We start from the raw sequence: 71,180 nt of genomic DNA on the forward strand, positions 1-71,180 counted from the left end.
CACTGGGCACAACTAGTAACATCCTAATTAGTAAGCCATACTAAAGGCCTCTGGTGGCAGATCCTGGTAGATCTGCCATATAATGGGTGTGTGTGTGCTGTGTGTGTGTGTGTGTGTGTGTGTGTGTGTGTGTGTGTGTGTGTGTGTGTGATGGTTGGTTGCATCTTCTACCCCAAAATCTCCTTCTTTAACCCCACCCCCCAAGTCCCTTACCCTAATTCCTCTCTTCCCATGTCTGACCTGGAAGTCCCACCTACTCCTCGCCCAGTGATTGGTCCCCTGGAATCTTTATTCATTAGAGGAAGGTCATTGCCACACAGTTGTTAAATTCAACATGGAAAGGTGCTGTCTCCATACATGATGGTGTTATTCAGCAGTAAAGGGGATAGAATATAGACATATGGCTGAGACACAAATAGGCCCAAGTAAAGGGTATAGATTATATGATTTTGCTTACTTAGATGTCTAGAACAGTAAAGCTCATGGCACAGACATGGATAAGCGCATATCGGACTGGGGTGAGGAACGAGGACCACTCAGGCATGAGTCAGGCGTGAGCTCATATATTTGAACACTTGGTCCCCAGTTGCCGGAACTGTTTGGGAAGGATTAGGAGGTGTGGTCTTGTTGGAGGAGGTGTGTCACTGGTGGTGGGCTTTAAAGTTTCAAAAGCCCACGACATTACCAATCTCGTTCCCACTGCCTCATTCTAGGAGGTCAGATGTTAGCTTTCAGCTGCTACTCCAGTACCAGGTCTGTCCGTGTTCCTCTTGTTGTACTGACTGCCGTGCTATGCATAGAATCCGACCCTGTGAATCCATGAGCCCTAATTAAATGCTTTCTTTTATAATTGTCTTGGTTGTGGTGTTTTGTCTTGTCAACATAATGAATTGAAAACTAATTAAGACAGTTACTAATGAAAGCCTGCGACCGACCAAAGAAACAGAATTAAAACAATATTTATTAAATGCCTTTTTAGCTTAAGATGCTACCTAAAATTGTAGAGAAATGGGAACTTTCTTACCCTGTTCCAAGAAGCAGTCTTTTCACAAGATCTCTGAAATGCTCACAAATCAGAACATTTTAAAGTAAACATGGCCGTTAGCCACAGATTTAAACTTTAAGAATTTTTTTTAGCCAAAGAAGTAATGAGCATTTAAAATCCTTCTGCAGCATTATTATAAAATAAATTTTCAACGACCTGAATTTTTAGCCAGGAAGACTATTTCAAATTCATAGAGCAGAATACAGTGCATCCATTAAAATTATGTTGCAAATCAGCAGTTATCACTCTGATACTGCACATGTTCATGTGGGTGTGTGCACAAGCACATGAATGTAGGGTCCAGAGGTTGACACTGAATGCTTTCCTTAATCTCTTGTCTTATTTTTTGAGACAAGGTCTCTCATTTAAACTGGAGCTCACTGGTTGGCCAGACTGCCTGTCCAATGAGCTCCAGGATTCACCTGCCTCTGTCCCCCAGCACTCAGTTACAGATACTCACTGCCACACTTGGCTTCTTATGTGGGTGCTGGGGATCCCAAACTCGAGTCCTTTTGTGTGCACGCAAGGCAGTTTAGCAACTGAGCCATCTCCCGGCTCCATCTAGGCCATCTCTAAGTGAAAATACCTGGAGTCAGAGACAAAGTGTGATGCCAGTGCAATGCAAAGAAAGGAGCAAGGAAAGCAGGGCACGTGTGTGCTTGATTCGTGCTGGAACTGTCTCTAACATGGAGGCATCTATCAGTAGGCCTCGAAGGAATTCTACTACTACAAAATGGCCTGTGTTCACCACTGAGTAGGAGGTGAAAGGAAATGGAGGTGAGAATTCTCTTATCCTAGCTACACATTTAGTCTTGTTGTCAGACTAAAATTATGAATGTTGAAACAAAGTAATTTAGAGCAACATTTAGAAAGGTGCAAACTTCATGTAACTGGTGCTTTGGCCACATGCTTTCTGCTTTCTCTTCAAGCATGACTTACACAGCAATCATGTTTTTCCAAGACCGAGGAGAACGCATTCACCCGTAACCTCCCAAACAAGAAAATTAATTTCTCATCCAGTACCACTCTGGTTTGTTTGGTGAGGCAGTGTGTGCACAGAACAAAACACAAAAAGCAATGTCAGGCTTTTCTTCTATTTATCTTCAGGGGTGTGTGTGTATTCATGCATGTGTGTGTGTAAGTGTGTGTGTGTGCGCATGTGTGTGCATGTGTGTGATGTATATGTATTGTGTGTGTGTGATATATGTGTGGTGTGTGCAATGTATGTATGGTGTGTGTGGGGTGTGTGTGTGATATGTATATTGTATGTGTGAGTACACGTGTGTACACGTGTGTGCATGTGTGTAACATATGTTATGTGTGTGCATGTGTGTGATGTATATGTATTGTGTGTGTATGATATATGTGTGGTGTGTGCAATGTATGTATGGTGTGTGTGGGGTGTGTGTGGGTGATATGTATATTGTATGTGTGAGTACACATGTGTGTACACGTGTGTGCATGTGTGTAACATATGTTATGTGTGTGCATGTGTGTGATGCATGTGTGTTGTGTGTATGAGTGAGTGTGTGTGTATATGTGATATATGTGTGTTGTGGGGGGAATGTGCATGCATGTAATGTATGTGTGGTGTGTGTGATATATGTGTGTTGTTCGTGAGGTGTGTGAGTGTGCATGTGTGTGCCCATGAGTGTGATGGTCATGTATTTGTGTTTTGCATGTGTGGGTGTGCATGTGTATGATGTATGTGTAGTGTGTGTGTGTGTGTGTGTGTGTGTGTGCGCGACATGAAGATGGTGATCATGAGCGGGAAGAAGAGCTCTTAGTGAAGGCAGAAGGGAAGGGACAGTGGGCTCAGATGACACAGAAGCAGAAAGGGCACCCGCAATGGGCAAGAGGGAATCTCTAAGAGGCCTAGGGCATTAGTATAACAGGACTGAGAAGAACTAAGTAAACACCACAGTGAAATCCATTTATTGGTTAACTTAAAAAAAAAATCCTCAAGGGAAACAAAAGCCTAGAATCCACCTCTCACCTGGGACTGAGAGTTGCTTTTCTTGTCTGCACGTCTGTCCAGGAAGGAATGGCTGGAAGGCATGACCAGCCCTCCTGATGAGACCTTTAAGACTCGGGCTGAGAGCTGGTCTCTAACAAGATGTGTCGGGCTAAAGAGGAACCAGTGATGAGAACTAAAAACAAAACAACAACAGAAAAAATGGGAGAAGCAGGGTTGAGTGTAGTTTGGGAAGCCAGAGCAGAGACTGAAGAAGGACGGATGGCTCAGTCTGCCATGTCACTGCTGCTGAGTGACAGTAAATGTAGACAGTTGACAACTGCCGGCTTTGGTCAGATAGAGGCCGTTTGACTTACGGAGTGATGAGAATGAACGCAAGAACAGATTCAGCAAGATGTATAACAGTTAGTAATCAAGGCAAGCAAGTTGCCTAGAGCATGAGTAAGGCTAGGGCTGGAGGGGTGACAGCCATTCAAGGCTAGGCTCACAATCAAAAATATAGGAAAAGGTTAACCTTCTAGGTGCTGAAAAGACATGATGTTTTCTCATAGGGCCTATTAGATCCAAAATATATGGCTGTCTAGAGCATCTTCAGTTGTGTGTCTAAATAGACCAAGCTTCAGAGCATGCCTCCTTAATATTGGGCATCAGGGTTACTGTGAAGGATTTCATTCGCTGGAAGGAAAACTGGGCTCTGTGGTTATTTTATTAGAACTTGGTCAGTCCATGAAAAGTACTATTATCAGAGCCATAAACGAGAGTTAAATGCACCACAATCCTATGGATCGATGTCTCTATGCAGATGAGAGAGGGTAGGCACAAGATAAGGCAAGGCCTGTGATTGGGCAGTGAAAAAGTAAGGCAGAGTTTTGGAGAAAGGAGAGAGAGAAGAAGGGGAAAAAGAAGATGGAGGAAAAGAATAACCCACTCCTGTGTGGCTTTAATTAGCCACGGGTAGCTATAAATATATAAGGGATGGGTTATTATAGGATAATTTGTCTTATCTAGATGGGCAGTTTATATCATTATCAATTGGCTCTGAGTTTATTGTATGGACGTTTTGTGGATGAGGATCTACTGATATAAATCTGATTGTTAAATTACAAGCTTCAAGAGTTTTGATTTTACCAGGATACTGGGGATTGTGACAATAACCACAGTGGGCGGATGCTGGCAATGTGAGCAAAGTCCGAGGCAGAGAGTCACAAGAGGGTGGCACTGCTGGAGCCAGAGAGTAGCTGGTGCCACTGTGGGGCTAGCCATGGGGGAGGAGAGACTGACGGGACAGAGAGTAGCAGGAGGTAGGGTAGCATAGTACCTGGAGCCCTGCATCATAGTTTTAATATTTATCACAACACAGACCCTCCTAAAGCAAAGATCTTTACTTTAAAGATGGAGATGTCCCTCTTGTGGAAAATGTCTAGGTAAGCAGGTCTATTAACATTGGATTTGGGTTTTTTTTTTCATTAATTTTTTTTTAGTCATATTACATCCCGACCACAGCCCTACCCCCCCCATCTCCTTCTAGTCCCAGCCTCAAATTGCTAAATAGGAAAAAAAAATGCCCGTTGAAACTCAAAACCTCTTAGTTTATTCATTTCAAAAAAATTTTCACCAAAACTCAAGACTAACTGAAGAGAGTGATCACCCCCCCAGGGCCTTTTAGACACTCATACTTCAAACACAGGGTGGAAAGTTGATTGTGCTAGGGGTTGGCCAGGCAGAGAGGGCAGCAGGCCTTATAAGGAACACAGAAGATGGATTTGGCTTGAGAATGGGAGTCTAGATGAAATCACGGAGCACAAACTGGCTGCAAACCAGTGTGTGGGCAGAACACCTCTGGTGCCCATGGGAGCCAGTTTCTCTGGCAGTGCGCTTTACCAGACCCTACCTGCAGGGTTTTTGGCCAGATGTACTATAAAAAAAGCTCGGGACCTCTGCGGGCTGAATTACACAAGAGGATGCCCTGGTTCCCCTCTCAGGAGACTGTTATACAGGAACTCCATATTTCTCCCCATTCTTCTTTAACCACTGGGGTTTCTGATATAAATTGTGGTAATAGAAAAACAATCTTGGGTGGGGTTTTTTGTTTGGTTTGGTTTGGTTTGGTTTGGTTTGGTTTGGTTTTAGTTTTGCTTTTTGCTTTTTGTTTGTTGGGTGTTGGTTGTTCTGTTCTGTGTTGTTTTGTTTGCAATGGGAATTCACAGATTAGTTCTTTTAGTCATAAAAGTCATTAGTTCTTTTAGGATACGGTTAAGGAGAAAGAAAAACCTTGCAAAACAGAAATTAGTTACTAGAAAAATTAATCTGTCCTGCTTTCACATTAAGAGTTTCACAAATTCCACAGCTAATCAATTGCAGTTATCTGAAAACTAATTCTGTACTTCCTGCTCTCCTGTTACTCAGTTTTGTGTTTCCTCTGTCTATTCTGAAAAGATTTTCAAACCTGTGAAAGCTTTTAAAACTTATACACATGCACGTCACGCATGCACACACACATATGCATACATATATCTGCATACGTACATATACATCCATATCATTATGTGTGTGCCCTCAGAGACCACAAGAGGGCATTAGATTCCCTGGGGGCGGAGTTATAGGTCCCTGTGACCCAGCGAAGTGGATGATGGGAACTGAAGTCAGGTCCTCTGGCAGAGCTGCAAGTGTTCTTGAGGTACCGCTCCAGCCTCGAATCTTTTATGTTTCTCTCCATGCAGCCCCAGGATAACATAAAATACCCGGAACATGGATGGAAGTGAGCCTCTGCTTCCTTACTTTTTCATTGCTTACAGATTTCCAAGGAAGCACGTTTCGATGACCTGTGTTTCTCTTAGGAAAGTCGTCATCTAGGTGCTGTAATAAAATGGACTGCAAAAAGAGTAGAAGTCACCCAAACCTGACCACCCAAATGGATTCCCACTAATATTTGCTGAAAGTTCTTCCTAGAGCTGAAATTCAAATATATTTTTAAAAATAAAGTTGTATCAACGCAGACGGACTACTTCATAAGGAGAGAGCCTTTCTGATACATTGTAATTTTCTGATACATTGTAATTTGCTGTAACTCAAGCAGAATGCTTTGTAAGAGGAGCTGTTCTGTTATGCTGTAATTTGCCGTTTTTTCATCTTTAGCTTCTAGGATTTGGTCCTGAGGCAACATGAACTTTTGTAAGCATTCGTTGAGTAAACTTATTTTTGAGGAACTGTTTTATGTGACTTCCTTTTTAACCACTGTATAAAATTTTATTGTATGAATTATTCTAGTCACCTAAGCGCACTCTGGAACACCGAACAGGAAGAAGAGGCCCGGAGAGGGACATGCGCATCCCATGCTGTCCCCTTTCAAGCACTGTCTCCCATTGTCAGTCTTGCTCAGGAACTGGACTCAGCTATGGACATCTGTTCCCCAAGGACATCTGTTCCTCACCTAAAGATATAGGTCACTGAGGCAGCCAGTGCAGAGCTCAGATAAGCTATCATCTTCAAGGCTGTACCACCTATACTGCTTGTGCGTCTATGGTCATGGATCTCAGGGTACTTGCTAATGAGCGCACTGCGTGCTAACTGTGTCCCTTGAGTAAGAAGAGCCTATGGTGAGAAGGTGTTAATCTATGAGGACCTCCCAATCTATCCATGGAAGTGCTCAGACCCTTTTAATATCGCCGCCCTTACATGTCCCTCAATGTCAGACTAAACTCACCATGTGTTGTTATTTTCCCATTAAAAGCAATATTCGTCTCGCTGTGTATACATGACTCAGTGGTCCTGAAGGAAGAGACGGAGAGAAAAGAGGGACCTAGTTAGTCATCAAAGCATTATCTGATCCTGTCTCTTCGTTTGCATTTCTCTATCATGTTTCCAACTTTCTTCTCCTTTATTAGTTGCTGAGCCACTCACCGAATGGATATTACGGTCCCCTCAAGTACAGCCCGTGGTTACAGAAACTGAACCTGCCCAGGCCTGTGCAAGTAGAGAAGGGAGCATGAGCAGGGTTATTTACTAAGCAAAGGTTTAATGTTAATGATCCGATCAAGTGAAGGCACATCAGCTAAACATAAATGTAAACACGCACGCGCGCGCACACACACTCTCACACACACACACACACACACACACACACGCGCGCACACACGCACACACACACACACAACCAAACCAAACCTGTTTGCACTCAAGGAGAAAAGCTGAACACTCCATCAGAGATGTACATTCCAAAGCAGCAGAGATCTGCCCACAGTGCTTCCTGCTCAGCCGGGCAGAGGCAGGTTCAGGCAGCGTCCAGCTCCACCCATGTGAGATGCCTCGTCCCAATCACAGACCACCCTTCCCTGGGACTAGAGCATCGGAGGATACTGTGGGGTAGAAAAGCACCTTGGGCTGGTGCATGCTGTGGAGTGAGTCTGTGCAGCGTCAGGAAGAGACGGCAGAAGAGACCAGGCAGCCAGTGTGAGTATAGAAACTTCTCAGAGCAACCCACCGGTTCCCTCTACTCTCCTGGGAGCAAGGACGTGGGTTTTAATGAAAAAGGGCTGTACACTGTAACGGTAGAGTCTGTCCGTTTTGTAGTTTGAGATCTTATAACTTCTGGAAAGTCTTATTTGTCCCTTTGCCTGTCAAGGTTTCCTGCTCTTGTCAGAAATCATTTGGTCTGACAAGCCTTTAAAAGGATCTGTGGGGCAGTTTCTTACAGGTCTTCCCTGCGAACGGTTCTGCTTAATCAGTATGTGGGCTAGAATAAGTCAACAAATTAGTTTTATCTAAGAAAAGGCCACTTTTGCAGGACCAATCTTTACTGTTCACTAATCAGTTGATCCCCCCAGGATCTGCAGGTTATAAATAAATGTATTCTTGTCCTAATATTTTTATACAAATTGTTTCAAGTAACACCAGTATTATCGGATATTTATACTTTTATGATTATGGTTTATAAACTTAAATTTTTATTTCTCAGTAGCTTTAGGCATCGTTAAGAACATTTATGATTTTTTTAATTAATTTTAAGTCTTTATAAAAGTCGAGGCGATACTTATAGACCATTTCTTGCTGAGTTAAGCTGATAAGCACAGCAGGAAAGAAGGCGATGCATTTCATGCCTGGGCATTATTTCTTGTGTATAGCTAGCATGGATAGTGTGCTTTTTCTAGTTCCTTGAGGAAGAAGTTCTCCCTTTGATTAATCTTCCCAATAAGCGTAAAAATGCTTTTTTTGTGTGTGCGTGCTTACAGCATACTGCTTTGTTTTCTGCAGTACTAGGCTTTAAAAAAAAAAAATCAACTCTCCTATCTTTTTTTTTTTTTTATCTACCCAAAGAGACTCCTAAACATGTAGATCACAAGAGAAGTTGTTAGGCAATGAAATGTCAATTTTTTTCACTCTTGCGTACATCCCGAACCACCTCGTGAATCAGCTCCAGAATCTCCTGGACCCTCCTCTGCAATCTGGGCCCCCATGGCTCTGCAGGCTGCCCGCAAGCCTGATGAGTCACCGCCGCCTATCTCGGACAGAGACCACATGGATGGGGAAGGTCCTTGTTTGTCTTTCTCTTTCCCTCCACCTCCCCCGCTTCCTCCCTCCCATTCTCTCAATCCAAACTTCTCTAGCATCCGCTCGAGGCGTGGTTTGTATATTCTTTCATGCAAGAAACTCGAGCAAGGAAAAGGGGTACTGGGCTTGAAAAGGCAATCCCATGGGTGGCAGGCGAGTGTCTTTTCTCTTCTGCATTGAACACTGGTTTGTCTAGTGAGCAGTTGTTCTCCATCTTACTCAGCAGGTCAGGAGACATCAACACCCTAGATATGAACAACTTCGTAAGAAAACAAACTTAGTGAAGGTACAAGGAAAGAAAAGAAAAAGAAAATACACTTTTTTTTTTTTTTGCTTCTTTTTTTCGGAGCTGGGGACCGAACCCAAGGGCCTTGCGCTTCCTAGGCAAGCGCTCTACCACTGAGCTAAATCCCCAACCCCAAGAAAATACACTTTTAACTTCTTAAATTCGGCACTTCTAAAATTAAAGAACCTCCCAGGGTGTTGAGCGATTGGAGTAAGTCATGGAGGTGCTGGGTCACTGGGGAGTTCTTCTCTAGGGTGGGGCTCACAAGGGACACTTGTTTACAAGGAGACACTTAAGGTGAGGCACACAGCCACTGTTAGTGCCACAGCTCGCGCTCTCTCTCTCTCTCTCTCTCTCTCTCTCTCTCTCTCTCTCTGCTCTCTGCTGCTTGACACTTAAATGTAAGTCACCTTATCCTGCCAACTTCCCTTCTAATACTGTCAGGTAAAGAAATTTCACACACATGAGGAAAATGGCATGTTTGAGAATAAGAGGTTTGTGACAGTCACAAACCAGCCCTTAGTACTTGGTGCTAAATGGAAGGCAAGACAACAGGACATAGCACATCTCTGGGAATCATCTATCTGGAGAGAAAGACCCAAGCCCCATGCTCCCTCCTTCCCTCCTTCCCTCCATCTCTCTCCCCCTCCTCTCCTTCATCTGTCTCTCCCTCTCTTTTCCTGTTTTGTTTTATGTTTTGAAACAGCGTCTCTCAAAACGTAGCCCAGACTGACCTCAAATGTAGAGCTCTCCTCTCTTGGCCACAGAGAGATGGAATTACAGACATGTGTCACCACACCCAGCCTCTGAGTCTCCAAGTTTGAGTCAGGAGGTTTGTCCTTTTAGGCCCTACTTCCTTGTGGGCTCTGTCTCCTTCTGATGGTTCCTCTATTCTCCCTCTGAAGAGCAGTGTGAGGAGAGCTCTAATAAACTCACGATCAGGCATTGCCATTGATGGCTCACGAGCCGCATCTCGAGTCTCGTGGATGTTTTTGTATTTTAACCAGAAGCAAAGGAATGATTTTGTAACCATGGTGTTTCCTAAATTAGAGGGGAGACAAGGAAAGACTGAGCAGGAGGTGGTGGTGGTGGAAGGCTTTCTCCTGGGGGCTTTGTATACAAGGCTCCCTTAAAGCTAAGATAAAACTCAGATCAATGCCAAGCCTCTTAACTTTAACATAAATGGAAACAATGTCTTATCTTGAAAAGAAGAAATATTAGGGTAGGCAAGATGGCTCAGGTAAACACTTGCCTAGAATTTAAGCTTAGTTCTTAGGGCCCATGGTAGAAGGAGAGAAACACCTCCCACAAGCTGTCCTCTGACCTCCACAGATAGGCAATAACACACACACACACACACACACACACACACACACACACACACACCCCTCACATATGCAGTACCCATGCAATAGTACATTTTTTTAAAAATTAGAGATATTATTAGTGACAAACTATAAAGCTGGCTTATGAGTCAGGAAAGTTGGACTTGAAATCTGTTTAAAGCACTGATATTGTGGAATAAGTCACAACCCCTCTCTGGCCCTTGGCTTCCTCATCTGTACAGCGAGGAGATGACTGCAGAGCTCCTGAGTTTACAGCCAAACTTAAGAATCCACCCCACCACAAATGAGCTCAAAGTCTGGAACAAAAACACCTTGACCTTTCCCTAATTAGATATCTTATTAGTGATATAAAAACAACCAAGAGTATAATCATTGACTTCAAGTTGTGACAACCTGAGTTTTATAGTTTGTTTTTTAATAGTATTCTTCATCAAAATTGGCCCTTTTTTTTTTCTTTTTTCTTTTTTCTTTTTTTCGGAGCTGGGGACCGAACTCAGCCTAGCGCTCTACCACTGAGCTAAATCCCCAACCCTGGCCTTTTTTTTTTTTTTTAATGCACACAATCTGTTCTGTTGTGGGTTTGTAGTGATGCCACACAAGCATGAGTGAAGAAAAGAAGTAGGCTAGGATGCTTCGGCAGACGCCAGTAGGAAAGAAAAGTTAAGTATACACAGCCAGTAAGTAGGACATCACACTCCTGCTGGCTAAGAACAGAAAGGGGTAGAGATAAGGAAGCAAAATCCCTGACAGGTCAGTTGGGGAAAGGGTTCAGTGAGCAGAAATAAGAGGCAAATTCGCAAAGGGATGACTAAGAGAAACCAGGAAATACCAGGAAGAGCCTGGTGCTGTGTTGAATAGAGCTAAAAAGTTTCCCAGTCTCTCTCTGGTTGACTAGAAGATAGAATGACTAGATCTGGCTAATATCACACACACACACACACACACACACACACACACACACACACACACACACACACACACCCAGGGGGCGGGGAAGGAGAGAGAGAGAGAGAGAGAGAGAGAGAGAGAGATCATCACTCTGTCTACAAGAACCAAAACGCCAAATGGTTCTTAACTTCAACTGCAATAGAATAGTATGGGAGGCCATTTTGGTTTGAAAAGAACCATCGACAACAGAGAATGCTGACCAAGAAGAGGGATGGGGCAGTGTGACACAGGAAGACGAAGCTTGTGTGTAACAAGATAATCCCTAGGATTCCCCTTCAAATTAAGCCAGTGGTTTTGAGCCTTCCTAGTGCTGTGACCCTTCAATACAGTTCCTTGTGTTGTGGTAACCCCCAACCATAAATTGCCTTTCATTGTAACTTTACAACTGTAATTTTGGGGCTGTTATGAATCGTAAATGTAAATACTTTTGAAGACAGAGGTTTGCCAAAGAGATCTCAACCGCCCCAGGTTGAGAACCACTGAATTAAGGCCTCAGGGAGCCCTGAAAAGTTACCAAAATCAGAACTGCCTTTGGGACAGTGGATCTTAACATCAAATAAATAGTTGGCCCTTAAAAGGCTATCTATGTTTGTGAACCTCTAAGCATTGATAGACTAACCTGAAATAATTAAGTAGATCGCTTAGCTTACTTTTGTACTACAAACTAAGTCCTAAGATACACATCAGAATAGTACCTAAACTTTAAGAAAAGTTATAAAAAAAAAGAAAACACTCAAAATCACATATTCTGATGGCTAATTTTTTTTCAAATTAAGAAATATCTGTGTTCTTTGACTTGGGCTTTAATGCGTATTTTCAGAGTAAGTGGAATGTCTGGGCTCTGAAGGATAATTGAGAACCTCTGCTTTAGGAAGTTTACTCCAAATGAACTGGGTAGAGTTGGAACAGAAGTTAGTGAGTTCATTTGAATCAGACATTAACACTGTCAGTGAGAATTGGAAAAAAGAAGTCAAAGGGCTTGAGAGCCCTCAGAAAACAGTGCTTTTGCTACTATTGAAAATACAGATCTATCCAATTGGAGTATTACTTAAGGTTTTCCTTGAAAAAGAAGGTTCTCCAAGAAATAAAACTCTTAGGATACACAAGGGTGCATGTATACATGCACTGTGTGTGTGTGTGTGTGTGTGACTCCAATGAGAGAAGGAGCTCAACCTTAATGAATTGGATTACTAGGTTGTGTTATTTTGGCTACCAGTACATCTGACATCTACACAGTAGGTCAGCAGTCTTAAACTCCGAGAGGAGTTAACCTTGCAGATTAGAGTCTCAGACTAATGAGAAAGAACTTCTGTCTCTTCAGAGAACATCTATGTTTGCACTTTCAGCCTTCGGATATCTATAAAAGGCTCTTCATAAGACGGAGGCTAAGTTACTTTACTCAAAATCTACAGGTGCAGTAGTTCACACCTTTAACCCCAGCTTTTGGAAAGCTGAGGCACGAGAATCAATCACAAGTTCAAGGCTAGTCTGTGATACACAGTGAAACCACTCCTTTAAAAATAGACTATATCTTTATATCTGAATTTTTTAAAGAATTATTTATTTATTATGTAAGTACACTGTAGCTGTCTTCAGACACACCAGAAGAGGGCATCAGATCCCACTACAGGTGGTTGTGAGCAACCATGTGGTTGCTGGGATTTGAACTCAGGACATCTGAAAGAGCAGTCGGGTGCTCTTAACCGCTGAGCCATCTCTCCAGCCCTATATCTGAATTTTAATGTTTATGCTATATCTGAACACTAGGCTCCATGCTCTACCCCAAATAAAATTAAAATTAGCCACCACAGGAACGGAGAGCACTTGTCTCTTTCCCAGAGGACCCGTGTCAGGTTAAATTCTCAGCAGACATGTGGTAGCTCACAACCATCCTTCTTGTTGCAGGATATTGATCTGTCACCCTCTTCAGAGGGCACCAGGCAGTCATTCGGTGCACATACACACTGCATACAAAACACTCACCCACACAAAAGAAAACAAATCTTTTCTAAAAGTGTATAATTAACCCTTAAAAGAAGTTTATCCGATACTTCTTTATCAAGCATGCAAAGAAAACAATTTGTATCCTGCGTGTAGCAAGCAGCCGTTCATCCCTCTGCTCTTCTTTCTCTTCTTGGAAAGGTAAGAAACTCAGAGTGTCTTTCTAAAAAACTAACCATCGTGGGGCTGGAGAGATGGCTCAGTGGTTAAGAGCACTGGTTGATCTTCCAGAAGACTTCCGTTCTATTCCCAACACCAGCATGGCAGTTCATATCTGTCTTTAATTCTAATGCCTGGGGATTCTAGACTCTGGATTCTATGAGCATCAAGGGCACACACAGTATATAGGCCCACATGCAGACAAACACTCATGCACATAAAAGAAAATAAAAGGTTTCTTAAAAAAACTAAAAAAAAAACTTAAAAAACTGTCAACATCGAACTTCATTAAACCTTTTTGTTTTAATTCAAAACATGTACTAGTCTACCCTTTCCCCCTAGGATTGTTTTAGGAAGTAGGGTTTCACATAGCACATGATGGCCAGGAACTCAACATGGAGTTGAGGATGAGCTTGACCTTTGACCCTGCTGCCTCCTCCCAGCGCTGAGGCAATTGGCATGCCTTGTATCTGGCTTTATGCGGTACATAGAATGATACCCAGGGTGCTGCATGAGGGAATCAAGAGCTCTACCCACTGAGCAGCACCCCCAGCCTCCAGGCATTTAGATGTCTTCACACCCAAACCCTGTCGGCCTTTCTCTCAGTACCAGGAGTGCATCTTTCCCCAGATAATCTTCTGGTTGTATACAGTAAGCAAGTTCACTTACAGGAACAATTTCTAGACATTCTCTGGCTGCACTTCATAAACTCTTCGGTGACTGCCTTCTGAGCCTAGGGATCTGTCTACGTCTTCCTTTTCTGTTAGTCCTAGAACACTGGTTTCACACAAGATACAGAGCTAGTGAGGGGTGCTCGGTCGGATCCCCCACTCTTGTTCTAGCCAAAGGCACAATATTTTGACCTGTTCTTATAATATTAAATGGTGTTGTTTTGTTTTATTGAAATCATGCCTTAGTTGCCTTCAGCATTTCCTGTCTTGTGAGCTCTAGTCTATCTGCTTCAAGAAGCTTCAAGAAACTGAAGCAAAAGCCAAGAAAATTAATATTGCCTAGAGAACCGACATGTCATGAGACCTTCGCATGTTCTCACTTACTGTTTACAGAACCCTTGATGTGCCTTATAGTCCCCATTGACAGATGGGGTCAACAAGAATATTAGGGTCACAGAATCACATGATCAAACTAGGATTCGTACCAAAATCTATCCAATACCCATATTCTCCCTGCTTCTCCTTACTCCCGAACCTCTTCTCTTGCTGTAATATGCCAGAAGCCCTACACAGGAGATACAAGAGTAAAACGTTTCACAGTGTGGAGGAGGGATCCAAGAGGGACACTGAGAGAACTGGGGAGTGAAAGGTTTATTAGAAAAGTTATTTATGCCATGGATAGACAGGGGCAGCAGCATGCTGGAGGTTCTGAGGAATCTTCAGGCCCCGGGGACCAGAGACAGACAGCATGGCAGGGTCTCTGAAAAAGGAATCAAGAACCGAATGGCAGAAGGGTGGTCTATTTTTATACCTATCTCAGGATGGAGGAGCTCTCAAGGTACAAGCCTGAAGCCATGCCCTCTGGAAGGAGGTAGAGAAGGTGGTGGGGAACAGGATGTGTAGTCACCAATGCCTGCCTTTGATATAAACTCACTTCCCAGGTGAGAGAGGTGCTGCTTGGAAGTCTGTCAGTTAGGGGCTCACAGGCTGTCCTTGGACGGTCCCTATGAACAAGTATCAGCCTGAGCCTCAGCTGGATTCTAACGTTATGTCCTTACAAAGAGGAAAGAATGCAGAGAGAAAGCAAGCATCCCCAGGCCACAGGAAACCTCAGAGGTTATGTCTCCATCACCACAGTCTGAATCAGAGGGCTTAGCAGTGGCTGGTCCACGGAGGCAAGAGTTAACTGGGCAGGAGTGCTGATGGAATGTACATACACCCTCCCTGTGGACAGACGTGCAACTTGGTACCTGATACCAGCCACACCCCAGCACAGCTAGGAGGCTTTTTCCCTTTCCCTAGTGAGAGTTTTACTTCTTAAAGCCAATTATGGAAACAAGAAGAAGCACAAAAGGGTACCTGTGAGTGTGAGGCCTCCAGTATCCTCACAGAGTAGCTGCCCATCCGGGAAGAGGAAGTGGATATGAGGTTGATTCTCCTTGACCTAGGAGCTTGTAAAGGCAGTCATCATTAGTGCCTCTGTTCGGTGTTTATGGGTCTCTAGGGTATTAAATGTAACCTTAACCCAAGACCTTCTCCTTTCCAAATATTCCCGTCAACAATCTCTTGTTTGTAAACAGTCTTAGATTTTGAGGATCATAGTCCCTAGTCCCATGAAACAAGTTGTAGCCTAGCCATTTTATAAGCAAGGAAATAGACGGATAATAAGGTCGGTCACTGCTCAGAGTAACTCTTGATAGGGAGACTTGACTTTGAATCTGGCATCCTGGTGCCAAGTCTAGCGAGCTCACCATCAGACCTCAACTACTGCACTATACCATGAGTGGACAACAGGACGGCTGCATCTGGCTTCTCTTGACATTTATGGCTGAGGGAGAGGTGCCACAAACATCAACTTAATCTAAACAAGAGAGAGGAAGGCATTGTGGCACCCTTGAGAAGCTGAGGTGGGAGAAGCACAAGTTTGAGGTCAGTTAGTCTGTGCAAGACCCTACCTTTACAAAACAAAGCACAGATATTGGAGGAAATGCTGTCAAACACTGATCTCCCATTGGCTTCACAGCACATCCTTCACTTCCAGGTAGAAGAAGAAGGGGGAGCTGTACGTTTGGAAAACATCCATACCTTCTCCTGGATAATAGTGGGAAAATATTAGTGTGCTGATGCCCTGTGTAAAGGCTAAGGAACTGGGGAAGGGTGCGGAGTGAAGTCTGGTGCTCCAACCCTCTCAAAGAATGGCCCCTCTGTCTAGAGAAAATGTATGTGTTCCCTCTATTCCCAGGTTGGCAAGGAAGCTAGGCTGGCAATGTCTTTTTCTAGTTAAAGTGTTAGCATTGTGTCAGGATTGCTAAACTCTGACACTAAATTACCAGAAGTCAGGCTGACATGGATTTAACTCTGGGTCCTGGGGTTTCTGTCGGTATGGCCTTGAGCAAATGGGTCTCTCCAGCTTCTTTTCCTCACTGTCAAGGTGGAAGGAATCAGATTCTCAGGCAAGATCCTCAAGAAGTGTGTATCCCATGAAACTTCAACTGTAGAGATTCCCAAACAAGACCTACATGACAACACCAACATGGACAGGGAAAGCCCCATCCCTAGATGAAGACTAGCCAATGGCTGCTGAGAAAGAGAACTGGTTTGTCTACATGGTCCAGCCCCTAGAGAGGTCATCCAATCCCAAGTGATCAGCCCTGAATACATGTTCATAAGAGTAAACTAAATAGGCTCAGAAGGTGTGTGTGTGTGTGTGTATCTGTGTGAGTGTGTGTGTGTATCTGTGTGAGTGTGTGTGTGAATGTGCGTGAATGTGTGTGAGTGTGAGTGTGTCTGTTTGTGTGTCTGTGTGTGTACATGTATGTACGTATGTGTGTGTATATGTGAGTGTGAATGTGTGTGAGTGTGTGTGAATGTGTATGAGTGTGAGTGAGTGTGTATGAGTGTGTGTGTGCATATGTGTTTGTGTGTGTGAGTGTATATATGAGTGTGTGTATGTGAGTGTGAGTGTGTGTGAGTGTATGTGTGTGTGTCTGTGTGAGTGTGTGTGAGTGTGTGTGAGTGTGTGTCTGTGTGTCTGTGTGTCTGTGTGTGTACATGTATGTGTGTGTGTATGTGAGTGTGAGTGTGTGTATGAGTGTGTGTGAATGTGTGTGAGTGTGTGTGTGAGTGTGTGTGTCTGTGAGTGTGTATGTGAGCATGTGTGTGAGTGTATGTGTGTGTGAGTGTGTGAATGTGTGTGAGTGTGTGTGAGTGTGTGTGCGAGAGTGTGTGTGAGTGTGTGTGAGTGTGTGTGAGTGTGTGTGAGTGTGTGTGAGTGTGTGTCTCTGTGTCTGTGTGTCTATGTGTACATGTACGTACGTATGTGTGTGTTTGAGTGTGTGTGTGAGAGTGTGTATGTGTCTGTCTGTGTGTCTGTGTGTGTACATGTATGTATGTGTGTGAGTGTGTGTGAGTGTGTGTGAGTGTGTGTGTGTGTGTGTGAGACCATAATAATTATAGAGGAAGAGGTCATAATTTGAGAGGCATCAAGTAGGCACAAGAAAGAAGGCTTAGAGGGGAAAAGGTGAGTGATTCACAGTACTCATGCATGAAATTCTCAAAAACATAAAACATTTAAAATCTTGAAAGGAGTGCAACCCAGCCAACATGGATGGTAACCCACTGACTCTCACTTCAGACTTCTGACTCCAAACCGTCAGCTATTGTCTTTGCAAGATGGAGGAAATGTGTTACTATAGCAATAAAAAACAAGCCCAGAGTTTTGGCAAAAATACCCATTTATGAGGTCTGTTGAGAAGATGAACAAAGATGTCTGACCCAGAATGGAGAGAGCACTGAGGGGGCCCATAGGTGGCAGCTACCATTCTTTGGGATCACTTTTGGAAAATGAGTGTGGCTTTCTTTAAGACAACACAAAGATATTTTAGTTTTAATTACTTTCATGGGAATGGAGTGGTGCACACACGAGCACACAAGTGCCCTTGGAGACCAGAAGAGAGATCATTGGATGCCCTAGAGTCACGGGCAATTGTGGGCTGCCCAACTCAGGTGCTGAGAACTGGACGCGGGTCCTCTGAAAGCACAGCAGTTAATCTCAACTGCTGGCCCACTTCCCCAGCACCAAGACAAGCATGGCTTTCTAAGTAACGATTTGAAGAAAGTTGGGAAGGGGCAGCAAGTTCAGAACGCCTTGCCTATCGATGCAATCCTTTCTCAAGGTACCCACCCACAGGCCACCGTCTAGCTTTCTCCCATGTTTTTCTTGCTCAAATCAGCCTCCTGCCTACCTCCTCCCTTCTCTCCTCCACGCTGATCTGCATTTCCTATCCCAATCCTGATTCTAGCATTCTCCTCATCTCTACCTGAACTTAACAGAGAAAACCCACTTCTAAAACCCGGTGACGTCTGGGAAAGTAGTTGGAGTCGGTACTGAACCAACATCCCTTGCTGGATCCCTGGATCCTTCAGCTTCCTTCTGGACCAACAGAGACCCCCTTGTTGAACATCTACCTGGGCCCTTTCTTTTTCTCCACAGTGCTCAGAATCCCCCTTTCTCAGCACTGACCCTAGTTAATTTGCCTTTAAAATACTTGGTGTTATGGTCCCACGTTAGATTCCCTGAAAGGGGGAAGCAAAACCGATCTCCTCTCTGTTCTTTGAGCCTAACTAACAGAAACTGCTACGCGCCAAACCAGTGCAGAATCGTACAGTGACAGTCAGGAATGAAGTTAAACTTGGCCTCTCCAGGTATTTGCTCTTTACAGACTGTGCTTTTATTATCTGAATGTCTATCTTTCAAAGTCTGTTCATTTGTGTGTCTAGATGAGAGAGCAGCCCAACCTGTCTGTGCCTACCAATAATGAATTTTACGATGTAACTGATCCGGCTGTGCCAGTCACACTATCCCTGTCAATGATGCCTTCTAGGCACTATAAGATTCTACCCATCAGATACGGAAGACTTACCCCAGATAAACGAATGCCATTTCTAAGCAGAAACTCCACAAGGTGGGTGGGGGGGGACCAGAAGGAAATGTAGCGAGGACTGAGATACTTCTGTTCCTCTTGACAAACATGGATGGAATGCGTGTGCCAAAATGAGTCAAAAACACTCATACGTTTTAACTTTTGAAACTCCCACAGCCTTCAAGGAGAAAAGAAATGGGAAAATATTTAGGGATGTTTAAATTACTTAGGTTATTGGACTACTTAGGCTATTATAACTAAAATACGTAGGGTATTAATATATGCCTTATAGTGTGTCTTGTAACAATAGAGCTAACATTTGTCAGGGCCTGAGACATATAAAAGACCTAGGTTGAAGGGATCTCAGAAAGTAGTTAAGACCACAAACTATTCTAAAGGACCCGAGTTCACTTCCCAGGACCCAAACCAGATCACTCACAGCAGCCTGTAACTCCAGCTCCAGGGGATCTGAAGCCTCAGTCCTACACAGGCATCCACAGTTACAGCATGCACTAACACAGACACACATGGTTTTAGAAAGAAAGAAAGGAAAGACGGAAGGAAGGAAGGAAGGAAGGAAGGAAGGAAGGAAGGAAGGAAGGAAGGAAAGAAGGGAGGGAGGGAGGAAGGGAGGGAGGGAGGGAGGGAGGGAGGGAGGGAGGGAGGGAGGGAGGGGAAAACAAAACAACAAAAGCAAGACATGCCCCACAAACCACGAGTTCAGCTAAACTGGCTAACTTTGTGTCTTGTCTTCACTTTGCGCTTCTGAATCTACCCCCTCTCACTTCCCCTTTCCTTGTAAAGTCTACCACTGATCCCACGGTCCTCCTCCACATCCTACCTCTACTCTCCTTATTCGAAAACTGACTCTATATACCAGGCTAAGCTGGAGCCCTTCTCACTCAGGCCCCAACTTGTGTATTTAGACATCCACTTATACATTTCTTTTTTTTTTTTCTTTTCTTTTTTTCGGAGCTGGGGACCGAACCCAGGGCCTTGCGATTGCTAGGCAAGCGCTCTACCACTGAGCTAAATCCCCAACCCCTACACTTATACATTTCTAATGACTTGAGACCTTAGCCTCTCTCCTAGCACAGAATCCTAGACTATAACCATCTTCCCCATTCATCCTTACATACCTCAACATGCAAATTGTTTGTGTATTGTGCATTTAATACCTTTTGACTTAGGTTTTAATTGGTTAGCTAATAAACAATCAAGTGTTGGGGGATGTGAGCAGTTTCTCTCAACATCTCAAGTGCTAAAGCAAAAAACGATTGACCCAAACATCCAACTTTGGGCCCCTTCTGGAGAACCTACAGGAGGCAAAGAGTTTAGTTGCATCTGGCACAAACTGCATAAATAGTTTCTAGCAGGCAGTGTACGCTTCAAGGAAGAGTGTGGGCCCTAGAGTCACACAGAGCAAAGAAGCTCCCAAATCTGCCATTTCTGTCTGTGTCTCCTCAAAGGCACTACGTTAGTTAGCTAGTTAGCTAGCTAGCTAGCTAGCTAGTTAGTTAGTTAGTTAGTTAGTTAGGCTTTGATTCTCTGATGAATAAAAGAGCCTCCTCCTCTCCCAGCGTTTTGTTCTAGTTGGGTTCTGATAATCTATTATGTACACAAAGTCCCTAGAAGAGTGCACAGGGGAGCTACACATCCCTCTTTTCTCCACATTTGTCTCCTGCAAGAGGGAACTTCCCTTTGTACAACCTGTGTTCTTTAGAATAATAAAATTTTTAACATTAACCCATGGGCCAAAATGTCCTCAGCCAACTCTCTTAGTTTCCCTATGGTTGCAGTTGGCCTTGCCCAAGGACAGCAGTGGCAATACCTGAAGCTGTCAATGTGTGTCAGCCTGGTCGTCACTGTGACAGGTCTGCTTTTTGTGCTCCTGGTGACCTTGAAGAACCTCAGGTCCCCTCTCAGAAGGATGATTCTGGTGTCTTTTGTACCCTAAGGGACTCCTGAGGGAAACAGATCAGACTCTAAAAGCCCTTCTTTTATTCTTTAGAAAACTCCTGTGATGGCTGATCTCAGGCATCAAATGTCCACCATTACTAAAGGCTCTCATGACCTTGATTTGGACACAAAAGGGGGAAACAAGGGATGTCATGATTTGCTGATAGAATAGAGACTGAAGCAGTGTTTGCTACCTGCTCTCTTCCAATGCAACATTCTTAACTGTTTCTTCAGCCAGTGGGAAATCCTGAAAATGGCCAAAGACGATTCCACCGTTCGTTGCTTCCAGGGCCTGTTGATTTTTGGACACGTGATTGTTGGTGTAAGTTATGAATATTTTTTAAAAAATTGTTTTCTTCTTGTAAGCATGGCTTTTAGATAAATTAAAAGTACAAGTTTAAGAAAATATAAATGTCATTCCCCTTTATAGTGACTTCATTTTAAGAAACGTGGTAGCAAATATCCTAGCTAGAATCTTAAAATAGTTGTGTGTAATCACCTACTATGACAGAAGACCATGGTCAACATTAAATTAGATTATTTTCTTTCCAGTTTTTAAGACATAATGACTATTAACAGTCATGTGTTCACCATGGTCAGCGTCTAAACACACCTGCTACTCATTCATTTATGCTTCTGTCCAGTTTCGCCTTGGTTTGACTTGAGGACTGTGTTATTGAAGGTGCTGGGACAGATATCCTTCTGTAAGGCTAAGCCACGCTGTGCGAGCAAGAGGAGTCAGGGGATCAGGGAGTCAAGAGAGCTGGTCCTTGGCTCAGGGCTGCCTATGTCTCTGTGTGGCTATGGACAAGTCACCATTATTCAGAACCTTGGCTCTTCGTCCATAGAATATGAGCCCTGGGAAGACAGTCACAGTGATTCCAGAACCACTATGACAATGGCCAGGACACTTCAAGTGTTATAACCCAGGAACGTTTGCAATGGGATAGGATAGGAGAATAACTTTCATGCAAGAATGAACAGTCTGAGTGGGTCATGTCCCAGGGGCTTTATGGATGGTCTGGGGCTACCTAAATCTTTTCCCAAATAGCAAACAGACAGAGTTATATGTGGAAGAAAGGCAGAGGGTATATGGAAGAAGGAAGCAAGATAGAAATAGCTACTGAGTCTCCTGGCAACTGGGGAATCATTGCATAATGCCTCTGTTAGATGTAAGAGACTCACTGCTTGCACCTACCCTAACCCCATTCCCCATCCCCCATCCCCCATCCCCACCCCCATGCTGTGTTCTTGACCACCAGCCTGACAGGCTCATTCTCCGCTTGTTTCCAGATGTGTGGGATCGCCCTGACAGCAGAGTGTATCTTCTTTGTATCTGACCAACACAGCCTTTATCCACTTCTTGAAGCCACCAACAACGATGATATCTTTGGGGCAGCTTGGATAGGCATGTTTGTGGGCATCTGCCTCTTCTGCTTGTCTGTTCTAGCCATAGTAGGAATTATGAAGTCCAACAGGAAAATCCTCTTGGCGGTAAGGCCTTACAATGCTCTGTGGACTGGAGATGTAGCTCAGTTGACAGAGTGCCTGCCTAGCACACACGAAATCTTGGGTTCAGTCCCTAGCACCATATTTCCTGTGCACGGTGGAGCAGGTCTGCAAACCTGTTCTGTAGGTAGGGGCAAAATGATCCTCAATTCCTAGTAACCCTAGGCTATATAACAAGTTCAAGACCAGCCTGCACTGCAAGAGACCCTTTCTCAGAATAACAACTAACAGCTTCACTGCAGTTGTTTTCCTGGGTCAATTTTGATGAATTGCTTCTTCTCCATTGAGCAAAGAGCTTTGGCTTTCATGGGCCAGTGGGTTCCAGATGAGTGGACAAAAGGGGGGATAGGGGAGATGCCCTGTGGCAAGATCACCCATACAGGAGGTAAAGATGCTCGTCATGGTTGAAAGTTCAGGTTCTGGTAAACGAACTGCAAGTGGGAATGCCTATGGGTGGTCTAGCTGGCTATGTGCAGATGTGTGCTTCTCCAGCCATGGTCTGCATGTGCCCAGCAGTCACAGCCAGGACTGACATGAACATGAGAAAGAAACCATGGGAATGTCTTTGTTAGATTTTACCCCCCCCCTTAAAAATAGCTAGTTAGCTTTACGTGTCGATGTGTTAAGATACAAAACGGAAAGTGAATTTTTCAAAACAGACAACAGCCTTTTTTGAAGGCTTTGGGGTTCAAAGCCAACAGCTTTTGTGACATGGCTGCATGACCCACGCTGACATTTACCCTGCAGTACAGGATCCCCAGAAGACCCCAAACAGCACCATTGTGAGTGACCCATTCACACCACTCTGTGGTCTCAAGGCACTGACTAGGTCAAGCTCTGCCTTTGCTAATGGAAATGAAAGGGAAGGGAATCTTACTTGGGCCTAGCCCTCTACCGTCTACTCTGTGCCCCAGGATAGCAGTCCATGTCTTTGTCATTACATGCACATACACACCCATCCCCATACCTCTCCCTACCCCTACAGTATACTCCCCTACCCTGAGTCCCACTTCTGTGGAAGAAGCTCAGCCACTTAAGGAGCCTGTTGGTCTGCTTCTCAGGTAACCATTGCCCTAGTACCCAGGAATGCAGAATGTTTGCCTTCTGTTTCCTTTTGGGGGAGTTAGTTTCAGGGCAAATGCACTCTAAGAGAGTAGGAAAAGGAACACAGGGAAGAGGATGAGAACTGAGAGATCTTCCTGAAGACAACCTCAGACTGCACCCTGGCCTCCTCTCTGGCCTAATCCTTAGGGGTCCTGAGGTTCTGTAAGAGCTCTTGACAGGAAGCAAGGCAGTAGCCAATATGGGGAGGGTTACTGGAGTCTCTGAAAACTCTCTTTCCTGATTTTTTCCCATAGATGTGGTTGGGGTTTTGGGGGGAATGGGAGGGTTGTTGTTTTATTTTGTTTGGGGGGTCAGACAGTGAAAGCAGCCAAGGGTCCTGACCCTTGAACCCACCAACACGCCAAAGAGGGAGGACAAGTTGCCCTTACCTACTCTACAGTCCTTCTTCCCAAAACGGACATGAGGAGAGATAGTGCATGTATAAAAGCGTGCAAGGCAGGGGCTCTCACTGAAAGGCTTCTACTATCCAGCTCTGTTCCAGCCAGACACTGGGGACAAGGCTGCTCTGAGCTGTTCACACACAGTGACTTGCAGCCCGTGCACACACAGCAGAAGCAGCGCATCGAGAGCTCTGCTTCCCTCACCTGAGCTGGTATCACTAGAACATGGGTGTGTGTTCTGTGTGAACAGTGAGTCTCTGTGCCGGAAGACTGCCTGCTCCTTAAAGGTGACACTGGGTAGGAAAGACACAAGGCATTAAATATGGTCACCATCCTTTCCTGACTTCTGTGGTTCTACCTCTTCAGCAATTCATGAAGAAAATGACTCCCACTTTGGAGAGATTTGCAGTGTTCGGTGTCGTATATGATGCACTAAGGCCGTCTCGCCAGCCACCAGGCATGTGGGTGTAACCAAAAGAAAACTCTGAAAAGCCCACACATTCCTTCTTTGTTTATATTATCTCCCCCGTATTAAAATAGAATTCAGGGTGCTGAGTTCCGGATGAGAAAACTCCAAACTGAATGGCCGTTCCTTCCAGAGATAAGCAGAGAACTGACCCATGTACCGCCTTGTTCCCAGTACCTAGCACAACCCCAGTCCAAGCAGCTGACCAAAAGGGGCTTGTGCTACCTGACTGCTTGGGTAGCACTTTTAGATGAACGTGCTTAAAACTCACAGCAACCACTTGGTGAGATGTCTATTATAATCCTCTCTTCTCATCTGTTTCCTTCCTAGTACTTCATCATGATGTTTATAGTGTATGGTTTTGAAGTGGCGTCTTGCATCACAGCAGCCACACAACGAGACTTTGTGAGTATAGTCCCAAATGCAGAGGAAGAATGACACTCTAGCGACCGACATGCTTCCACCCCTCGCTGTGCACTGGTCGTGCTAATGTGTACATTATTAATACTCAATGCTGTATCAGGAAGCATTGCTTGTCTTGTCTAAATCACAAGAGAAAGGCATTAAAAGAAAGAAATGTATCTAGGGATAAATGGCTGACAGGTCACACCAAGAATGCGGAGTCCAGGCCGCCTGCTTCCCAATTCCCCCGAGCTGTGATCCTAGCACTGGTCGCCAATCATCCGCACCAGGGCCTTTCTGCATGTTCTGCCTCTTGGAAGACACAATTCAGGATCTTTCTGGTTCTGTTTCTCACTGTTTCCCTAGTCCTTAAGACACCTCTCTACCCCAGTCAAGCAGCGATTTCTTCTTATATGGAAACCCAAAGCAACCCCAACCAAATGAGCGTAGTGCCCCTGGGTTTAGCTTCCCTCCAAGAGGATGCTCAATTAGAGCAACAGGCTCTACAAAAGGACTTGGCCTTTCTAGGGAGCAGGTGTGCTGATTCTCTTGTGCTGTTCCCGCCCCTGCAGTTCACGACCAACCTCTTCCTGAAGCAGATGCTGATGAGGTATCAAAACAACAGCCCCCCAACCAATGACGACAAATGGAAGAACAGCTATGTCACCAAGACCTGGGATAGGCTCATGCTGCAGGTAGGAGTGTGGTCCTGGGGTGATCGTCTACACATCCTAATGTGGGTAGGAACGAGGTCAGTGCCTCCAGCAGGTTTCTTCAGGAAGAGACTTGTTCCACGTCAGGTCAGCAATACCTCTTGTTTACTGGTCTGCCTGAGGATGGAGAAATGTAAAGGCAGGACTCAGGGAGGCCTCGAGATCCATGTTTTATGTAAAGCTTGAATGCTGATTGCCCTGCCCTGTAGAGTGTACATTAAAGAACTTTGGGTTAATAATATGTTCTGCCCTTAGGACTTAGCTCTCACTTACAGTAACAAAAAAATGGCACCCTACCTTCCCCACAGAGAACTCAAATGGTGGCATACATGACTCACCTTTTATGTCTCCTTTGATGAATTCTGCTAATTATCGGGAGATGTGATTTGATTTAACCACTTAGTTTTAAGTGGCCATCATACCACATATCCACGTCTATCCCAAATGACGTCAGAACACCCAGTCTCCCAGAGTACTGCCCATGTTGTATTTGTGTATAACAGCTAATGTGAGTCAACTCTCCACTGCCCCAACACATACACACATGCAAATTCAATTCTCTCTCTCTCTCTCTCTCTCTCTCTCTCTCTCTCTCTCTCTCTCTCTCTCTCTCTCACACACACACACACACACACACACACACACAAACTGTCACTCATGCACTCACATAGATACACACTCACTGACAAATGCACACTCACACTCACTGACATACACACTCACATTCTCTCTCTCTCTCTTTCTCTCATACACACACACACACACACACACACACACACCAGACTTTCAGTCTACCTCACCCCTTTCAACTCTCTCTTTACACTCCTACTTCACTAGACACCCGACACTCTAGTGTCCCCTGCCTGCCCTCTCCCCTTCATGTGCCATGGGACCTAGAAATTGGCTAGGTTTCCTCTCAGCCCTGCATGGCTCCTCTACTATCTCTTCCCCTGATTCCCTCCTTGTTCAAAACCTTGAAGTCCATGCCTCCAGCCTAGGATCTTCTTACTGTAGTTATTTATCTACCACACTGCACACAGTCATTCCCCTGCCTCCCTCCACTAGGGATTTCAGTATCACCAACTGTGTCCTTGTCATTCATAGTCCAATCATCGTGTACTAAATGAAGCTTCATAAACCCGGGGACTCAGACAACCCCATGGGGATTCTTTACCTTGCTGCATCCCACAGATCTCCTACCTCACCTCAGCCACCTTTCTCCATGGCAACAGCCAGCATGTCATCACCAGTAGCTGTACCACCCACTTTCTGATGACCTTCTAGAATTTCTTCCATTGGCTTTAACATCCTCATGCCATCATGTTGTCCCACTGGGGCCTCTAATCAATTATCCATGTTTTCATTTCCCAACACCCTTCATGCTTCCTCTTTTTTTTTCTTTTCTTTTTTTTGGGGGGCTGGGGATTGAACCCAGGACCTTGCGCTTCCTAGGCAAGTGCTCTACCACTGAGCCAAATCCCCAACCCCCATGCTTCCTCTTATAACCTTCGCTCTCTGCTGGCTCCTTCGCTCTGAGGTCAATCTACGTTCATCTTTCCTTCCTAGCCCTATGGAAGTTAACACAATATTTGCCCATTCCTCCCCTAAGGGCTAACTATTACTGGGAAATCCGCTCCCCCCCCCCACTCATGCTAATTTAAATTCCTGACTAGAAAGCTCACATGGGCACTCTGTTTCCTGGCGCATTTTCCAAGAAATCTGCATCATCACTATTGAATAGATTTCCAGTTTTCACCTCTGCAAAATTCCTCCCCACCCTCAGCTTCAGCCATGGCTGCACCTCATGCCTTAAGAATATAGAAACAATCAGTTGGGATCCATTTCTTCTCTCTCCCAGAAAGTCTTCCCATCCATGTTTATCTGCAGCCAAGACAGACAGACTGCCCCGCACCCAAGTCGCTGGCTTCCATGCCAAGTTCTTCCCCTTTTCTTTGGCTTACTCTGCTCTGACTCATCAGCCTACAAGAACATCCTCGAGAACTCCTGCCCGATGCTCACCCATTATGCAGTTCTAGTTCATGACGAGTCTCAGAAGAGAAACCTGTGCCTGCTGCTTGTGTTTTCACACTTTTCAATTGCTATTGGCCAACTACAGTTGGCTTCTGACCACAACACTTCCATGATACCAGTCCCTTCAATCCTGCCAACACGATGGTCATGTTTCTGTCTTACTAACTCATGGCCCTTACGATGCATTGACTAAAACAAAGAATGAGGGGCTAGGAGATGGACACAGTCTGAGGGGCTGGAGACATGGACACAGTCTGAGGGGCTGGAGAGATGGACACAGTCTGAGGGGCTAGGAGATGGACACAGTCTGAGAGGATGGAGAGATGGACACAGCCTGAGGGGCTGGAGAGATGGACACAGTCTGAGGGGCTGGAGAGATGGACACAGTCTGAGGGGATGGAGAGATGGACACAGTCTGAGGGGATGGAGAGATGGACACAGTCTGAGGGGCTGGAGAGATGGACACAGCCTGAGGGGCTAGGAGATGGACACAGCCTGAGGGGCTGGAGAGATGGACACAGCCTGAGGGGCTAGGAGATGGACACAGCCTGAGGGGCTGGAGAGATGGACACAGTCTGAGGGGATGGAGAGATGGACACAGTCTGAGGGGCTGGAGAGATGGACACAGTCTGAGGGGCTGGAGAGATGGACACAGTCTGAGGGGCTGGAGAGATGGACACAGTCTGAGGGGCTGGAGAGATGGACACAGTCTGAGGGGCTGGAGAGATGGACACAGCCTGAGGGGCTGGAGAGATGGACACAGCCTGAGGGGCTGGAGAGATGGACACAGTCTGAGGGGCTGGAGACATGGACACAGTCTGAGGGGCTGGAGAGATGGACACAGTCTGAGAGGATGGAGAGATGGACACAGCCTGAGGGGATGGAGAGATGGACACAGCCTGAGGGGATGGAGAGATGGACACAGTCTGAGGGGCTGGAGAGATGGACACAGTCTGAGGGGCTGGAGAGATGGACACAGTCTGAGAGGATGGAGAGATGGACACAGCCTGAGGGGATGGAGAGATGGACACAGTCTGAGAGGATGGAGAGATGGACACAGTCTGAGGGGATGGAGAGATGGACATAGTCTGAGGGGCTGGAGAGATCGCTCACTCAATCACATACCTGCTGCACAACCATAAGGACCACAGTTCAATCCCTAGCACCTATATACAAGGAGGGATATGGGATGTATGTCTGTCTGTAAGCATGGTGTTGAGGAGGCTGAGACAGGGTTTCCTGAGACCCACTGGTGAGCTCTAGGTTCAGTGAGAAGCTTTGCCTCAGAAAATAATGTGGAGAGATTGAGAACGACACGTGACATCAAGCTCTGGCTACACACACACACACACACACACACACACACACACACACACTGCACAGGATAAATCTTTTTCCTGGTTAGTTTTTCCTATATCTAAATGGCAAACGGTACATCCTTTCAAGATGATCTGTGCCCTCAGAATTCCTTGGTTGTGTTTATTCTAAAAGTTGGAAGAGGCCTGCAATTTTTATTCCTCCCTGAAACATTTTGGCAGGACTTATGATAAAAGGAAAAACATGAAATGGATTTTACGGTCTTTCTCTTCAGCTGAGTCCAGAGGATCAGGACATCAGCTGTGTATCTGTTGACCCCCTTTTCTTACATAGAGGGACAGCTATGTACCACCAGGTCTGAAATGTTTTCCAGTTTACGTTCCTCCTTTATAAAAAGAATACATAATTACTCTAGGAAACTATTATGAATATAGAAAAAACATGAATAATTGCTAGTAATTTCATGACTATTAAAACTTTCCGTTTTGTGATTTTTAAATAATTGTACTTCTCTCATGATTAATGTATCTTGCTATAAATATTAATAATAATTAATGCCTACTAAGAGTTTACTATGAGCTAGGTGCTGAATCAAGTATGTCATCTATAGTTACACCCTTGATCCTCACAGAAACTCTATAAAGTAGGTACTCTGTTCACTTCACATTTACAGTCAAAAGAAAGAAGGCTTAGAGCGTGGTTCTCAACCTTCCTAATTCTGTGACTCTTTCTGTAATACACTTCCTCATGTTGTAGTGACCCCCAGTCATAAATTTTTTTTTTGGTCACCACTTCAAAACTGTATGAATCACAATGTAAATATCTGATATACAGGATAGCTGATATGTGGTCCTGAAATGGCCGTGACACACAGGATGAGAACCACTGCCTTACAGATTTAGAGTAATGTGCCCATTCACGGCCAGTAGAAGAGCAAACATTAAAACATTATCAGAAACTTAGAAAAACGTTGAGCTCCAGTTTGGAAATATTTTCGTCCTGTAAGATACAGTATGCTTTTGAATACTTTCTCCACAGAGTCTTGGTTGTAACCCCGGTGGCTTTGGTGTGGACCATAACGATAATTTTGTGTCTCTTCTCCTCTGGCAGGACCACTGCTGTGGGGTAAACGGTCCGTCAGACTGGCAGAAATACACCTCTGCCTTCCGAGTGGAGAATAGCGATGCTGACTACCCCTGGCCTCGGCAGTGCTGTGTCATGGACAAGCTTCAAGAGCCCCTCAACCTGGACGCTTGCAAACTCGGAGTGCCTGGTTATTACCACAGTCAGGTGAGCTGTCTCCCCTCCGAAGACTAGCAGAAAGCGCTCCCACGCCTTATGGAGAATTTAATAGTCAGCTGTGAGCCATGGCCATCAGGAGTTCTGCGTGTTTCCCCCGAGGCTCGTGTCATCGGTTTCCTTCTCTGTCAGTACACTGGGAGTGCTCATTGGGAGTTGTTGCAAATTTATTTTTAGTAAAAACTACTATGACGGGAAGATTTCCGTAGCACTAACCAATTTTGCGTAGGTGAAGAACGTTTGTGTAAAGTTTACTATGGGTTTTCAAAGAAATATTTGCATAAGACGAAGGCTTGCAAAATATAAATTGGAAGGGATGATATAGGAAAGAATATTATTTAGTTTCCAAAGCACTGGCAACTACTGAGGTCAGAGGTGATGAAGTATCTGATTGGTGATTTGGGCTGATGTTGATTTACATACATTTGGGTTTTTGCGGAAGTGCTTCTGGCTGATGAAGGTGACCCCGATGGTGATCGTGAAACATTTATTGAGGTCTTCCTGAGTGCCAGATGTTGTGCCATGTGCCACACACAGACTATATTGTCTGGGATGCTCAAAAGTCAATGCTGGCTGTGATCTGCAGTTTGTACATGAGGAACAAAGCGAGAGATGCTAACTGGGACCTTGCCCAAGCCCACACAATTAGTAAATGGCTGCTAGCTTTCAACCCCAAGTCACACATCTTCAGAGCAGATGCCGCACCAATCAAGCAGCCCCGCAAAGTCTTGGCAAGCACTCTCACACCCCTGTAGGCAGCCTGCTGGCATAGCATACTGAAATGTTCTGTCCTGCTTTGGGTGTGGCCATTGTGAGGAAGCCTAGCCGCATGTCAGCCTGTCAAATCATTGAGAAACATCGGGCTTTTCCCTGCAGAAGTCAATGCTGCAAACCACACATTTAGCGTGAGAGACACCATTGTTACACCTGGCAGGGTACCTGGACGACAGTTAGATAATTCACAAAGGATAAGGCAGTGATTAGGACAGTTTCATTGCAGTGTTCAGAGCAACCGTCAGTGAGCTGCACAGCAGCCTTGTTACGGCGTTGCTTCAGTCAGTTACATTCAAAATAAAAATTAAATGGGTTGTTCATAATCAGTATAAGATGTAACTATCACTCGAACTGCTCACAAATTGTTTTCAGCATTTCCAGGTTAGGAATTGCTCGTGAAAACCCGTCTTTCCTGAATTACAGTCATGTACAAACAGTCAGGTGCAAACATGACTTCTCTCTAAAAGGGACAAAGAAAAGATGCCACCTTCCAATTATGGCATAACCTTCTTGTCCTTGACCATAGCACTCGCCAGGGAAATCAACTAAAACCACTTACTCAGGTTTAGAAAGTAAGGGCCCAGTGGTTGAGAACACTGACTGCTCTTCCAGAGGTCCTGAGTTCAATTCCCAGCAACCACATGGTGGCTCACAACCATCTGTAATGAGATCTGAGGCCCTCTACTGGCCCGTAGGCATACATGCAGGCAGAACGGTATCTACATAATAAATAAAGCTTTAAAAAGAGAAAGAAAGAAAGAGAGAGAGAGAGGGAGGGAGGGAGGGAGGGAGGGAGGGAGGGAGGAAGGAAGGAAGGAAGGAAGGAAGGAAGGAAGGAAGGAAGGAAGGAAGGAAGGAAGGAAGGAAGACTAAAGTTAAGCCCCTTTCCCTCTTTTCTGTCTTTGGACCTCCACGCCCATCCTGACACCTTCCTTTGGCCTCCTGCCTCCAGGGTCTCCGCCATCAGCCAACTAAACAAAAGCATAAGCCATCACCACTTAGACCCACTCTTCAACCAACTTCTTCCTCAGTCCCTCATTCCCTTTGTCCCACCTCCTCAACCATACTCACTGTGAACATAAGCCGACCTATCCACCTTTCTGACTCCCTATCTCAGTCCCCCAGATTCCCACACATCCCCACTCTCTAACATAACGGTGAGGTGCTGGTAATTCCACTCCAACAATCCGTTGCTATAGATCACAAAATCTGCCCGATACTTACTATACTTTGGCTGTTGTCTTTGTACTTACCTTGTCCAAACGCTTGCATGAGCTCCCTTAAGGACCGCATTACTCGGGTCTAGATCTTCAGTACTTGGCATAATTCTTGGCGCAAAGTAGACACGAAATAAACGTTGGGTGGGTGAATAGGTGAATGAAGAAGTGAACGGCTTCTCTTTTCATAGCCATATTGAAGTTTTTCAACAACCACCACACACCAGTGTTGCTATAGCTGTAAAAACTAACAAAAGTAGGAAAGTCAGCCTAAGTATAGCAATGAGGAAAATCGAGCAGAATTTTACATAGCTGATCAAATGCACAGAGAGAGAGACAGAGAGAGAGAGAGAGAGAGAGAGAGAGAGAGAGAGAGACTTAAGCTTCAGCCTTAAAAATGCTACATGCAAATACTGATGACAGAACCTCAAAAATATTAATATTATGAGTGCCACAAAGACAAGAGGCCTTTCTCTCTTGCCCCAGCTAAGTGCCCACCTCAGTACCCAGCACTCAGCACAAAATGACTCTTACACATTGTGTTAGATTAGTGATTTCCTCCCAAGATTTTCAAGAGAATGAATGTATCCTGTGTATTCCAAGTGGGGGTTATAATCATTACCTAATAATTTTCATTAAGTCTGCTTATTTTGTTTGTTTGTTTATTCATTCACTCATTTAATTAAGATAGGATATCATTCTGTAGTTCAGGATGGCTCTCAACTCTTTTTTTTTTTTTTTTATTAACTTGAGTATTTCTTATATACATTTCGAGTGTTATTCCCTTTCCCGGTTTCCGGGCAAACATCCCCCTCCCCCCTCCCCTTCCTTATGGGTGTTCCCCTCCCAACCCTCCCCTCATTGCCGCCCTCCCCCCATAGACTAGTTCACTGGGGGTTCAGTCTTAGCAGGACCCAGGGCTTCCCCTTCCACTGGTGCTCTTACTAGGATATTCATTGCTACCTATGGGGTCAGAGTCCAGGGTCAGTCCATGTATAGTCTTTAGGTAGTGGCTTAGTCCCTGGAAGCTCTGATTGCTTGGCATTGTTGTACTTTTGGGGTCTCGAGCCCCTTCAAGCTCTTCCAGTTCTTTCTCTGATTCCTTCAATAGGGGACCTATTCTCAGTTCAGTGGTTTGCTGCTGGCATTCGCCTCTGTATTTGCTGTATTCTGGCTGTGTCTCTCAGGAGAGATCTACATCCGGCTCCTGTCGGTCTGCACTTCTTTGCTTCATCCATCTTGTCTAATTGGGTGGCTGTATATGTATGGGCCACATGTGGGGCAGGCTCTGAATGGGTGTTCCTTCAGTCTCTGTTTTAATCTTTGCCTCTCCCTTCCCTGCCAAGGGTATTCTTTTTCCTCATTTAAAGAAGGAGTGAAGCATTCACATTTTGATCATCCGTCTTGAGTTTCGTTTGTTCTAGGGATCTAGGGTAATTCAAGCATTTGGGCTAATAGCCACTTATCAATGAGTGCATACCAGTATGTCTTTCTGTGATTGGGTTAGCTCACTCAGGATGATATTTTCCAGTTCCAACCATTTGCCTACGAATTTCATAAACTCGTTGTTTTTGATAGCTGAGTAATATTCCATTGTGTAGATGTACCACATTTTCTGTATCCATTCCTCTGTTGAAGGGCATCTGGGTTCTTTCCAGTTTCTGGCTATTATAAATAAGGCTGCGATGAACATAGTGGAGCACGTGTCTCTTTTATATGTTGAGGCATCTTTTGGGTATATGCCCAAGAGAGGTATAGCTGGATCCTCAGGCAGTTCAATGTCCAATTTTCTGAGGAACCTCCAGACTGATTTCCAGAATGGTTTTACCAGTCTGCAATCCCACCAACAATGGAGGAGTGTTCCTCTTTCTCCACATCCTCGCCAGCATCTGCTGTCACCTGAGTTTTTGATCTTAGCCATTCTCACTGGTGTGAGGTGAAATCTCAGGGTTGTTTTGATTTGCATTTCCCTTATGACTAAAGATGTTGAACATTTCTTTAGGTGTTTCTCAGCCATTCGGCATTCCTCAGCTGTGAATTCTTTGTTTAGCTCTGAACCCCATTTTTAATAGGGTTACTTGTTTCCCTGCGGTCTAACTTCTTGAGTTCTTTGTATATTTTGGATATAAGGCCTCTATCTGTTGTAGGATTGGTAAAGATCTTTTCCCAATCTGTTGGTTGCCGTTTTGTCCTAACCACAGTGTCCTTTGCCTTACAGAAGCTTTGCAGTTTTATGAGATCCCATTTGTCGATTCTTGATCTTAGAGCATAAGCCATTGGTGTTTTGTTCAGGAAATTTTTTCCAGTGCCCATGTGTTCCAGAAGCTTCCCTAGTTTTTCTTCTATTAGTTTGAGTGTGTCTGGTTTGATGTGGAGGTCCTTGATCCACTTGGACTTAAGCTTTGTACAGTGTGATAAGCATGGATCGATCTGCATTCTTCTACATGTTGCCCTCCAGTTGAACCAGCACCATTTGCTGAAAATGCTATCTTTATTCCATTGGATGGTTTTGGCTCCTTTGTCAAAAATCAAGTGACCATAGGTGTGTGGGTTCATTTCTGGGTCTTCAATTCTATTCCATTGGTCTATCTGTCTGTCTCTGTACCAATACCATGCAGTTTTTATCACTATTGCTCTGTAATACTGCTTGAGTTCAGGGATAGTGATTCCCCCTGAAGTCCTTTTATTGTTGAGGATAGCTTTAGCTATCCTGGGTTTTTTGTTATTCCAGATGAATTTGCAAATTGTTCTGTCTAACTCTTTGAAGAATTGGATTGGTATTTTGATGGGGATTGCATTGAATCTGTAGATTGCTTTTGGTAAAATGGCCATTTTTACTATATTAATCCTGCCAATCCATGAGCATGGGAGATCTTTCCATCTTCTGAGGTCTTCTTCAATTTCTTTCCTCAGTGTCTTGAAGTTCTTATTGTACAGATCTTTTACTTGCTTGGTTAAAGTCACACCAAGGTACTTTATATTATTTGGGTCTATTATGAAGGGTGTCGTTTCCCTAATTTCTTTCTCGGCTTGTTTCTCTTTTGTATAGAGGAAGGCAACTGATTTATTTGAGTTAATTTTATACCCAGCCACTTTGCTGAAGTTGTTTATCAGCTTTAGTAGTTCTCTGGTGGAACTTTTGGGATCACTTAAATATACTATCATGTCATCTGCAAATAGTGATATTTTGACCTCTTCTTTTCCGATCTGTATCCCCTTGATCTCCTTTTGTTGTCTGATTGCTCTGGCTAGAACTTCAAGAACTATATTGAATAAGTAGGGAGAGAATGGGCAGCCTTGTCTAGTCCCTGATTTTAGTGGGATTGCTTCAAGTTTCTCTCCATTTAGTTTAATGTTAGCAACTGGTTTGCTGTATATGGCTTTTACTATGTTTAGGTATGGGCCTTGAATTCCTATTCTTTCCAGGACTTTTATCATGAAGGGGTGTTGAATTTTGTCAAATGCTTTCTCAGCATCTAATGAAATGATCATGTGGTTCTGTTCTTTCAGTTTGTTTATATAATGGATCACGTTGATGGTTTTCCGTATATTAAACCATCCCTGCATGCCTGGGATGAAGCCTACTTGATCATGGTGGATGATTGTTTTGATGTGCTCTTGAATTCGGTTTGCCAGAATTTTATTGAGTATTTTTGCATCGATATTCATAAGGGAAATTGGTCTGAAGTTCTCTTTCTTTGTTGTGTCTTTGTGTGGTTTAGGTATAAGAGTAATTGTGGCTTCGTAGAAGGAATTCGGTAGGGCTCCATCTGTTTCAATTTTGTGGAATAGTTTGGATAATATTGGTATGAGGTCTTCTATGAAGGTTTGATAGAATTCTGCACTAAACCCGTCTGGACCTGGGCTCTTTTTGGTTGGGAGACCTTTAATGACTGCTTCTATTTCCTTAGGAGTTATGGGGTTGTTTAACTGGTTTATCTGTTCCTGATTTAACTTCGATACCTGGTATCTGTCTAGGAAATTGTCCATTTCCTGAAGATTTTCAAATTTTGTTGAATATAGGTTTTTATAGTAAGATCTGATGATTTTTTGAATTTCCTCTGAATCTGTAGTTATGTCTCCCTTTTCATTTCTGATTTTGTTAATTTGGACGCACTCTCTGTGTCCTCTCGTTAGTCTGGCTAAGGGTTTATCTATCTTGTTGATTTTCTCAAAGAACCAACTTTTGGTTCTGTTGATTCTTTCTATGGTCCTTTTTGTTTCTACTTGGTTGATTTCAGCTCTGAGTTTGATTATTTCCTGCCTTCTACTCCTCCTGGGTGTATTTGCTTCTTTTTGTTCTAGAGCTTTTAGGTGTGCTGTCAAGCTGCTGACATATGCTCTTTCCTGTTTCTTTCTGCAGGCACTCAGTGCTATGAGTTTTCCTCTTAGCACAGCTTTCATTGTGTCCCATAAGTTTGAGTATGTTGTATCTTCATTTTCATTAAATTCTAAAAAGTTTTTAATTTCTTTCTTTATTTCTTCCTTGACCAGGTTATCATTGAGTAGAGCATTGTTCAATTTCCACGTATATGTGGGCATTCTTCCCTTATTGTTATTGAAGACCAGTTTTAGGCCGTGGTGGTCCGATAGCATGCATGGGATTATTTCTATCTTTCTGTACCTGTTGAGGCCCGTTTTTTGACCAATTATATGGTCAATTTTGGAGAAAGTACCATGAGGAGCTGAGAAGAAGGTATATCCTTTTGCTTTAGGATAGAATGTTCTATAAATATCCGTTAAGTCCATTTGGCTCATGACTTCTCTTAGTCTGTCGACATCACTGTTTAATTTCTGTTTCCATGATCTGTCCATTGATGAGAGTGGGGTGTTGAAATCTCCCACTATTATTGTGTGAGGTGCAATGTGTGTTTTGAGCTTTAGTAAGGTTTCTTTTACGTATGTAGGTGCCCTTGTATTTGGGGCATAGATATTTAGGATTGAGAATTCATCTTGGTGGATTTTTCCTTTGATGAATATGAAGTGTCCTTCCTTATCTTTTTTGATGACTTTTAGTTGGAAATTGATTTTATTTGATATTAGAATGGCTACTCCAGCTTGCTTCTTCTGACCATTTGCTTGGAAAGTTGTTTTCCAGCCTTTCACTCTGAGGTAGTGTCTGTCTTTGTCTCTGAGGTGTGTTTCCTGTAGGCAGCAGAATGCAGGGTCCTCGTTGCGTATCCAGTTTGTTAATCTATGTCTTTTTATTGGGGAGTTGAGGCCATTGATATTGAGAGATATTAAGGAATAGTGATTATTGTTTCCCTTTATATTCATATTTGGATGTGAGGTTATGTTTGTGTGCTTTCATTCTCTTTGTTTTGTTGCCAAGACGATTAGTTTCTTGCTTCTTCTAGGGTATAGCTTGCCTCCTTATGTTGGGCTTTACCATTTATTATCCTTTGTAGTGCTGGATTTGTAGAAAGATATTGTGTAAATTTGGTTTTGTCATGGAATATCTTGGTTTCTCCATCAATGTTAATTGAGAGTTTTGCTGGATACAGTAGCCTGGGCTGGCATTTGTGTTCTCTTAGGGTCTGTATGACATCAGTCCAGGATCTTCTGGCCTTCATAGTTTCTGGCGAGAAGTCTGGTGTGATTCTGATAGGTCTCCCTTTATATGTTACTTGACCTTTTTCCCTTACTGCTTTTAATATTCTTTCTTTATTTTGTGCGTTTGGTGTTTTGACAATTATGTGATGGGAGGTGTTTCTTTTCTGGTCCAATCTATTTGGAGTTCTGTAGGCTTCTTGTATGTCTATGGGTATCTCTTTTTTTAGGTTAGGGAAGTTTTCTTCTATGATTTTGTTGAAGATATTTACTGGTCCTTTGAGCTGGGAGTCTTCACTCTCTTCTATACCTATTATCCTTAGGTTTGATCTTCTCATTGCGTCCTGGATTTCCTGTATGTTTTGGACCAGTAGCTTTTTCCGCTTTACATTATCTTTGACAGTTGAGTCAATGATTTCTATGGAATCTTCTGCTCCTGAGATTCTCTCTTCCATCTCTTGTATTCTGTTGGTGAAGCTTGTATCTACAGCTCCTTGTCTCTTCTTTTGGTTTTCTATATCCAGGGTTGTTTCCATGTGTTCTTTCTTGATTGCTTCTATTTCCATTTTTAATTCCTTCAACTGTTTGATTGTGTTTTCCTGGAATTCTTTCAGGGATTTTTGTGTCTCCTCTCTATGGGCTTCTACTTGTTTATTTATGTTTTCCTGGAATTCTTTCAGGGATTTTTGCGATTCCTCTCTGTAGGCTTCTACTTGTTCTCTAAGGGAGTTCTTCATGTCTTTCTTGAAGTCCTCCAGCATCATGATCAAATATGATTTTGAAACTAGATCTTGCTTTTCTGGTGTGTTTGGATATTCCGTGTTTGCTTTGGTGGGAGAATTGGGCTCCGATGATGCCATGTAGTCTTGGTTTCTGTTGCTTGTGTTCCTGCGCTTGCCTCTCGCCATCAGATTATCTCTAGTGTTACTTTGTTCTGCTATTTCTGACAGTGGCTAGACTGTCCTATAAGCCTGTGTGTCAGGAGTGCTGTAGACCTGTTTTCCTCTCTTTCAGTCAGTTATGGGGACAGAGTGTTCTGCTTTCGGGCGTGTAGTTTTTCCTCTCTACAGGTCTTCAGCTGTTCCTGTGGGCCTGTGTCTTGAGTTCACCAGGCAGCTTTCTTGCAGCAGAAAATTTGGTCTTACCTGTGGTCCTGAGGCTCAAGTTCGCTCATGGGGTGCTGCCCAGGGGCTCTCTGCAGCGGCAGCAACCAGGAAGACCTGTGCCGCCCCTTCCGGGAGCTTCAGTGCACCAGGGTTCCAGATGGTCTTTGGCTTTTTCCTCTGGCGTCCGAGATGTGTGTGCAGGGAGCAGTCTCTTCTGGTTTCCCAGGCTTGTCTGCCTCTCTGAAGGTTTAGCTCTCCCTCCCACGGGATTTGGGTGCAGAGAACTGTTTATCCGGTCTGTTTCCTTCAGGGTCCGGCGGTGTCTCAGGCGCAGAGGTCCTGCCGCTCCTGGGCCCTCCCCCACGGGAGCCCAGAGGCCTTATACAGTTTCCTCTTGGGCCAGGGATGTGGGCAGGGGTGAGCAGTGTTGGTGGTCTCTTCCGCTCTGCAGCCTCAGGAGTGCCCACCTGACCAGGCGGTTGGGTCTCTCTCTCACCGGGTCTGGGAGCAGAGAGCTGCTGCGGGCCGGGATCCGCGGGTGTGGGACTTCCGGTAAACACAGAACGTGCCCGGTCCTAGAGAAATTCTGCTTCCGTGTGTCCCAAGCTCACCGGGCAGCTTTCTTGCAGCAGAAATTTTGGTCTTACCTGTGGTCCCGAGGCTCAGGTTCGCTCGTGGGGTGCTGCCCAGGGGCTCTCTGCAGCGGCAGCAACCAGGAAGACCTGTGGCTCTCAACTCTTTGCAGAGCCTGAATGGCCTTAAACTCATTGTCTTAGTTAGGGTTTTACTGCTGTGAACAGACACCATGACCAAGGCAAATCTCATAAGGACAGCATTTAACCGGGGCTGGCTTACAGGTTCAGAGGTTCAGTCGATTATCATCAAGGCAGGAGTATGGCAGCATCCAGGCAGGCCTGGTGCAGGCAGAGCTGAGAGTTCCACATCTTCATCTGAAGGCTGCTGGTGGAAGACTGACTTCCAAGCAGCTAGAGTGAGGGTCTTATAGCCCACACCCACAGTGACACGCCTACTCCAAGGCCGAGCATATACAAACCATCACCAGCTTAGCTTAGACCAGCTTTGAACTCTTGCTTGAGCATCCTGAATGCTGGTACCACAAGCTATCATTCGGTAAACTATTACTAGGTACTGACTATACACCAGGCGCTCATTCTAGTTTCTGGAATTCAACAATTAACAAGAGAGAAATAGCTGCCCTTGTGGAGGTCGCTTTCTATCATAAGTGACAAATAGTAAACACACCGCACACGAGAGCACAGTCAAATGCCAGGGGGTGGTAAGCACCGGGAACAGAGATAAAGCAGAGTCTGAAAGTGGGGTGTGATTAAAGGGAGAGTTTTCTCTGTGGCTGTCCACAGAGACTTTGTTGAGAGGACATCAGCACGGTTAGGAATTATGCACCACGATGAGGAACTATAAAGTGTTAGGGAGAACTTCTAAGCAAAGAAAACAGCCCGTGCGAAGACCAGAGCCTCCTCGGCATTTTGGAGGAAAGGCAGAGACTAGGCTTAGGAGTCCAGCATGATTGCAAGATGTCAGATGTGCTAGGCCCTGTGCCCTGATTAGCTGAATCCTTACCACAGGAGGAGGTCCATGCATGCTCTTCCTATAGATGAGCTTAACCCTTAAATAAAGCCCTGGAGGGGCCAAAGTGGTACGAGTGTTTGTATTTGTGATACACTTTTAAATAGACCCTAAAGGACTTGCTTAGGTGTTGAAAACTGAATAAAGAAATTAAGGAAAATTCCAGGAGTTTTCATGTGGGCATCCTGCAGAGTAAAGGTTTTGCAGGCAAGGGGGGGTGGAAGAGAGTGTGTGTGCGATTTACAAAAGGGAGGATCCTGGGGGACAGAAAGAGCATCGAGTGCATACCTGTAGCCACTGGGTGGAGCCTAAACCTCATGGTCAACCCAGGAAAGTGGTTGAATTTGTTGGCCAATCTAGCACACTTGCCTCTGGACCTTTGGGTGCAGGGAATCAGCATGGACTCTACATTTCCTGGGCATTCCCTGTGATCTCCCAAAGTTTCAGCAGAATAACACAGAGAGCAACGTTGCACGGCTGTCAGCTGGACTCTGGAGGCCTTGATTTGTTGGGAATGGGCTCTCCCAATCAGTTCGCATCTCTGTTCGGGATTCTCCCTATTAACGGAGCTCACTCTGTCCTCCCAGGGCTGTTATGAGCTAATCTCTGGACCAATGGATCGGCACGCCTGGGGAGTTGCCTGGTTTGGATTTGCTATTCTCTGCTGGACCGTGAGTATCCTCAGCACATTTAATTTCAGAAAGGGACACTAAGGAGAGAACTTGAGACGGTCCATGGCTATTTCAACCACCCTAGAAAGTCCGGAAAACCAAGTTTGCAGCTAAGATAGTCAAGAAATGTCTAGCACCAGAGCAAGGACAATAGGTTCCTTTGAGGTGTGGAATGCCAACTTCCCTACTGGGGAAAGGATACACCCAAGTAAGTAAACCCTTCTTCTAGATGCCCACCTAGGCATCTAGGTTGCATTACCTGGGCTTCTTAGTGAACTCCATCAGTGTTCCTCAGCTAAGTAATTCACTGCAGCTAGAGTTCTAGGCCTTCCCTGTCACCTCTCTAGAGGGCTCCTTAGTTTGCCTAGCTCCTCGGAAACTCTCATCACTCCCTGCTGCCTCTATGTGGCACACTGGGCTAGATAAGAGCTCTGGCTCCCAGTGCTGGCTGCCCACTCAAGCCTGCTACACAAGGCAGCCCATTCAGTCTTCCAGAGATCTGATTTTTGCTTCAAACCCCGAACTTATTATCGGCAGTAGATAGTAGTCACGTGTTTTCCTTGAGCTGTCAGACTAATTTTGTAGATTTCAAAGAAAATATCTATCCAAATAGCCACACACCTGAACAGCCCTAACCATTGCTTCTTTTCTAGATTTCTTTTGTTTTGTTTTGTTTTCAAATAAAAATGATGTTTCCAGAAAGAAAAAAAAACAATAGGTCAGTGCATAATCGATCACACACATGCTTTCTTTCTGGAGAACTGTATTTCAATGTGCCACGGGATTTTTTTTTTAAGTCATAGAGAATATTTAAAAAAGATGTGGGGCTGGGGATTTAGCTCAGTGGTAGAGCGCTTACCTAGGAAGCACAAGGCCCTGGGTTCGGTTCCCAGCTCCGAAAAAAAGAACCAAAAAAAAAAAAAAAAAAAAAAAAGAAGTGTAATCAAAGGTCAGAGTACAATCCGACCAGTAGTTTTTGTTGTTTCATGGAAGACAATACCAGATCCAACTTACCTGCTTCTTCTTTTCCCTCAAAAAGTGCATAGCAGAGTAGAATACAGTGGGCATCAGTGCAGTTTAGTCGGCCTGCCTCCATCCTCACTGAGACTCGACCTTACGTTGCTTTTGCATCACCAGAGCCCATGTTAAACAAAAGAAAACAAAAAAAAATTGAAATATTCTTGACCTCATTTACCCCTGAAGGGTGTGTGTGCAATATGCTTTGAAAAGTGCTGAGTGAGAGGATATAAATGAGGGAGGCGAGAGAAACCGTCAGAGGCAGACGACCAGCTGCTCTCTGTTTCCCTGTACCTAGCATGACACATAGTAAAGGCTCGGTCATGTAGTAAATGAATTTACCAGACAACAGGAAAGTGTCTTATCTGAGCAGGAACTACCGGACATTCAAAGGCGTTCGAGTATCATGGAGTTGCCAACCAACACTGTATACGAGTAGCGAATTCTAAATCATAGAAACTGTAAATGTCTCCTGAGGTTCAGCAGAGAGGGAGTCTGCTGTCGATGAGACACCATGACAGATCGTCTTTATATGAAACCCCTCGGGAACAGTAGGCATATCTTCCCATGCTTGAGAAGAACTCCTAGGCATACCAGAGCCATGTTCTCAGAGGGCTTTCCTGTAAAGCTTGATAAGGAACACTGTAAAGTCCATTGGGTCCGATGACTTTGGGTTATCACTTATCTTCCCTGTACTTCCGGCCCTTCAGAGAGCTCTGAAGACAGATGTGCTTGACACATAATCTTTAGTAAACATTAGGCTCACATTACTATTTCATTCTGACTTACAGCCCTAGATATGAGGTAGAGAGAAAAGATATGAAGTTATTTTACAGAGAGAGAGAGGCTGGGGCTTGGGGGAGCAAGATGGCGTGGCTATCCCTGGAAGAAGATGGCAGACCTGAAACAGCTCGGACTTTCCAGCTTGTAGGGGTCTGTGATATTCTTCAGAGGCACTCACTCAAAGGTGGCGAGCACTTGAGGATGTTAGGGAAATCCCTCGGGAGGTAAGGCTTTAAGCTGAGGAAAAAAAGGGACCTAACGTCTAGAGATGTAGCTCAGCTGGTAGAGTGCCCGTCTAGCTGCCCAAAAGCCCGCATTAGATCCCAGCACAAAGGAAAGCCAGCATGGTTTACTGTAGTCCTAGAACTTGGAGGTTGAAATCAGAAGGTCATCCTTGGCTATGTAGGAAGCTCAGGGCCAGCCTGGGCTCTGGAAGAACCCATCTCAAAAAGAAACGAATAAATAAAAACGTTAAGAAGACAGAGCATCCAAGATAGAGCTAGGACCAGAAGCACATTGGAGAGTGCTTAGCCGGGATAATGGGAGAAGAGCACTAGTCAGAGAGACTAGGTGGGAAGTGGGGTGGGCGTGTGGGGAATGGAGAGCTCGCCGTGGGGCAGAAGATTATAGGATGGGTAGCAGCATCTGGCCCTTAAGATCGCCGTCGCCTAGATTCCTACTAGACACCCAGTGTCGCCGAAGCCGGAACGGAAGGAATGCAATCGTTTCATATGACAGTAGATGTGTCTTTTAAAAATCTTAATTCTTCTTTTTCCTTTCTTTCCCACTTTAAACTCTAGTTCTGGGTTCTCCTGGGCACCATGTTCTACTGGAGCAGAATTGAGTACTAAGCACACAGTGTCTCTCGGCCATACCTCCCTCCCGGGTGACTTTGAATTTGGTGCTGGAACCTGCTGTTTCGTGACATGCCCTCTGGTGACACATGCTTGTCTCTCTCAAGTGCCAGGCCAGGTGGAACGGCTCTCAAGATGCTGCAATCCTTAGCAGAAATATTTCTCACCCCTGCCTGAGATTCCGCCACATATTTATATACGATAAGACAGAGAGTGTACTATATGTGTGCTATATGTACTTATATTACTATATATAACTATATATAGTGTGGTACTTACATGTTCTATATAAGACAGAAAACTTGGAGAGGGGAGGTGACTCTCAGCCCTGTTTATGTTTAATGTGGAGGCACAGTGATGTTCAAAGGAACCTGCTTCGCCATTGTAAGCTCTGTCTGTATTGAGTTAGCAAAGTCATGAAACACAGAGCCCGTCTATCTCAACGTTTTCTTTAACCTGGCAAGGCTTTTGCTTGTCACTGTGTAGGTTGGGGGGAGGGGAGTTGCACTGTGCAGGAGGGGGAAATGGCAGAGCTGTGCCTTCTGCCTCTGGTTCTGCTGTGACTTCTGTCTGCCCCAGTACTGTTCCTGACACCTTTGGATACTGTTACGCTCCAGGACGACCCTTGGTTTTCATTTAACGGAGTGTTCAGACGTCCTCTCATGTCCTGTGGGGTGATGTGCATTTAGCAACCCCCGTCTCTGTTCACGGAGAGCTTGTAAACCTTGGCAGCATTCCCCATGCCCATTTTACATCAGCTCAGTCTTTGCCCTCAAGGTTTCAACCTGAAACAGTTCTCAAACCCTGGTATCAGTGATTTATGGGGACTTGTGTTTGCTGTCACAATAGTTTGCTTGCACTAACGATCCCGAAGGAAGTCCTGACAAGTCACCATTTGTTTGCTTATCCATAAATAAAGAAGCCCATAAAATACGCTCCCTTTTTTTGCTTTCAATCGGTCATGCATAAAAAAATACGGGGTTTCCAACAGAAGAGCCCCAACTGTGGGGGTTAAAATGGCAGAAGTGGGAGACAGACACCAGTGGATTCCTGGTGGCTGGCGGACTACCCACATGGACAGGGAATGGCTAGAATGCTGCTTCCTTTTGCTTTTCCTTCCTGTGTTGACCTTTGAAGCGATGGCTCCTCTGAACTTGGAGGCAGCATATCTGATGGCAGTAGTCATCTGTGCTCCTCACGCAGAAAACACACCCATCACCTAGGAACACTCAACCCAGGTACTGGAGGTCTTGCCTCACCCGGACTCTGGTTAGGCAGAACACAGGGGCAGAGGAAGGGTCAGAGAGGAGGACTGGACTCCCAGTGTGGCAGAAGTATGGCCTCTGATCCTCAAAATCTTGCCTCGAACCCTCCACCTCCTTCTGTCCCCTCTGAAGAAGACATCTTGGGTTACAGGATAAATAACACCTGCCCTTAGCAAAGAGGATCTGTGTGGTTCTTTAAAGAGCAAAGGAGATAGTTGGAATGAGTTTTTCTGTCTAATGCGATATAGACATATATATACAAATACATATACATATATAATATATAATAATTGTAATATATATATATATATATATATATATATATATATATATATTAGAGTGCTGGGAGTTGAACCCAGAGCTTCATGTATGCTAGGCAAGCCCTCTGTCCACTAAGTTGTATTGGTACCTCCTGGTACCTTTTGCTTCCCACCATTAACTAGGTTTTCCAATAGGCTCCACTGGCTGAGTGATTCCTGCCCGATCCAACCCTACCCCTGCCTTCCCGCCAGAGCTTTAATGCTCTCTGCTACAAAACCCTCGTTCTGAGACTGAATCTCAGCCTCGAAAGCACGGCATACAGAGTTCCAGTACCATTTCCAACAGAAATAAGTTCTGCCCCTCCCCAAACAAAGGAAGGATGGTAAACACAGACCCCACAGTGCCAAGGGCGATACTTAACAGGGACAATCAGTAGTGTCACCCTGCAGAGGCCTGCCGTTCACAGGCCTGAGCTGTGACCACTGGGACAACTCCCTTTAGGTCATCCAGCAATTTCTTCACTGATGCTGCACACTTTCATGCTGTTCATTTCTGGAGCCCCAGGCTTCTTTCTGCTCCCCAATGTCCTGGAATTAAAAATGGGGTGGCCAGCCTGAGCTCCTGGGCTCTAGCTCCTCAGGGTCCAGTTGAAGCCCACCAAAAACAGGGAAAGGAGAGCCGAGGGCTTGGGCTCTGGGGAGGGTGTTCTACTTAAGAGCCACTCAGACATACAGTCTGTGAGACATTCCTTCTTTCAACCATTACAACTAAAGCTCAGGCTAACTCAGGGGAAGTTTTATTGACAACAACACAGAAATCTCAACCTGCCTCTGGTCAGTCTTACCCTTTCCTGGACTAATCCTAACCATAACCATAACCATAATTGTAAGCCTAACCCTAGCCCCTAATCCCTTAACCCTAACCCTAACCCTAACCCTAGGTCCTAGGTCCTAGAAGCCTGATTACATGTAACAAAGCCCACTGCTCCAATTTGTCAACCCTGGAACCAGAATAAAGGGCCTGCTTCTGTTTGAAAGCACAGCAGACACTCTCCAGCTACTCATAAGTAGTATGCAAACTTGAAAAACTAATGTCCTCCCTCTAACTCCACCCCTACCCGTCTGATTGACAGTGCTGGGGGTAGGGGCTGGAGATTAGAAACCAACTACTAACATGGCCTCTTACTAGAGAGTTAAGGATTGCTCTCCATCTGGTCTCTTTCCTACTTCACCTCATACAGCTTCTTATCAACCCCTGTGAGACAGGCTAGGGAACAGGCAGTAGCAACTAGATAAGCGGCCGAGTCTGGTTTCATGCACGCATATCTGAAGACTCAAGTGGTCGTGCTTATATTCAACAAGGTCTTCAAGGCAACACTTTTAACACACAGGAGATGCTCTCACACAGCCTTCCTCCAGCCCACAGTCCCCATGCCTGGCACAATCACTCACACACACACACACACACACACACACACACACACACACACACACACACCAGAGAGAGAGAGAGAGAGAGAGAGAGAGAGAGAGAGAGACTTTGTTTAAAAAGAGAAAGAAATTGATACAGACTAAGTATCCAGTTGTAGTCTAGCCTTCATTGACTTTTCTAAGCTCCCAAACTACACACACTTAGACATATGCATACTCAAGGCTCAATATTTATTTGAATATTGTCCATAGACCATTTGCCTATTCCAGTGTGCTATCTGAAAGCAGGACCTCTGAACCACTCCCATGAGAGCACTTTAGGGACCTAAGTTTCTCAGCGGACATCAGTGTTCCCTATACTACAACCAATGAAAGTCTGACAGTTTACGGGAAGTTTACTATTGAGTCAATAGCCTTAATAGTTTCCATCTATAGCACATATCAATGGCTCTTGGCAGGGACCGGGCTTCTGTAGGAACTGGGAAAAGTGGAAATTTTGCATCTAGAAGCCAATGTTTTCCATCTCCTTCAGGAGTCCATTCATAGAAAATGTGGGCGCTTCCAAGAAGTATGCCCAACTGAGGTACAGTTGTGTGTGTAGTGGCTGAGGGCCAAATATCCAGGGGTGGAGCACAGATAACACTGAAAGTCATGTAGGATAGAGAAGTCATTTTTACGATCCCGAAGATCCTACATCTCTGTAGGAGTCAGAAGAGGGACAGAGACTTAGAGAAATTACCCCCCAAAAGAATGAAGACTCAGTGAAGACATTAAGGAATAGTCTTCAAATCAGAAGAGTTTGGACTTGACTCTGCCGTTGCCCTACTGTGAGATTTCTAGCAATGCCCCATCTGTTCTGCATCTTCACCCCTCACCTAGTCCTCGGATCTCAAGAGACTGTATAAAAACATTACAACCCGTAAGCACCGTAAAATGGAATGATAGCCCAAGTGATTAAGAACTCAATTAAAATCTGTGCAACAGCCGCTCGTGACCATGGGGAGTTGCGTTGTCCAAAGAGCCAGCCCTCAGACAGTATGGTAGACGTTATCTACCTTCACCATTCAAAATGTGCTATGCTACAGCACTAATGGTGACCGCATAGGCAGGAGTTGGGAGCTGGGCTCCTTTGAAACCAGTCAGGGATGGGTAGATCATAGAAATTAGTAAGCCGGTGCCCCAGGGCTCCAGCCGGTCACTGGGCCTTGCACCATCTGAGCTAGTCAAATGGCACAGAGGTAGCATGAAGGTCCCAACGAGATTATCTTGCACCTCAGGAAATTTTGTAACAAGTCATTAAGGTGACTTGTACATTTTCCTGGTTGAAAGAATTAAGTGGAGAAAGCCAAAGGCCTGTCTTGGTGGTTCCCAACATATCGTTGATGTATACGCCTATGACCCACAACGAAGACGAAGTTTTCATATTGCATTAATAATATTCTGCTTCCATTAAGGCACTGATTCTCAACTCCCCTACCACACAGTTCTTTTCTGTTACCCTCCCCAACCTCCTTCAGAGACCCTCTGCCTCCAACCTTCAGATCTTCAACATCAAAGGAAACGGGGTGAAATACCAAAGGCTCTTGGGCAAAGAAGGGAAGTAGGGAGGCTTTCTCACCCTCATATGCCGTTATATAATCTCCCAAGAACAGAACTCCCTTTATACGGTTTGGCAAGGAAATAGGAAATCCCTAAGTATGGTTTTCTTAAATAAAGAAAAAAAATACAATTTTTACTTCCCATGCTGCGTTATCGATAAACTAGACTAGCCCTGAGTAAACCTGCTGAGCCTATAAAAATGTCCTTTCAAATTCTCCTTCCTCGTTTGCTATTGTTCATTCCAAATCTTCCTGCTCTCTTTCTCTTTGGGCAGGATTAGACACTATTTACACTTACCAACACAGTTCAGTGGCGCTGGAGTCACGTGATGATGGAGGACTGAGAGGCCACAGGGCACAGCCACACAACACTTAAAAACATCACCCAAGCAAACAAAATACCCTCTTGTGACTCAGTAACAGAATGGCTTCTACCACCTCCCTCCCCTTTCCCCTACACCTTTGCCCTGTCCCTTCAATGGCCAGGACATCATGCCTGAGCACTAACCAGCCAGGCACACTCTGAAAGGCCTGTGGTTCCCACTTCTGACTCTGCAAAGGAGACACAGAGAGGCCAGGGACTAGGCCAAGACGTGACTTGCTGCAGCTGACAGTACAAGGTAGTCATAGACACCAACAGGAGAGAGTGACAGAACCATGGGGATGGGGCCCTAGGTTTAATTTATTACTATGTGTATGGAGGGGGGGTGTACATGCATGTGTGTACAGGAGCCTAGAGGCCAGAGGCATGGGACCCCCTGAAGCTGGCAGTTATAAGCTTCCCCCCTCAAGGGACTGCTGGGAACCAAATTCAAGTCCTCTGCAATAAACGTTCTTTTATTTTAATTTAAGGTTTATTTTATTATTTTATGTATGTGAGTACCTGTTGCTCTCCTCAGACATCAGAAGAGGGCATCGGATCCCATTACAGATGGTCGTGAGCCACCATGTGGTTGCTGGGAATTGAACTCAGGACCTCTGGAAGAGCAGCCGGTGCTCTTAACTGCTGAGCCACCCCTCCAGCCGCAGTACACGTTCTTAACTGCTGAGCACCTCTCCAGTCCACTGTTCTGTTTTTAAGATATTTAAAATTGTAGGTACTGAAATGACTATACCGCTGGCCTTAATCTGCAGCAAAAACAAGACCAAGCACGGGAAGCTTTTTCACATTTTACTACAGAGATACTCTATAGACATATTCTCAGACATTGTGTGGCTTATAAACTGCTCATCCATATCCTACATGTACAAAATCGTTTTATAAAAATGCTTTAAAAACTAATAGACAGTGTGTTCTCTGGTGGGTTATTACTGGCAAGTGCCTCTGAAGAGGCTGGTACATTCAGGGTCGGGCGGCCATAGACGGGAAGGTGTTTCTGACAAGGAGGCATCCACCACAGGGGATTGGTGGCAGCAGCCAGCACAGGGACCGCTGCCAGTTCACTCCATACTCTGTCCTTAGCCGGCTCTTCACTGTCACATCTGTGGCATCTGGTGCGTGACTTTGTGGCTTTCTTCGCATGTGGAATCCACCACCTCGAAGATGGCCACGTACACTGAGTAACAGAAACATCTCTTAGTACCTTTCTGTCTTAGACCTAGCAATTCTGGTTCTCTAAGACGCTTGGGAATTTTGCTCCCCACTTTTTAATCTCATGATACACTGCTGAAGTGAATCCTTCAAGGACACAGTTCACAAGTTGCTTTTACTACGTCCTCCTGTCTAGAGTCCTTCAAGTGTGTGCATTACAACATTTCACAGCCGTGATCAAAACAACCAAGAAAGCTGTCTTGCTACTACGGTTCTACATTCTACATAACCAAGAGCTCTGCTGAGAGAACGGAAAATTTTCAGCCAAATCATTAGCTGGAACAAGTTCTTAACGTGTGCTACTAGGGAAGCCTCTAGGCCAACACTATTACAATCGAATCATCAGTTCCAGGCGTCATCAGAAGATCCAGGTCACGCGGCGGTCCAGAAATCCACTGTGATGTTGGCGTATAAAGGGTTGTGTTCCACAGAGAGCAATCTGTAAGAGCAGCTCGATAAGCCATCTGTTTTCCAGACCCGTGACATCTGCTGCAACAGCTTCATTCTAGAGATAAAAGGAGCGCATGAGAATATAGCATGCATCCCACTGCTTTCTGTCCTGCCTCAGAGCCTTTGGTAAGTAGTTTTATAATTTACGATACCTGTTGGGTTTCTTATTGCCAAAAAAATAAAGTGTGTTCCTCACAGAATAGGCAATAATGATATCTGTCTATTTGCGTGGATCAAATCCCACATCAAATAATGATGACCTGGACCAACAGTAGAAGATCAATGCCTCCGATGCACTCCAGTCCATGATGGAGGGATTACAGGGACCACTGATAGCAAAGGGGTGTGTGCTGCCCACTCTGAACAGGCCCTTGGCTGACCATCAGGGGGTCTCTGACCGTTCCACTATTGTGAGAAGAAAGTTGTCTATAGACAGGAGGGTACATAGTTTTCATAAGAGTCTCAAAAACTGTGTGTCTTGCTGTCCGTCTGTCTGTGTGTGTCTGTCTGTGTGTGTTATGTGTGTGCATGCAATAAGTGTGTGTGTGTCTGTGTATGTGTATAGGTGTGTGTATGTGAGTATATATGTGTATGTGTGTGTGCAGGAAGATAAGGGTCTCCTAACTCTGTAAAAGAGCCTAGGGAGGGACATGGCCAGGGTCAGTTTCATTGAAGCTTAAAAGACAGGCAGTTCACCAAGTTAAGAAGGAAGGGATGCTCTAAGCAAAGACTGTGTGGTCATGGGGCACAGACAGACAAAAGAACCGAGTGTATTTGAAGAAGGATAAGCCACCTCTGTGGCTGGAGATGAGCAACAGGGGTAGGAGCTCAGCCGTGACTGTGACAACGTGGGTGGATACCAGAAGCGCAGCGTTGGGCTGTCTAATGTCAAAGGAGAAGAGAGACAGTATGACTGTGCTCACACACAGCTGGAAATGTGCAAAACTGATTCCTATTTTGTTTAGGAATATGGACATAGGGAAAACGAGAAAACCACGAGACGCCCTAAGGAATTAACATTATGATATGAAAAGCAGTTACTGTAAAGTTCAGGAAAGTGTCGCCTAGGGCAGGGCGAATATTAAGAGCAGGGTATAAGTCTAGGGAGGCCACACAGGCATACCTACAGGGCCTGTCTGGGTATCCAGGTGCTTTATACTTTTCGTATCATTTATAAGTATTTTTTTGTAAGTATTAAATAATTAACAAACAAAAACTCAGGACTGTTGATAAAGACTGGAATGGCATGGAAAAGTCTGTTCTTTTAGACCTGTGGCCTCTAACAAAAGAGCTAAAAGATTTTTAAACACTGTCTCAACATGTAGAAATTAATAAAAGGCCCAAAAAATCTTGAACATTGCTTTTCAAAGGAAAAAAACTCAGAACAAAAGCCATAAATTCTTCCCTCTGAGCCACACACACACAGTGTGTTCATCTGCTGCGGGTCCTCAGTGAAAGGGCCAAAGCTGGTCAAGAGAGGAAAGGGCAAGACCAGGACATAGCTCTCGAAAAAACACAGAGCAGGAAGCTTCCGGATGGCCATCATCACATCCTCAGGACTCAGAAGCCAGCCTGAAGAGCTCTGGCCAGCCAAGGTCAAGACCACCCTCTTATCAGGAAGAACATGAACTACTAACCCAAAGATGTTCAGGGATACCACCAGCATTTGGCTCTCAGCCTTCAGGCTGCCTTTCTTGTAGGAACTACTCCCCCAAGAGAGTCAAGAAATGAAGACGGGATGATAGAATCAGGACATCACAGCTCTGCAACTCTGATTTAGGCAACGAGAAAGCGGTGTGAACAATCGCCAGGTAAAGATGATATGAGAAATCTCAGAATGAATATGTCGGTTGACAGTACCCAAAGCCACAGAACAATCCTGACACACTAATCCTGCTCTCCCAGCTCGTATATGATGATGATGACGACGATGATGTAGAGGTCACAGGAACACATCGAGTCCATAGGGAACAATTAGCAAAAATCAATAAAGGAGTTGATTCTGAATCTACCAGATGCATGTCCTAATGTCCAACAAACAAATCGCAAGGAAAAAGAAACAATGGCGGGGCCTGGTGGTACCCACTGCACTCCCAGCACTCAGAAGGTGAGTAGGGTCGGGGGTCACTTGAGGCTAAAATGGACTACGTAGGCAGTAAAACTCTGTCTCACCTAAAGAAAAGACTAGAAGGAGAGCTTCCAGGCCAAAGGAGATCGTCCTCATAATACTGTGGACATGGTTTACTCACCATGCTGAGCAAGCCAATGCTTGCCTTACAAGTCCTTACCAGACAATCAGGGGAATCTAAAAGGACTGGACGCGTGGTAGCATAATGAAGTATTTTGTTAATTTTCTTTTCCGGCGTGATAACAGTAGTCTGGTGCCTTTTTTCATATTTTAAGGATGCATGTGAAATACGTACACACAGATGCTATGACAAAGAACCCGGTGGGCAGAAGACAAAGTGGGACAAAGCAGAGAAGCCCAGAGTTTACGAACCCAGAAACAAGGGGCATAGGTACTACTCTGCTCTGAAAGCTCCTTGTAAAAAGCTTTCAACAGGGTGATCAGTCCAGCCATGGTCCAGCCATGGTGTGTTAGCTACACAGAGGATTGCTACCCAGGCTGGCGCTGCTGTGGCGACGCAGGACTTACCGGCTCCCGTTCACCTCGTTGCCTTTGTCTCTGGTGTGGAAGATCATGGTGTACTTGCCCACGTCAGGCTTGGGCCGGGATATTTTCATTTTATGCAGCTCAACCCTGGAAAAATAATGAAGTTCGCTTTTGAACTCTGTCCCATTGATCTACCATGGAGCACTTTAAGAGAATCACCTGCAATTTAAAAAATAAAATCACATTCACAGACACACACACACACACACACACACACACACACACACACACACAGAGGCTGGCGCAGTGTGGTGCTACTCATGCACACAATGACTATCTCTGAGACATGGTCACTGTCCTCTGTCACCAAAGTACCACCCACTTAGCAGTCACATCCTCTCAGGAAGGAATAAACAAGCAGTGCTCATTACAACCCTATGGGGTTTCTAAAAAAAAAAAAAAAAAAAACTGGTGCAAACTGCAGCATCCTTGTCTGGAAAAAGGTCAAAAAACTAAAAGAAGCTTCTAGTGGAAACATGTGCCTGTAATTCCAGAAGGTTGGGTGGGAATGCTAACCAGGGACAGGAGCACCCGTCCCTGTCCTGATAAATTGAGGCTAGCCTGAGCTACACAGTGAGTTCCAAGGGGGCCTGAAGTGCTTAATATAGATTGGGTGCAGGTGGTCACGGAAGGAGAGGTTTTACGGGGAAAGAATAAGACAGAGCCACGTGTAGATGCAGGCCATTTAAGCTCCACTGTCTTACATGGAACTTAGAAATAGCCTTTAACACTTACTTAACGGAGAAACACCAATTTGAAGTTAATCACTCTTACGAGGGAAAGAACCTGATAAAATATTAATTTTAACACATTCTAAGCAGCAAGGCAGTCGAGTCTGTCCGGCTCTATAATTAAAAACGCTGTCTCACCACAAGGAGAGGAATGACTGTGTAAAGTCATAATCTCAGCCACAAACGAAGGTTCGATCTAAGTTCTGTAGCTGGCAACGTCATTGTGTCAGCTCGACCTACCGGATCTCGGCCTTGTTTACAAATGAGATTGGTGACACAGGATGTATTCCAAAGGCTCAAACAACAGATTGCATATGGAGCATGCTCTACAAAATGTAATAAATACTGAAGAACAAACATGGGTAGTGTTCAATATTAGTCAGCAGGTCTCGATCAATATTCTATTTCCTGGCTTATCCACTGCATTACTGGAACTCTGTTCTGAGGACCAGGATGTCCTCATGGAGGTAGGAGAGAAAGTCAGAAAAGCAAGTCAGGGACGTGGAGAGGAAGAGCCCCCACACCCTGGGATCTAGCTGACTTTCCTGCAGACAGAAAGGAAATCTCAGCACTGCTGGTAAGACCAAACTTGCCTGCAGAGATAACACAGGGTTTTCCTATAGACACTTTAAACTAGGATGCTAAAAACAACAGTGTCCACCTAGGGCCAGAAGGCTTACACCTTCGAGCTTTCTACCTTGACACTCCTCTCGTCCCTAAATCTAAATAACCCGCCTCCCAAAACCATGTCCATTTCATTCACAAAAGAAAAATTTCGGAGAGAAATAAATAAGCCAGCTCACAGATTTTTAAGCTCTGTTTAATCTTTGAACCTTGTTTTGGACTGGAAAGATGGCTCAGTGGTTAAGAGCACTGACTGCCCCTTCCAGAGGACCAGAGCTCAATTCCCAGCAACCACAGGGTGGCTCACAACTGTCTCCGGTCTCAGGTGGAATCAGACTCCCTCTTCAGGCTTCCACAGGTCCCGCATGTACACAATGCACAGGTTATATCTGTGCAGACAAAACATTCACACTCGAAAAAGGAAGATAAGAAAAATTGTAAAGCCTTGCTGTCATCTACACCCTTTAAGCAATCTATCTCAGAAACAGGGTCAAGTCTGTGTCCTACACGTGTGTGCACATGTGAGCCACTGAAGACAATGAAGTATGACTTCCCCTAGAGAAGCCCACACCAACATGTGGGTATGTCTTATTCTTTCCCCAAAAAAGACCTCTATAGCTCTGGACTCCTGCACCCAATGTGTACTAAAAATGCCTCCAGATAAATTCCAAGTCTGCTTCCTGCTGGCTTGTGCTGAAGTTCTTCTCTGTCACAAGCAGAGATCTCTGAAGAGAACTCTTGAGGCTGCTGGAGAAGGCGGTAAACCCTTCCACTGCTGATGCTCACCAAATAAAAACAAAAACACCAAGGTTTCACTCTCCCTGAAAGCTAAGGGATGGGGGGGAGTGATGGCATGTAACCATAGCAACTGTCTACTGCTCAGCCCAGCTAGGTAGTACAATGAACTTGGGGGAAAAGGGAGTGCTGGCTTCCTCCAGCCCTTCCCAACCCTGAATCTGTGTGATCTGCAGCTTGTGTGACCAGGACAGTGACTGCTGAGGGGCTTGGTGACATGGAGACTTTAGGCAGGAAAGCCTCCCTCTCTCAGAAACAATGTAAAGGCTCTCTGCCCAAAGGGGACAAGAAAGAAAAAGAAGAAAAAGGTCCCCTGACTGCCCAGGAGGCCCTTGTAATCAAACTCTAACTTACAGGCTTTTGAATAGTTTGGAATTTCTGGGTAATGGGAACATCTTTAACTATCGAGACAATCACACACACACACTCTCTCTCTCTCTCTCTCTCTCTCTCTCTCACACACACACACACACACACACACACACACACACACACACACACACACACACAATGTCTTGAAAAGGCATGTAAAAGAGGAGGCTAGGCATCATGAGAAGTTCCTCTTGGCCCTCCAGAGCAAAGAGAAGGGATCCAGGAGTTATACCAGCAGCCCAGAGTGAGACCTTTAAGTCAGGAACCTGCCACAGTGTATAGGAAAAGGACACCCTTGCCTTCTTTGGGGCATGTGGCTCCTTAGAGAAATTAGCACCCTGCTCCACAAGCTGGGAACAGTCAGGGCCCCTGGGGTCTGAGGAAAAGCATAAGACTTATCATAGGCCATTCTCAGGGCGGAAATCTCACAGACCACCTTAAGAATGAGACTTCCCAATCACTGGTGCCCCACCCCCAAACACTTATGATCACCAAACTCAGCAACAGACATCCTCATTGTTTTCTAGGCTTCCGTTGACAAAGAACAATTTAGGTCATTCCGCCCTCTTTTCCTACCCTAGCAACCTTTAAGCCCAACTCTGCAGCCTTAGGACCTGCTGGCCTGGCATTTCCAGGCACTAAACATAGTGCGAGTTTCCGGGTCACCACTGAGAGCAGGGCCCAGGGAAGGTCCCTCCTCCGCTGTTCACCTGAGTCTGTTCACCTGAGTCTGAGGTCATCGTCTTCTCCTCCCCATCCCCAGTAGTTGTTAGAGAATCCATTCACCTTGAAAAACTGTTCTCTGCTGAGGGCAGTAACGCCCCCAAAATATTTACTGTAACGCAACCTGGAGCAAAAGAGAAGACAGAGAAGTGACATTTAGCACAGAGCCCCTCTGTTCCCCAGACACTCTAGCTAGCTCTGGTGTCGGGGGCCAGCATACCAGGAACACTTGGGAGATGGTTCATTTCTGCCCATTTCATCTACCTACTCTTGCCACACGCCCACCTCCCTATACTCCTGACCTTTGATCTGCTGTTGGATGACCAAACTAAATAAGGTGACCCCACATACCTGTTATGGATAACACTGGTATTCAGAGGTCTGTAAATATACCCGAGAGTGCAGTATGGCCTGAAATGTGACCGATGCCATCCCTCATATAAAGGCTGCCAAGGACACCAAGTGAGGAAGGATTCTGGGTTGCACCCATGTTCATCATCAATGAGTCTCATGATAAATACACTCTCCCCACCCCTTTCTTTGGTAGGGAAGAGGTGTAAATCAGGAGACAGTTCCAGTCCATGCTTTCTTTGTGCTCACTCTGCAAACCACCACCTTAGCGTTTGCTCTCTACTAGGACTCAACATGCCACCCACTACGCTGACCTCCTGGCTTGGGCAACCAGATGGAATGCGGCTGTCTTTCATGAAAGTCGAGTATGAAGGAAAACATTTGGTTTTGAGAGCAAGACAATCAATTTTTTCTTAGGCTAAATTTGAGGTGTCCCTAGGGCCCATGCCAACAGGCAAAGGACGCAGGGTCCAAGTTCACAAGACACCTTGTGCTGATATAGTTCAGCAGCTGTGAGTACTTGAAGACCATGGAGTAGGAGACATTACTGGACAACTGCAGAATGAGGAAGAAGAGTTGAACATCCGTGGAACCGCTGTTGAGATTAAGAAGAAGAGGAAGCCAAAAGCCCAGGAAAATAGAGTGGGAAGTATGGCAGAGGGTAGCTCCCAGGCTGAAAGGGCTCTTATCCTACTGACATGTTGTTAACAAGCTTGGCTAAGGCTAACCCTTAATACAACCCTGGCGCCCTCCCAAACTGCAGGTGGAGGGAGGGAGCTACCAAACAGAACCGTGTGACCACGTCGAAGATTTCTAACTTTTAATCAACTTCAGTTCTAAATGTCTGGGGCCAACTAAACACCAATGTTTCCCAGACAAGAAGAAAAACCAAAAAGAAAGACTCAGTCACACTGTAGATATTTCCTACCTAACACATGGCATCCCCAAAGCTACTCTGAGGTAGAGTGGTTTCTATAGCTCCTCATACAAACCAGTGACCTTATGTATGCCATAATAGAACTAGATATGTCAGCAGCTTAGACCGTGTAAATATCTGTGGGAAACAATCTTAAAGGGGGAAGTTTTATTTTTGCTCATAGCTTCTTTCAATCCATGGCCAGCTCGCTCCATTGCTGATGGGCCTGTGGCCAGTGAGAATTTCATGGTGGAAAAGATATGGTCCATGGGGATGGCTACTCACTTCATGACAGTTAAGATACAAAGATGAGGAAGAGGAGTAGGGCGATGTGTAGTCCCTGGGAACACACTTCTAGTGACCCACTTCCTCCAAGTAAACCCCAAATCTGAAAATGCCCACCACTTCCCATTAATACCACAGGATTATAAACCAATCATTAACCACTGATTTGGTCAGAGCCGTCACGATCTAGCTGTCTCTGGAGATGCCCTCCCAGGCACCTCTGAGGTATACCTGACATCGGTGACACCTCTCAGTCTAATCAAGTTGACAACCAAGACTGATCATCACAATCAATCGCATTCATGAACTTAGAATTCTGGGAAATGGCATTTCTCAGCTTAAAACCAACCAAAAGAAATAAGATACTTAGAACGTGGCTATCACTATCATTCACTAGCAGTGACTTATGTATGAGGACTCTAGTTAACAATGAAGGGGTGCTCAACTATCAAAACAACAACAACAACAAAAAAAACCCAGCTACAACAGGGCCCTGTGGATAGCAATAGTGCCCCACATAACCTTCTAGGCACCAAAGAGCAGTCTTCATGAGAGACCTGGCATGTGTGCTCTGGAGGGGACTGCTGGAACTTACGATGCTCCGGGCAGCTGGCTGAGAGCACGGGACTACCAGGGGCCTTCCCTCCTAGAGGTTTGAACTAAACAACCCCACAGCAAGAGGAGCAAAGCCTGGAAGGACCTGGATCTGCAGGGAGGATCCGGCGTGAAACCCTGGGGAGAAAGAGTGTAGGCTACAGAGCACTGGGCCCAGTGCCTTGCCTCCAGGGAAAGCCAGAGCTGCTCTTCCCATCATTATCCAGCAAATGCCTCTGTGTTTATTGGCTTTTGCTTTTGGTCCCTTTTCTGGGAAAGGATACCTTTTAAGTGGCCCTAAGTGAGTTTACATATATAATAACTTAAAGGGCTGTGAGGTCCTCAGAATGAGGAAAATGTAGTCATACAGTTATGGCTCAGAGGGAGTTCTTGGAGGAAGGAGGTGGGCACAGAGGAGTTACTGGCAATAAAAATCTACCATGAATCTGAAACACTTGGGCAAGCTCCTTTAGCTTTCTGCCACTGAGTGTGCAGCAAGTGAAAATATTTCCGTTTTGTTTGGTTTTTGTTTGGTTTTTGTTTTTACAGTTTGGGCTGTTTAAATTTTTTTTTAATATGTTAAACCACAGATTCATACAGAATTAGCTCCAGCAGGCTCAGTCTCCTTCCCATTCCTCACAAGATGCTCAGCTCCGGGTGGAGCAGGCTGGTGAGCCAGATCTCCTTCTCTTTGGCTTCCTTTAACTCCAGACCATTTTTCCTTCATCCATTTCAGAAAGCTGTCTTTGGTCTTAGAGGACTTGGTTCGCTCAACCCACATATTGGCTCTCTGGGCAAGAATCCTGCCCTTAACTTGCTTGTTTGCAATGATACCCACGGCATGCTGGGTAATGCTGTAGACTCTTCCAGTTTGACTGTGGTGACACTTACGGGGTACTTCTTTATGAACAGTGCCCAGTCCCTTGATGTCAACAAAACCACCCTTCTTGTAGATTCACATGCATGTGGCAAAAAGAACAAGTCCATAGTTCCTACAAGGCCTAGAGAACAGATACCCACTGTCCCTCCTCTTCCTCTTTGTGCTGGTAGGCAAAAACTTTTCTTATACCTACATCCATGGGGCTGGTGAGGCGGTGAAGAAGCTTGGGCTCACTAATGCTCTATAACACAGTGATACAGAGCCACCATCAGAAGACACTGAGGCCCTAAAACTGAAAGTGCCTGCCACCAGCAAAATTTTGCCTAGGATAGCGAAAGTAAGGAGGTAGAAGGCCTATCTCTCCCCAGCCACAAAAGGGGGCAGGAGGCCTACGCATGATCCATACAATAAGACTGGACCAAAGTAAGATCTGCGTCTGAAGAGACTGGTCAGAAGTACAGGGCAGGTGTAACTCAGTGGTGGAGAACCTGCGTGCTGCAAGGGCCTCAGCTTTGCCTCCCATCAGCATGTGTGCATGAATACACATACACAGACTCTGGGCCACGATTTTCCTCAGCGCTCACACTTAAATCAAAAGGTAAGCACATTTGACTGTGCAGGGAGACAAGGGCTTGCTGACGGTGTCTGGGAATAGCGGCAATGTCTGGCCACATGTAAGGAGACCTTAAACAGCAAGACAGGCACGGGCCACCTCTTAAAGTGCACAGTGTCTGACGGAATCCATGATGGTGACACTAGAGTGTAAGGTCAAAACTAGTTCCCAATGGGCACTTATCTCTTCACGCTGACGGCCAGGTTAACGTGATGATACAATGTAGACTCTGTCCTTAAATCCCCCTGTGTAATTAGAAAAAGGAACAGGAGGCTTAAAAGTTAGGAGGTTAAGAGTCAGTCACAACTGGGCACAGTACGTAGACTGTTGCTATTTCCTCATAGAGGGAGGGAGCGGCAAGATTAACTAGATCCTCACCTCTGGTTCCTGTTACTCCTCCCTGTCCTGTGAATGAAATGCCCTAAGTGCACATGGCTCTGAGGTCTGGGGAGGTGCTAAATTATATAGGCTGGGGAGGATTAACACAAAGCACTGCCATGAGTGTGGGTGCACGGAAGCTGCCCTCCATGCAGACTGCGGACCTTCCAGAAAGGCTGTTTTAAGGTCACGCATGCGCTCCTGCCAGCAGCTTCTCTCACGCATGCTCTGTAAGTACGCCCCACTGCTCCTCAGAGAAAACTCTGGTGGAATCAAACTTCGGTTTGTCCTGGAGACTTCATAAGGAAGGAGGTAAGGGTTATCCCCAACCCCCAACCTGGCCCCCCGGAGAGGGTTTCTCATGGGAGTCATCACAAAAGCATTCTCTTAAGTAACCCAAAGAAAGAGAACTATATGGAAAGAGCAATGTGGGAGCGAAGACCAAGGAAGGTTATCAAGAGACTCAGTTTCCCTTCCTCACTCTTCAGGGCTCTGGTGGAGTCTCCCACCCCATTTTCCAGGTTGGTTTTAGTTTCACACAGACTTCCTCCCCCTCCTCCTAACAGTTGCTTACAGTTGTGCTTGCAGATTCCAGCATCTCCATTGGAGCTTCCTGTTTCCTTACAGCAACACTTTCCCTGCCTCTTCAGACTGGCCTCTTGGCCCCTAGCCTCGTGGCATAGCAACACAGGGATGGCAGGGCTTGGAGGAGAAGACAAGAAGTGTGCACAATTGGCTTAATTTACATAGCGCTTACCTCCATAGCTATTTCCGGTCGGTTGCATTTCACTGGTATTAAATACAATTAAAGATCACGTGCCTCTTTGGGGGGATAGAAATGGAGAGAAAGGAAGGGACCCTGGCATTTCCCTTGGTAGCTCTGAAAGATAGGAACTTGTCCTGGATATCCTGGCTCCCAATCGGACTACTAAGGTGGACATGTAGGTCCCACCACAGACACTGCGAGCGGACCCAGCACAGTTGCGCGTCTCTTTCCTGCCCTTTCTCTTTGTGTTTCTTGCCAACGTTCCAAAGGGAAGACCCTTTTTGCCCTTACTTCATGTTTTAATTGCTGTTCTGCCCATTAAGGGAAAATGGACCATCTTTCCCCATTTCTTGCCACCCTAACTCACTCCAGACACCAATAGCCTCGATTACGTATGTATGCTGCACAGCCAGGGTCGCCCTACCTGTAGCCAGTGCTGTTCCGGCCCACGACCAGGTGCTTGGGCTGATCCCCGCAGGTGTAGAGGTTGAAGTCATTCTCAGGCACCAGGTCCACGTCGTGGAATATGAAGCAGTCCCAGTTCTCCTCCTTGAGAGCTTCCAGATAGCCCACGTTGAGGAGCTTGGCCCGGTTAAACTTTTTACTTCCGGTCTATGGAGAATGCACATGAAAATGAAGAGGCCCAGAGAAAAGGCTCCCTCGTGCGCTCCCCTTTCACCCCCCATTTAGGAGTGTTAGATTGCCTCTGTTTGTAGGCAAGACAACATAGGATCTAACAGAGTAAATGCAAGGATAACACACAGACCATTGGGTTTGGGCTTTGTGTTTCACACGTATTTATATTCTATAATTTAAAAGCATCCCGTCAGGTCTGGCAAGTTGTCTGATGGTGGATAATTTGCTTAGATTAAAAGACTAAAAAGCTCAGTAAGTTGGTTGCATGAGAGTAAAGTTTCTTTGTTTTTGTTTTTTGAGACATTTTGCCAAGCTGGCCTCGAACTCACCACAATTCTCCTGCCTCAGATTCCCACATGCTGAGATAATAGCGCAAGCCATCATGCCCAGTCAGATGTAAGAATGCTTTTATTTTTCAGTGTGTGAGCATAAGTGGCCTCTGAGGGCAGAAGGGAACAGTAGGGTTCTGAGAGCTGGAGTTTCAGGCAGTAATGAGCTGCAGGAAGTGAGTGTAAGAATCTGAGCGTGGGCCTCTCCCTGCCAGAGCACGATGTGATCTTAACTGCTGAATCATCTCTCCACACACCCCACACATACCTAATACTACTGAGCAGGGCACTTAAAAGTTAACAAGATGGGTTTTAAAAAATGAGAAAGTGGGGCTGGAGAGATGGCTCAGCGGTTAAGAGCACTGACTGCTCTTCCAGAGGTCCTGAGTTCAAATCCCAGCAACCACATGGTGGCTCACAACCATCTGTAATGGGATCTGATGTGTCTGAAGACAGCTACAGTGTACTTCTATATAATAAAGAAATCTTTTAAAAAAAAATGAGAAAGTGGCTGAGATCATTTTTATGTGGTATTTTTAGCACCAAAAAAAAAATGCAGTATAGTTTTAAAATACAAATAAAAATAAAGCAATATGATTGTGCATTTCAATTTATCTATTAAGAGGCTGGAGCTCATGTGAAGTGTTCTTCCAAGCTCGGCTTTTAAAGGGCCCTTATGAATTCCACTGGAAATGCCAAAGCCCCCTAGAATGTTCTTGTCACAACAGTTAGTGCTACTGCTTTTCTGTCAGCTCCTGGCTGATCTCCAGCTAACCCTCCACATTGACACTGAACCTCCAAGAGACTAAGCTAAGAGCTTGTCAGGAAGGACCAAGAAATTGTGGCCTATCAACAGAGAAGGTTGTTGCTAATACTGCTAAAGTACTTAAAACATTCTCGGAAACGGCTTACCAAAATCCTGTGACAACACTAATGACAGAGGCTATTCCTTACTGTTCAGAAGCTCTGAAGACAACATGGCCTGCAGATCATCAATACTTTATGTGCGATACGACACAAGGGCCTCTCAGAACGACTTTGCTCAAAGCTAATTGAACGGTGTAAACATAAAGTCTGGTTTGACAGCTTACCATAACAAAGTTATAAGCGACTCTTAGAAGTTAACAGCAGAACTTTCCTGAAGAGAGTAACAAAGCAGGTATGTTTCTGTTCATACGAAAACCAAACCCGAGCACATATGCCTGTGATCTCAAGTACTCTGGAGGATTAAGTGTTTCCAAGTAGCCTGGCCAAGAAGGAAGGGGAAAGTAGGGAGAGGCAGGAAGATAAAAGAAAACAGAGCAGGTGAAAAAAGGGGGACTTGGGAGACTGCCACACGTGTCTAACAATCTGGGTTCAATACCAATTTGAGGGAAGTAGAACTCACATTAAAAAGGCCAGATGATTCAATAACCAGGCAAGACTCCCAGTGCAGGGACTGCACACCAACCCAGCCACAAAAACTTTCAACCTATAATTTGCCCTGCCCACAAAGGGTGCTGGGGTAAAGGTGGTGCAGAAGTTGTGGGAATGGCCAACCAATCATTGGTTCAACTAAAGTGGGGGGGGGTGTCAGATGAAGTAAAAATACCTGTAACCCCAAATTCCTGTGGTAAGAGGGAAGGTAGGAACAGGAGGATTGTCTGGAAGCTTTTAGGTAAGCTAACCTGGAGTATGCAGCATGAGAAACAGTAAGAGAGACCCCTGACTACACACACACACACACACACACACACACACACACACACACACACACAATCTTTTGAAAAGGAAAACAAACCAAAAATAGTACCATATTCGTAAGTAAGAAGTCAGACTCAATAAATCACAGTTTTAACCAATTAAACAAGATTAATTCTAGAACAAAAGAAGTGGCTGGAGATACAGTTCAGTGGGTAGAGCTTGCCAGCACCCACAGAGCCCTGAGTTCAACCTCCAGTTGACCCACATGTGGTGATGCCTGCCTGAAATCCCAATCTGGGGGAGGCAGAGGTAAGAGGAGTAGAAATCAAAGCTCAACCTTGGTTGTGCTTCAGGCAAACCTCGGTTACCAAGGGCCCTGTTCAACAACAGACAAGAATCTATAGGAGAGAGACGGCTCAGTGGTTAAGAGTAATTGCTGGTTTTGTAGAGGATATGGATTGGTTACCAAAACCCACACATCAGCTCACAACCAGCCATAATTCCAGTTCCGGGGAATCCAATGGCCTCTTCTGACCTTGGTGGGTACCAGTTATACACACGATATACTGCACACATGCGGTTATACACACGATACACTGCATACATGCAGGCAAATCTTTAAATTGACTCTAAAGTCCATTTTAAGTCTTAAAAACTGGACACAGATATACCACAGAGAAGCACCTGATTATGACGTCTTTCATAAAGTATACACTACACAGGAGAACCCATGAACTAACCATTCTACCTAAAATTGGTATCATCAGCTACATCCAATATTAAGTGAGCAGTTAATGATTGTGCTTGCCCACATTCTTGCTAGAATTGAAGGAGCATTATTTGAATGGCCCAGGATAATATTAACAAGTTTAGACACAGATGTTTAAACCGATGCTCTATCTTTCACTTAATAAACTTTAATACCAAAGAGAAACATCTTTAGTCACCCACCAGCGACTGACCTTAAAGCTGAACTTTTAACGAGGTAGCATACGGGTGGTTACATGCTGTTCCTACTAACTAATCTGGAAGCCAAACGAGTGAGTCAAGGCGGTGAAAATTAAACTGACACCTGTTTGACGTAAGTAGTGGTGGAGTTAAAAGTCAAGGTGACTGGAAAGCCACTCAACGAGCTGGCTGTACCACTTGGCACTCTGTGAAATCGCTCTGGAGACCTCGCCTGCAAAGCCACATTCGATAACAATAGACCGGAGCCCAACCCCATTTTGCGCCAACACAGGGCAAACCTATAAGAAATAGGAGAGGCTGGAGAGCTCAGGGGTGTGTGTGTGTGTGTGTGTGTGCTAGCACAAGCTAGCATGGTGTGGTGGGTGGCTCTCAAAACAGGCTCCTTACAAAGTGCACGTTAGGACAGTGATGCTTCACCCCACGGCCCCACACTCAAGGTGGATGAGGGAAGAAAATTCTCCTTCTGATGAAGGTCCTTCCACCCAAAACAGACATGCGCGTTGCTTCCCCAGCGGACTGCAGGGTCCAGGAAAACCCCACACTCACCTGGTGGATGACGTAGATGCCGTAGTCCAGCTGCTGCCTCTGCAGGAAGGGATGCAGGTGTTCCAGCAGGTATATCAGGTGCTTCTCTCTGTTCCGGTGGGGGATGAGGACCGCCACCCGCTGCAGGGCCTTACACTCCTCTGGGCGATACCGGCCTCTGGACACTTTGGGGTTTTTAGCCTGAACTTCCTCCAAAGTGAGGTCCGGCTTAAAAACAAGCTTGTTCTGCCCTCCTGCAATCAACACAGGACACGTCGCAATCGGGGCTGTGGCGCGAAGCTCTGGGCTTTATACAGCTGATTCAGATGTAGGCTTGGCTCTCCGCCTGGCGCACCGTGAGTACCACAGCTCCTACTGCTCTCTTTGGACGGAAGTCTCCTGAGCCGTACACAGGGCACCAAGAGCACTTGCTGACAAAGCAAGTAACTGGTGTGGGAGGGCATTTCCTGTGCCTGGGCTGAGCGGACCACAAAGACTGCCCATGAAAGATGAGGGCCAGACTGAGTAACTGCTGTACCAAGAAGGATGAAATCTAAAAGCCAAGAACTTTCTATAGACTCCAACTCCTGCCAAGAGGACCTTTTCCCACTTCTGCCCTACACTCCACATGCTTAGGTCCCTGCAGGCAAGGCACTAGGAAGAACTGAAGCCCACCAGTCTCCCTAGCCTGGGTGACAGCTACACGCTCTCTGTAACTCTTCTCCCTCCATACCCGGGTAGATGTTTCCAGTTAACACAGCATCTGCCGGTGAAACTCGAGACTGTCCATGGCCACCAATCCCGAGCAGGGCTTCAAATGTCAGACTGAAGTAAGTAAACCCCCTCCCACCCCGTTTTCTGACCTGAATACAAAGGACTGCCTGACCAGCAAGAGAGGAGGCAGAGTTCTGCTTAGGAACTGAGATGACCTCCCCAGTGCCTTACCCGCATGGCCTTTAAGGCTCTCACACACTAGACAGGCTTTAAATCTGTGAGCTGCTAGTGGATTGTACTATCCCCCCCTTCCTCTCCAAGCGGCCTTTCAACAGTCTGAGGCTTGCTAAGACAGACATGCTGCAGTTCCCACAAGCAGATTAAGAACAACAGGTCTACGAAAAAGCCCCAGGCCACCCAACAGACTTCTCTCCTAGTGTTGACAGAGAGCCAGCCATAGCTGTTTGTCCAGGAGGCCAGTTAGAATGGGACACCCCCATTTCCATGCCGCCTGCTTACTGTGTCCACAGGAAGACAAGCAAGAGCTGCACGCTGTGACGTGCGCTGTGACGTGCGCCGTGATGTACGCCGTGACGTACGCTGTGACACAGCAGGTGTAGCACACGGGAAACTGAGATTTGCTGGGGCTGGGGCTGGGGCTGGGGCTGGGGCTGGGGCTGGGGCCTGAGTCCTTCCAAGAAGACGAAACAGATCTAAGGTGAGTTTCAGATGATTACACAGGATCCCTTGAGGCGGACAAGCACTGAGAAACGGCATTCTGGGGAAGGGGGAGGGTCGATACTAGATGAGGCTCAAAAAGCTGTCTGGGAAAGTCTGAGCCCTCTGATGCTCTGGAGAACCAATATATGTGAGAAATTTTCTCTCTCAGATGTGCTGAGTCCACTAAAACCAATTCGTTGCTCGTTGAAGCAAGGAAGAGATCAACAGGAAATCAAACCTATAAGAAGATCCTGGAGAAATAAACCTAAAGACCGCACTGAACAACCGAGTCCTATCTCTTGACTCCATACTTTTGGTCAAAGGGACACTAACAGGTAAGACACAGATGAAAGACTGCCCATGCTTGCAGTTTCCACCAGCAAGGCCGGATGGTATGCCCGGGTGCCCACTGTCTTAGAGACAGACAATGAGAAACGCGTGGGGCAGAACCACAAGTCCAGACCGGTTGACTTAATACAGTATGAATGATAAAATCAGGATCATTCGTGTGGTAGGATTGAACTGTATACTGATGAGAATCAATGAACCAGAAGCTGAACAGAATGTGAGGTGGCAGCAGCCATACACAAGCACATGCTTCCCGTCTGTCAGGTTCAAAGGCCTGTGAGTCCTGGAGTCAGGATATGGAATAGGAGTAAGGGCCTCTCAAAAGTCTTGGGAGGTACCATTTTTTTTTTTTTTAAACTGACATGCTGACTCCAAGGTATAGTCGTTCTGCAAAACTTAATTAAGTATTATTCTGCTTTCCACACTTTTCTCCACATCAGCTAAATACTTTTTTGTAGTACTTAAACAGAACAAATCCAGCAAGTACTTACTGAGGTTTGGAGACACCGAAGGGCAGTTAGCAAGCTCTGCTTTCTTCATGGCTGCCCCATGGCCCAGAGTTTCTTCATTCCCCAAATACATGACCTTGTGTAAAGTAGCCATGAAGTTCTTTGCCCTGGGAATTACTTGAATAGCACCCACAAAGTAGTTGCTGGTGGCCCACCCAAGCACTGTCAGGCATAAGGTAAAGAGCAGCAGCAACCGTAATCTGTAGGAGAGGAGGTAAGGTGGGTTGCAGCCCATGTCTCTCGGTTTGTGAGTAATCCGTTATCTCTGCTTCAGCCGCAGTGAGCAGGTTTCAATTTGCACTCTTCCAGTATGGCCGAGGATTTGATGGCAATTCATGAGGCAAGGTTTGCCCCTGTTCAGCAGCTCCCTCCCAGAGATCACTGGAAGACAATCGCAAAAGATATATTATGAATAAAAATCCTGTCCTAAAAATGACAGACCTAAGTACACATTAGAAACCCAATCCCAGCTGAGCTGCGGTGGCAGTGAGATGCTAGCCCAGGGCACAGCCTGACAGAGTGTGGTGGAGTGGGACGAGAAACACCAGGGGACCCAAACAGAGGTCGTCGACAATCTGTGAGAAAAACAAGTCAAGATCAGGGACTTGGGTTTGGAGAGAAACCATAATCCTACCACTTCTGAGCTGAGTGATCTATGTCCAGTCACTTCACCGAGCCTCCTTATCTTCCCTGCAATGTGGGGTAAAATAATACCTCCAGAGATAGCATCTACCTTCCTACAGGGCTGGACTATCGTGGAAAGTACTGACCAGCCTCCTGGTAGCACCATTCTCACTGTGACATTAAAGAGACTGGTGCGGGAACGGCCAATGGCGGATATATTGGCAGCCATCTGGATCACCACTTTATCAAAGGTGTTTCTCACAGGTGATAAATCGTCCTTGATCTCATAATTCAATACCACCAGGTGGGATGATACAAATTCATCTCTAAGAGATGCTATGCTCTTGGTTATTAACAACAACAACAACAAAAAAAATCCAGCTATTCAGGATACTTAGGGACCAACATCTATACCAGTAAATTCACTTGATGGGAAGGATACTTGTGGAGGGCCTGTGGGACACAGCTTCCAACACCCCCACATCCTCTACACCATCGAAGTCCCATTATGCCTCAAATTGCAAACATCTTATCAAGGAAAAGGCATCAAGAACTGAAGCCAAACTCCAGTTAACTTCCACAGCCAAGCAGACTGTCTGTGCTATGGATCAACAAGGAAATATTTCTGATTACATCTCAAATGACAAGAGAGGAAAAGCCAGTGCAGCAAGGATGGATACCACCCACCTTCAGGGCCTCCCAGCGCTGGCTCGATCCCTCCCTGACCTGCAGCTCCAAACCCAAGTTCCCTATGTACACTAAGAGACCTGTGTGGGCTGACCCAGAGTTCTTTGGAGGTCTGTACTTTCTACAGCAGATGCTGTAACCTTTCCATCTCAGCCAACTTGGCTATTGGAATAAAATCCTGTGACTTGACTTCTCCTGCTTCTGGTGGTTTTCTGGAAATCTCAGATTGGGGTCCAGTGTGGTCAGTCTCTTGTTGAGGGTCCTTGTACTAGTTATACCCCTAATGGCTTTTCCTTGATACACAAGTACACACACACACACACACACATACACAGAGAGAGAGAGAGAGAGAGAGAGAGAGATTAAAATCCAGATTTCATATCTCTTGTTCCTTTTAGATGACTATTAATTCCAGCATGAAGGCTTTACCTTCATGACCCACTTTAACATAAGCACTTAGCCCTGATAAGCTTAAGTGTCCTCTATAAAACCGGTGGTACAGAAGAAAGTTCAAAGGCAAAACTTCCTTGTTTCTGTGAGAAACGTAGGAGGGGGCTTTTAGAACACCTCTCTGCATTCAAGAGATCTCCTACCTTCTGCTTGTCATCGAAGTGACCGGAGGTTTGGAAGCCACCTCTTTCAACGTGATTCCCTACCTCATATAAAACCTGGGAGCCGGGAACACGTTCACTTCATAATGACGTAAGAATTTCATGAGAAGGCGCGTCCAAACACACCTGCCACACTTCTAAAACTGCAAGGTATTTGCTGACTACCACAGTGATTCATGTGTTACCAGAATATTAACCCAGCTATAAAATTATTTCCAGCTTTCTCTAATGCGTATATAATACTTTTGTAAATGACTTTTGGAATAAACATTATCTCCAGGGCAGGTGATTCTGGGAAGGCCACTGCAGGGAAGGTGCTATCAGATTTATTTGTGCTATGACTTAAGTAAGAGTGAGGCTCTCCCTCTTCCTGGAGTCATTCTCTCTCTCTCTCTCTCTCTCTCTCTCTCTCTCTCTCTCTCTCTCTTTTTTTTTTTTTTTTTTTTTTTTTTTTTTTTTTTTTTTTTTTGCAGAGCTAGGCAAGCGCTATACCACTGAGCTAAATCCCCAACCCCCATTCTCATATTTAATCAAGACACTGATACGGGAAAGAACAGTCTCAGAGGGCAAATTCATGAAGGAGTTCTTTCAGGGCAACCCTCACCCACCTTCCCTTTCTAGAAATCTGCCCTAGAGTTTGGTTTTGTTTGTCTGTTTTCCTTTGGTTGGTTGGTTGGTTTGGTTTTTGGTATTTGGTTTGCTTTTTAAGACAAGGTTTCCCTATGTAGCCCTAGGTGTCCTGGAACTCATTCTGTAGCCTAGGCTGGCCTCGAACTCATAAAGATCCACCTGTCTCTGCCCCCCAAGCTCTGAAATCAAAGGTGTGTGCCACCACCACCAGGCTAAAGTTTATTTTTATTTTCCTTTCCCTGAATGCAATTTGTCTGCTCTGAGCTCCCGCCACTTTTAAGCACAGGCTTGGACACCCACAGCCAAAAGGGAAGCCCTGCCCTTCTTGTTCAGTCTTCTCCCTGCCCTTACTATCATCAACTTGGCTTTCAAACATGCTCTCCCCTTCTCACTCCAAAGAAGAAGAGCACACGAAATAAGACTGGCAAGACACTGAGAGAGTTAGGACACAATTACCTAAGGGCTCGCTGTCTTTGTACTTCTGTGTGGTTTTTAAACTTTCTGTCATCGTAAAGATTGTCTAATAAGGAAGGTAAGCTATAACCAACAGCAACTGGACATAAACATAAGAGATTTCCCGGAAATCTCTTAGCAATGCACCATTCCCGCGCCTCCGTGGCAGATGTGTGGCAGGTGCCACATTTATTCAGTGAATGCTCCTGGACCAGATAGAAAGGATGTGGTAGCATTCAGCATCCTAATACCTCTAAGGCTATCCAGAGATACCACAGACAAGGCATGAGTCAGCACGCTACCCTGGGCACTTGGTCTTGCTACCATGAGATTCTCTGGGGCAGCACAGAGGATAAATGCTCTATTAGAGCTCCCAACTGGAAACATTTTAAAAATCGAAACATTTTAATTTTTTAAAAATGTGCCTTGCATCTTAATCCACAGAATAAAATGATTTCCCATTGACATAACTGATCAAACAATAGCTCTTTCATACAGGAACTTCCAACTTAGCAGCCCGGAGGAGAAAGAAACCCACTAAGCAAACACTGCAGCAATCAATCGCACTTCAGCCTGGCTTCACCAATGGGCATTAGAATCAACCAATGGAAATTTGGAATGGACAGTTTTATGCTCCATGGTTGCAAAGACTCTTCTTCAAGTGCTAACTGCAAACTGGTTAACTATACAGAGAAGCCAACATCACCTTAAAGGGGTTATCAAATGATGGGGTAAGACTCACTGACCTCGAAAACCTATTACTACTA

The 71,180-nt window shown here is 45.2% G+C and overlaps 2 protein-coding genes and 1 long non-coding RNA gene across 11 annotated transcripts in view; 1 reads left to right on the forward strand and 2 right to left on the reverse strand.

Moving 5' to 3' along the window:
* Positions 1 to 4,502: 4,502 nt before the first annotated feature.
* On the reverse strand, positions 4,503 to 7,435 carry LOC148002610 (uncharacterized). The gene is made up of 4 exons (XR_015633089.1): positions 7,185 to 7,435; positions 6,921 to 6,983; positions 6,724 to 6,788; positions 4,503 to 5,891 (listed from the first exon to the last, which is right to left on the reverse strand). It is a non-coding gene; the product is annotated as an uncharacterized LOC148002610 (long non-coding RNA).
* On the forward strand, positions 7,197 to 44,611 carry Upk1b (uroplakin 1B). Of its 4 annotated transcripts, none has more exons than XM_087576237.1 (8): positions 7,197 to 7,469; positions 21,098 to 21,181; positions 22,153 to 22,353; positions 24,670 to 24,744; positions 25,314 to 25,436; positions 29,913 to 30,092; positions 40,941 to 41,024; positions 43,625 to 44,611. In XM_087576237.1, exons 2-8 carry the CDS (start codon positions 21,113 to 21,115, stop codon positions 43,673 to 43,675), a joined length of 783 nt encoding a protein of 260 aa, XP_087432363.1. In that variant the 5' UTR covers positions 7,197 to 7,469; positions 21,098 to 21,112; the 3' UTR covers positions 43,676 to 44,611. The 4 variants fall into 4 exon arrangements, with proteins under 4 accessions (XP_087432363.1, XP_087432364.1, XP_087432365.1 ...); NM_001024253.2 differs by having other exon boundaries at positions 7,409 to 7,469; positions 21,094 to 21,181; XM_087576238.1 differs by lacking the exon at positions 22,153 to 22,353 and having other exon boundaries at positions 7,230 to 7,469; positions 21,094 to 21,179.
* Positions 44,612 to 49,389: 4,778 nt separating this feature from the next.
* B4galt4 (beta-1,4-galactosyltransferase 4) overlaps positions 49,390 to 71,180 on the reverse strand; it is a 25,886-nt gene continuing 4,095 nt past the window's right edge. For 2 of the 6 annotated variants that reach the window (XR_015632768.1, XR_015632767.1), the window contains exons 2-7: positions 67,391 to 67,789; positions 65,139 to 65,371; positions 61,400 to 61,587; positions 56,256 to 56,316; positions 52,930 to 53,034; positions 49,390 to 50,328 (exon numbers count right to left, since the gene is read on the reverse strand). Coding sequence is in view for 2 of the 6 variants with exons in the window: in XM_087576236.1 (XP_087432362.1) it covers positions 50,196 to 50,328; positions 52,930 to 53,034; positions 56,194 to 56,316; positions 61,400 to 61,587; positions 65,139 to 65,371; positions 67,391 to 67,643 (1,035 nt within the window). In the remaining 4 variants the exon portion in view is untranslated. Of the gene's footprint in view, positions 50,329 to 52,929; positions 53,035 to 56,179; positions 56,317 to 61,399; positions 61,588 to 65,138; positions 65,372 to 67,390; positions 67,790 to 71,180 lie in introns of all 6 variants that reach the window. The other 4 variants (XR_015632766.1, XR_015632765.1, XM_087576236.1 and 1 more) reach the window with 3 other exon arrangements.

This window comes from Rattus norvegicus, chromosome 11 (assembly GCF_021556685.1).
Source record: "Rattus norvegicus strain SHRSP/BbbUtx chromosome 11, alternate assembly SHRSP_T2T, whole genome shotgun sequence".
NCBI classification, from domain to species: Eukaryota; Metazoa; Chordata; class Mammalia; order Rodentia; family Muridae; genus Rattus; species Rattus norvegicus.

Bases quoted from the DNA above. Each gene is read 5' to 3' on its own strand.
- Upk1b (XM_087576237.1), top strand. From the start codon at position 21,113: ATGGCCAAAGACGATTCCACCGTTCGTTGCTTCCAGGGCCTGTTGATT. The intron at 21,182-22,152 runs GTAAGTTATGAA...GCTTGTTTCCAG, and splicing joins TTGGACACGTGATTGTTGGT to ATGTGTGGGATCGCCCTGAC. The intron at 24,745-25,313 runs GTGAGTATAGTC...CCGCCCCTGCAG, and splicing joins CAGCCACACAACGAGACTTT to TTCACGACCAACCTCTTCCT.